The 53,192-nt window shown below is 43.1% G+C and overlaps 3 protein-coding genes across 3 annotated transcripts; 1 reads left to right on the top strand and 2 right to left on the bottom strand.

Moving 5' to 3' along the window:
- Positions 1-2,307: 2,307 nt before the first annotated feature.
- aldh8a1 (aldehyde dehydrogenase 8 family, member A1) lies at positions 2,308-5,610 on the bottom strand (the record flags this gene model as incomplete). Its single annotated transcript, XM_079291207.1, has 7 exons — positions 2,308-2,760; positions 2,855-3,016; positions 3,431-3,687; positions 3,834-3,983; positions 4,067-4,222; positions 4,776-4,923; positions 5,464-5,610. The coding sequence occupies 7 exons, from the start codon at positions 5,608-5,610 to the stop codon at positions 2,308-2,310; spliced, it is 1,473 nt and encodes a 490-aa protein (XP_079147333.1).
- Positions 5,611-7,383: 1,773 nt separating this feature from the next.
- On the bottom strand, positions 7,384-25,617 carry hbs1l (HBS1-like translational GTPase). Its single transcript, XM_079290572.1, has 18 exons — positions 25,388-25,617; positions 24,699-24,764; positions 24,439-24,561; positions 24,052-24,303; positions 16,185-16,293; positions 15,661-15,905; positions 14,593-14,758; positions 13,787-13,904; positions 12,435-12,581; positions 11,926-12,000; positions 11,701-11,818; positions 10,946-11,014; positions 10,742-10,846; positions 9,977-10,067; positions 9,721-9,829; positions 9,378-9,478; positions 8,977-9,121; positions 7,384-8,879 (listed from the first exon to the last, which is right to left on the bottom strand). The coding sequence occupies exons 1-18, from the start codon at positions 25,428-25,430 to the stop codon at positions 8,868-8,870; spliced, it is 2,094 nt and encodes a 697-aa protein (XP_079146698.1). The 5' UTR covers positions 25,431-25,617; the 3' UTR covers positions 7,384-8,867.
- A 5,078-nt stretch (positions 25,618-30,695) lies between these two features.
- Positions 30,696-39,374, top strand: myb (v-myb avian myeloblastosis viral oncogene homolog). Its single transcript, XM_079291308.1, has 15 exons — positions 30,696-30,826; positions 32,889-33,006; positions 33,251-33,322; positions 33,421-33,513; positions 34,161-34,381; positions 34,914-35,130; positions 35,233-35,301; positions 35,393-35,497; positions 35,905-36,156; positions 36,617-36,735; positions 36,833-36,947; positions 37,046-37,138; positions 37,592-37,690; positions 37,808-37,891; positions 37,989-39,374. The coding sequence occupies exons 1-15, from the start codon at positions 30,804-30,806 to the stop codon at positions 38,100-38,102; spliced, it is 1,794 nt and encodes a 597-aa protein (XP_079147434.1). The 5' UTR covers positions 30,696-30,803; the 3' UTR covers positions 38,103-39,374.
- The last annotated feature ends 13,818 nt before the right edge of the window (positions 39,375-53,192 follow it).

Genomic DNA, 53,192 nt, shown 5'->3' on the forward strand with positions numbered 1-53,192 from the left:
CAGTATGAAAACATATCCTTTATATATTCTGGCGAGCTAGACATTGCAGTTTCCTTGCGGTTATAAAATGGAAGGATGCTCTATTTTCATTGCTCGCAGTGCCCGATAAGTGAGGCGAAAGTTAAATGCTTGGTTTGGCTGAAGCCACCGGGAGGTGTCCTCAAAGTCACGTAGAGCGGGGCGAGACCTGCCTCAATGAGCCTTTTCCTTCTCAATGAAACATCCACAAGAGGGGGAGATGAAAGATAAACCAAGAAGAAAAGGAAAAGGAAATAATTGCTGACTTTGTTCACATTCTGATTGTACGATTTTGCCTTGGTGTGTGTGTGTGTGTGTGCAATAAGCCACTTCAGACCTCCTAATATGAGTTTTGGGTGGTATCCATTTCATCACATGCTATGTTCTAGGTCGAAGGCACAGGAGCTCGGATGCGTGTATGCAATCATGCAACGTGACATAGCACAATGCCCAATCCCTAGCCAAAACACAAAGGGTGGAACACACACACACACACACAGGCTCTGTGGTAAATGTCACACACACTTCACCAAGGGACGTGATTTCACACACATCCCTCGTTGAACCTCTTTTCCTAAAATGGGTACGTGGGCTCAGATGGAGCCGAGAGCATCACGCACACATTCTCATATGCGTGCGTGACGCTGTGCACAGGCAGTCTCATCTCGCTCTGCATTACATCGTGATCAGATGATCAGCACGGTGAGGAGACATGTTTAATAGAGGGCAGAGAGGGGAGGGGTCGTGTGCTGAAAACTAGCGGAAGATGAAACAAGCTTTTGGTGGGCCGAGTTTGATTACCTAAATGTTTGTTTCAACTGGCATGTACTGACTTTAAAGTCACTTACCCAATATTTAAAGAGTCCTTTTGACACTCATTTTAATTTTAAATTGGCATTTCCTTTTTTGAAGATTGTCAAATGAAACACTGAATCACTTGTAACACATTTTGAATGGTTGCAGCCCACCACTTTGGTCCAGACTAAAATATCACAGCAGTTTGTTGGACTGCTATCAATTTTGGTAAAAACATTCATGCCTCCCTCATCATTAACTGTTAGTTTTTGTGATCCTCTGACTTTTCATCTAGCACCACCATCAGGTCAAAATGTGAGTTTGTCTGATACTTTGTTTTATGACTAAAAACCTGCAAAGCTAATGTCAGCATGCTAATGTCAGCATGCTAATGTCAGCATGCTAATGTCAGCATGCTAATGTCAGCATGCTAATGTCAGCATGCTAGGTCATCCAGTGCACTCAGCTTGCTGACATTCCTATTCCTCTCTGCAAACATGTTGCCCAACCGCCAGACAGTTTGCCATTTATTCACCTTTCTTACGTCAGCAGGTAAGACATAAAAACAACTCGCTGTAAAACGGTCGCGTTAAGGTTTGAATGACGCAAAGCATTCTGAAAGCGAGCAGACTTTGACCGACTGTTCGGCCATTAAAGACAACACCACGACACACGTTACGGACAGAGTGCGCTGATAAAAATCTAAAACATATTAAAGTGACTGTTAATCTGTCACCAGGAACCTAGACTCTCTCTTTGACGAACGTCATGCCACAAATAAGATTTACGACATTACACAGACAGAATGTAACAATAAAAACGTACTGAACTACAGGTGGCATTTATTGACAGCGTTTTAATTTGTTTCTTCGAAAACAGCCAATGAAATACCAGTTCAGTCGTAAAGTTGATAAAGATCTGCTCTTTTTAGCCTGAGGCACAAATTGTACCAACTCTCCTTGTGTTTTCCTTGTGTTTACCTGCTTTTCTATTAGTATCATCAGTGTTTGTATGCCTTCTTTTCAGAATGACTTCCTGAACTGTCACGCAGAACTGCAGTGTAAACATTTAAACGATGTTGGATTAGGCTGCCGTACTTCATAAATTGTACTTTTCTTGAAATCTGCAAAAAATATGTTTCTGCCTTATCCGGTCTGCACTCATTAAAAATTTTAATCCCTTCCCCCCCCAACAGTAAAAGATGATGATTCACAATATTCAGCAAAGAACGAATGAAAAAAAAAAAAGGTATGAATATTCGTGTTTTGCACTGCGACGCATTTCTTTATTACTTGACATTTCTACTGGATCTCAGTTTGTTTATTCATCTGTATTTTTCCACTCTGACTTTTGTATTCTATTAAAGTGACTTAATTACAGGCTCCGGAAATCCGAGAGGGTGGGAGGAGAAACTAGTCATTGAACTTCCTAAGAGTTGCCCAAAAGAGATGAATGAATATCTATAAACTTTCTTCACATTTATCCCTCCCTCCCTCAGTGTTTGATTGCGATCGTCTTCACCTCAGTGAAGAAGTGGTAGGAATCCTTGCCTCCCTCCCTCCCCACACCAGAGTTCTTCATCCCTCCAAAGGGCAGGTTCAGATCTCGCACCAACCAGCAGTTGGTCCACACCAGACCTGCTTGTAATCGCCTGGCCACCCGGTGAACCTTCCCCACGTCCCTGGACCACACGGTGGCCGACAGGCCGTAACGCACGCCATTGCCTCTGGAAACGGCCTCATCCTCCGTGTCAAAGGGGCTGACGCAGGTGACGGGGCCGAAGATCTCCTCCTGCATGACGCGGGAGCTGTCGGACATGCCTGAAATGACGGTGGCCGGCATGAAGTACCCGTTGGCGTTGCGCTTAGGGAGGTCCAGCTGGTCCACCCCCTCGCCACAGTGGACAATGCCACCTTCAGATTTGGCGAGTGCTACGTAGCTTCGAACCTGGGGATCAAGACAAAGAAGGATTTCAACTTGAAGTATACGAGTATTGGAAACAATAGAACATTTTTCTTTCACACCAGTTTTAATTCATCACCTTCTCAAGGTGCTCTTTGCTGATGAGCGCTCCGTTGTTGCTGCTGGGGTCAGAGGGCGCACCAGTCTTCCACTTCTTAGCTGCAGCCACAAACTTTTCCAGGAACTCAGAGTAAATACTCCTCTCTACATAGATCCTGCTGGTGCACAAGCAGACTTCTCCCTGCGATAAGGAGGGAAGGAGAAAGACAGAGGATTCAGATTGAAGCACCGATTGTTCAAGACATTGTTTTAAAAAATAAAATAAAATAAAATCTGCCTCGTGACAAAATATGGACTGTGATCTCCCTCATGTGGACAAATCATGTAACTGCATCCATATCACATACAGCCACAGAGCTGATCTTCATTAAGGTGACAGACTTCATTTGATTCCATAAACATAGCAGATTCCATAACACATTTCCAATTGCACAAACACTAGCACAACAATAAGCACAAAACAGTAGATTTACCAGCCTTGAGATGAACCTTCACAAAGGCATGCAACATACAACACGAGCACAGCAATACTAAAAGTAACCAAAAGTCTTAAAAAAGGGTAAAAAAAACCCACTCCCCAACACTTTTCTCTTACCTGATTGGTAAAGCTGGAGCGAATTGTGGTCTCGATGCACTGGTCCAGGTTTGTATCAGCAAAAATAAGGGCAGGGTTTTTACCTCCCAGCTCCAGCGAGAGCTTCTTACAGTACGGGGCGCTCCGCTCTGTGATGCGCTGGGCAGTTGCCGTGGAACCAGTAAAAGAGACCAATGGGACTTCAGGATGGCCGACGAGGGCGTCGCCTGCTCTCGGGCCAGTGCCAAATACCATGTTGACGACTCCTGGAGGAACACCTGCAGAGACAGACAGGTGTGCATTATCTTTTTGAATAAAGGCAATAGTGTAGAAATATTTATGTGCAATGATTCCTAAGAGAATGCTGCTAACGTCTGTGCATATAAGTGGATTGCTCATGCATTGTGGGTGCTGCAAGTCCTACCAGCCTGCTGCATCAACTTGCACATCATCCAGGCAGTCACGGAGGTCATCTCGCTGGGTTTTGCCACCACCGTGTTGCCTGTAGCGATCGCAGGCGCAATCTTCCAGGTCAGAAGGTACAGGGGCAGATTCCAGGGGCTGATCAGACCAGCTACACGCACAACGACGGAGTTTAAAAACCACTTAAAACACAAAATAGAACAGGTTTTAATGGAAAACACTCGGAGCTCTCACCCACTCCCACAGGGCAGCGGATAGTGTAGTTCAGGCAGCCCATGTGGTCCATCAGGCTGCAGTCGGTGGTGTGGTGGAGCACCGATGACGCAAAGAAGCGGAAGTTGTGCACTGACCGGGGAATGTCCACAGTCCGCGCAAACGTTACCGTTTTACCTGTGATGCAACAACAAAGATGTAGAATTTAACAGCAGAGAATACTACGGATATCAGACATTCAATCAGTGTGTGATGAATGACCCGCTGGCACGATCACGGATTATTTTGGACAATGCTTGAGCTTTCCTCTAGTGCCACCCTCAGGCCAAATGTCATTTTAGTGCACAATACATCTCATAATCTACACAGATTACCATTACATTTGGTCAGTACTTGCATGCTCTTTTGATTTTAATAACCCTTGGTAGGATTGAACATGACTTTTCATTTCATCACCGTGGTCATTTTTGATGCACATCTTTCACTATTTTCTGATGTTTTCCAGACCAAATTATTAAATCGATCTGTCTGTAGGTTAATAGATAACAAACATATTCTTCAGTTGAAGCCCTACACATGTCATCAGCCATCTACTGCGCTTGAACAGAAGTTTTGAAATTAGGGTTTCCAAATGGAATTAAATTCAAGGATTTGAACATGCAGTTGTGTTCATTTGGATCGGGCAGAGTCCTGGGTTGATACCACATGTGTTAATAACAGTATAGGACACCTTGGTCTCTGGACTCAGCTTGGGCGAACTCCTCCAGGTGGGCTTCCAGCAGGTCGGCCAGCTTGTTGAGGACCTGAGCCCGCTGCTGTGGGCTGCGGGCGGACCAGCCGGGGAAGGCTTCTTTAGCAGCCGCCACCGCCGCCTCCACCTGAAGGCAGTAAAGCACAGAGATTAGCACTTTGTTCTGAGTGAAGTGACCCCCCCAAAGGCATATTGACATGTTTGATTAGTTCACTGTTGCCACTGTAAAGAACAAAAGGTGCTTCCCTCTGACAGTGTTTCACATGAAACACCAGAACCTGGATATTTAACAAGAATATACCACAACAAAGTAACAAAGTGCATTATCTTTCTCATTTCCTGGACCATCTGCAAGAACATGCTAAATAAAAATCTGGTTTAAATGCAGCAGTGTCTGGAAAAAAACCGAATGCAATCCAGTTATATTCAGTTAAAATAGGGACAATGATTAACCCCAAACCATTGATATGACAGATGCACGATGAGTCAGCTGGTCAAGAAAAGTGCCAAACGCAGCACATGTGCACACACACACACACAAAGAGGAACGTGCAGCCACCGACACAACACATCCGAGCCTACAAATATGCAAACATGTGCGGCCACTGCAGAAAGTACCAACAAACTTAATATTGCACGCGCCTCCCCCGTCTTGAGGTTGACCCACCTCCTCCTCCCCGCTGTCAGGCACCCTGCAGTAGACCTCTCCGATGGACGGGTCGTAGGAGTCGATGTGACTCCGACAAGGGACGAACTTCCCGCCTATGAAGTTCTCCAGGACCAGGTACGAGCTCTGCGCCGAGGGGTTCGTCATGGCTGCACTGCGATGCTGTCACACTAACACAACAGGCCGCGTGAGAGGACTGCTGCAGGTGATGGCCTCTAATCATAGAGGTATTCCAGTAAAGAGAAGTTACCTAGACTTTGCAATGATCCTCCCACTTTATATCGGGCTCCTCCGTCACGTTTCACAATAAAAGGCACCATGGTTATGCTGCAGCAGTAGGCTAATTATTCTCCCAGGCACTGGTGATAAGAGCCCATTAACTAGTTATTAACTTAACTAATTCAGTCAAATTAAAAGACACATTTGGAAGGTATGATTTTTTTATTTTTTTTTTAAATAGTAAAATAAAGGGAACTCACTTTTCTAAATAATTTTCGGTTATTTTTGGTGAGACGTGTTTGTTCATTGAGCACAATAAGGTGCAACATGTACACACTTGGACTTCACCATTATGTTGCCAGGACAGTGAAGCTTCTAAATTCATTCTTGGCTTCGGGAACAGCAAGTTGAAATGAGTGAAGATTGTCCTCAAAATGCAGAGTAAAAAAACAAACCCGCTCCAGAACAGTAAATGGACTTTGAGGCCAGATTGTTTTGTTGCAGAGAGAGAGAAAAAGCAGCACAGATCAAACAGTATTCTGACTTTTACTTTATGTTAAAGATTAACCCATTTTTAATGCTCACAGGAGAGCTGTGGCTCACTATCGCCAATGTAGTTCATCACAGGAGCACATGCTCGTTCACTTGAAGGGCCACAAAAGAATACCTTCTGTCGTGACAATGTAAAACTAAACCTCTGTTTTAAATGAGTAATTATTAGAGTGTACGGTGCCCACTATAGTTATTATTGTACGCTTGTGTAAACTAGTACGCGTGACAGTCCATTTTAAAAAGTTCTTCAGAAAGGTGTCAGGTGACCAGCATCGTCCATCAACAGAGAAAGCGACGTCACGGTAGGGGCCACCAGACTGAAGGCTTCTTATTCTAGATGCCTTGATGGCCCTTCAGAGGTCTGGAGACGGAAAGGCTTCCAGGCCTCGTGTTCCACACATGTTCCAAGGGGACCGACACTTATTTGACTTAATGACGAGACACCTCGCATGTTGCTGAACACTGCCCTCCGGTGGACCGACGCACCGACTGTGTGCTGGACGTTCCTCTTCACGAGGCTTTTGACCGCAGCAATCACTGACCTGGAACAGAACCGAGATCAGGCGAACGTACGTCTTTGTCTATTTGATCCCACTGCTGTTGGGTTTCTGCAGTCTGGAATCAGTCGGGATTCCTGAGACGACCACGTCATGTAACTGCAGTGTTTTGTGACTGATGTTCATCCAGCAACTGTGGCAGCTGTAGGGAGTCATAGTGTATATCCAGGTGTCAATTTAATCAAAGATAATAAAATCAGCCAAAGCTGGGGAAGGAGAGGACCGACAGTCACCGCCTGGGTTGATGGTTCATCACTCACAAACTGCCAAACCATGTAATGCAAATAAAATAAAATAATAACATACAAACCATCATACTTACAATATGTGTTTCTCTGCATAACTAGTCTTTAGCCAGCTTTAATGCACACACGTCCCCGTGTATGCATCCTGGAACTATTGCTCATTGTTAATCAGAGACATAATCAGACGCCTTCGTCACACATTTGTGGAGCAAAACAAATAATTGAATAACGATCCCAAATCAGAAAGCCTCACGAATGCAAAAACACCATCAGGCACTATATGCATCTGTATCAGATTTTTATTTATCTTAATTTAATACTATGTTCTTTTAATTTGTGTACCGTTTTGTTCTCCTTTGCAGAAATACTCTAAGTGTTTTGGTGAATAAACAAACTTTACAAACTACTCAAACAAATCTACATTTTATCATTAAAAAAAAAAGCATATTTGATTGACTACAGAAAATAAAGGCATAAAGTGTCTTTAGATTGATTTGCTTTCACTCTTTCCATTGACTAGTTAGTTTATTAAATTGTGATCTCCTTTGATGTATTTCTTACGTTACTTTAACAGAACATCTTCCTCGTTGGTCGTGTGTTGTGGGCATTTCTTTAAAACTCTGAACTAATGTTCTCTTCTTTACGCACTCGACGACAGTGAGATGTGTCTGTTGAGGTGCTTTCCACTCCAGCGGGAACCATCTCATCTGTGTCACTGTCAAAGCTGACGGGAAGTGATCGCCTCTACATTTTCACTTTCTACTTACTTTTACATTTGTACTTTGGAAAAAAATAGAAACCCCACTTTGGCGCCAGAGTTCTTGTTGTCAGATGTTGTTATTACAGGCTAGACACACTGCTGGAATCAAAACTCAAAACACATATTACTGATGTCATGTTCATTTTTTTGCATCATCTTCCGTCACACCACCTTTCCCAACACATGGAAAAAAACAAAAACACAGCTTCTTCAACCTTCCTCCTCCTCCTCCTCCTCCTCCTCCTCGCCGAGTCTTTGATAGGAAAAAAACACAGATGAGCACTTCAAAAAGCATGTTGGTGCTTTACTGTAGAAGTACTTCAAGTCTCTTTTTGCTCACATAAATTAGAATGATGTCTCTTTATCCAGAGGTGAACATTTAAGTGTTCCCTTTTATTTCTGTTCACAAACTACTTTGGTGAGACTGGACCGTGTCTGCTTGGCTATGTAGCGTGAGATGCGAAACATATTTATAGTAAAAATAATATGAAATCTTTTGCCTTCAACTCCCATACGACATAACAGCTCGTCCTTTTATTTCGGTCTCGATCTAAAATGAGTCATTTCATGTTTTGATTAGGATCCTCATCTTAACTTCAAATTAAAAAAAAAAAAGAAATGTGGACTTCTTTTACTCCATACATAAGCAGGAAGTTGACGACGTGCTTACAGCACAGCTGATTTCTTTCTGCACTGGCTGCTCCACCGGGACTCTTACTTTTTCAGTCAAAATGAATGACCGGCTACGGCTCCTTCAAGAAAAGCACAGTGACATTATTCACTGTGGGGGAGGGGGGAAATGTGAAGTGGGTGGATCGCTGGGTAAAGCGCCTGTTTGACGTAGGAGGCTCCTCAGCATCTTGCCACATGGTATCTGTGCAGTTAGTGTTGATCAGAGCAGGCGGGTGAAGCAGCCGGTGCGGCGGCTGGAGAGGAGGTTGGATGAATAAATTAATGTGACGCTCTGAGTCCATGAGGGACATCTCTTGAGGAATTGCACTTCGTCTGTGGCAGCTTGCAGTCTCCAGAGCACGGTCTGACTGGCTCAGTCGATGGAAAGGGAAAGGCCCTTCATTTTTTGATCTGCGGTGCGGGAAAAAAAAAGAAAATCACGAGAAAACTGACTAGGGACACACCTTTTTATGCAATAACATCAAATATATTCGACGCAGCACTTTACCTCGGTGACGACCCCTGCAGCAATGGTGGAGCCGACATATCGGAGCATGAAGCGGCCCAGCTCTTTGTAGTCTTTGTACAGCTCTAGCGACACCGGCCTCTGGGTTTGGATCTCCACGATGGCATTCATACCTTTACTCAAACACCTTAAAGAGAAAGACGCACAAACAGGAAGTAAGGATAACACAGCCACCTGGATTTCAAGGTTCAAACAGGAATTACATTTTCAAGCATTGTTTGATTTGATTATGTTTTATCCACCGTATTTAATGAAGTAGAAAGAAACAAGAAGCACTTACTGGGGAAAGTGATAAGTTGTTGAAAGTGGCTATTACGTCAGTGGTGCACACAGTAAGTAACGTCTTTATGTGTACTTGTTTCTGGAATATAAAGCACACTCACTTTGGTTTCTTCTTCAGGACCTCACCGCTGCTCTTGTGTAGAACGCTGACCAGTTTCCTAATGGTGGCTGGCTCACTTACTGTTTGGTAATGCAGCAAAACCTACACCGAGAACACACACACACACACACACACACGCACACGCACACGCACACAGGTTTTGTGACCGTTGATCACCAAAATGTGTGCCAAATTTGAAGAAAGGTGTTCCTGAGATATCGCGTTCATGAGAATGGACCGGACATATGAACAGCTGTACGGAAGACCTGAAAACATAATGCCTCCGGCCACGCGGCATACAAACTGTTGGTAGTGTGACTGCGTGTGTGTGTGCTTGCTCTTACTGGGAAGCCTTGTGTGATGGGGACCTCAATATTGAAGAGAAGGATTCGGGCTCTGAATCGAGTACAGGCTCGAATGGGCTCCTTGGGATCACAGAACACACAGCCCACACTGGAAGGAAGCAGTTATCACTAATTATGTATCCAAATGTGCACGACCCAAACATATGCATAACAAGCGTCACCAGTAAATATGATAAGAGCTAAAAAAAAGGGCACGCATGCATGTCATAAAGAAACAGCGAAGACATGCGTTTACTTGATCTTGATGATGTCCATGCCGGTGACCGTCAGGCTGACATGGTCTCCTGCTGCAGCCCAGTCCAGAGCCTCATCGTGGAGAGTAATACCTGCAGTAGAAGCAGATTGAGTGTGATTCTCCCGACTGCCACAGGATGGCAGCGTTCACCACTCACTCAACAGTCGCCCACTTTCAGAGAGGCACAAAAAGGCAAATCCAGGCGCGTTTGTAGCCGATGTGTTATTTACTCCAGTAAATGGAAGAACACAAAGACGACAAACTAGCTATTATGCCTGAGAAAGTATAATATAATGTAAAATTCTGTATCCCGAGTTAATGTTAATAATAAATAGTTTTGTATGCATGTGGGAGTGTTTTTTTTGTTGCTTCTTTTGCTGTTGGATGGCGACAATACGTCAGAAACAATGTGCTGTCTTGATGCGGAAACAAGTGGAACAGTGTCTTCTTCAGGTATTTCCACCTGTGTAATGGGTGTTTGAGTGAGCCTAGTGGCATCGTACATATTATTATCTATCTGTGGCAAAGGCAGGTTAGGATGCACAGGCTTCATGCTCTGCTTCTGCAGATAACTGCAACAAAAAGGCTTTGATGAGATCTTCATTTGCCCTCATGAGTAACAATTTCCTGACAAGGTTTTTAGAGGATTTTTGTGAGCCCTTCTCCCATTGCCATCTATGAGCAAAATGCTCTGAAGGACTGCATGAAAAAGTCAAAAGGTCAAACACCCTGCCAGACTGGAAGCAAAGACACGTCCGTGCGTACCTTTGACGGTGCAGGTCTCATTGGGAGGCATTGCCAGTATCCTCTCTCCGGTCTGAATGTAACCGGCCTCAATCTTTCCTGTGACACAGAAGCCTGAACCCTGGTCTGGGAAGAGAATATGCAACATCAGCTTTAACACAGAAAAAGAGAAATGAGAAGGAAGACTAAATCATATGCCTTGGAAGTATGCGTCAGTGATTTTACCTTTGAACACATCGGAGACGCACAGTCGGAACGGCTTGTCAACAGATCTCTGAGGAGCTTTGAAGGCGTCTTTAGAAGAGACGGTGGACAAAAAAAAGAAAAAAAAGAAAGAGGAAAAACAACAATGAGAAGCAGACTAGTCTGGAAATGATTCCGAGAAGCCTGGCGACCAGCGGTGATGAATCATTTTCACTCGTACTGGAGGAATAATGCTAGCTCCCCTACCGGCTATTAGTCAAGACGATCAGCACTTTATTGAAATTGGAACACAAACCTCTAAAGACATAATAAATCGTTTCCCACCGAGTCACTTTTAAGTAATATTCCACTCAAAACGTGTGCTCGAGCAGCAAAGATTCACCACTTGTCTATGGGGGGAGTATTTAATACTCAACTATTTTTTGTTAGTTTGAGCATCACTTTAAAACTCAGAGAAAAGTCATCGGCAGCAGTTTTTTTGATGCAAACAAATGTGTTTTATGAACACTTGAATAAAGCGATCACTTGCAGAGTCAGGAGTATTTCATGGTGTCACCGCTTTTCAGGAAACCACTTTTATTCTATTGGTTGATTACTATTTTTTGAGTTCAAGAAGCTCATTGAAATTGGATAAATTCTAGATGCAAACAACTTGCATGAAAACCTAAAATAGTTTTTGCTCGTGCATTTTTACTTTCCCTCAAAGAGACCTGGTGCTAAGTGTCCAAAGGCAGTAAAGGCGTTTGGGCAGCTTGCTCCATGCCAGTGTGCATTACCGATCTGCTCCAGCAGGCTGGGACCGGAGTACCAAGAGGTCAGTTGGGACACTGAACTCCTGGTGACGAGGTTCTCTCCGGACAGGCCGCTGGTGGGGATGTAGAAAACATCAGACTCCTGGAAAACACATAAAGAATGGATCAAACAACAGCAAAGCTATGAAATACGTATCCTTACAATGAGTTAATGACTAGCTCAACGTTCTAAGATGTCGAGTAACTCACCTTGAATCCTGCCTGCTTGAGGAAATGGCCAAGCTTGGAAATGATTTCTCGGAAACGCTCTTGTTGCCAGTTTACCTGATTCATACATACGCGTAAAGGAAAAACACACGGACAGAAAGGTTCCCCTTCAGCATGGCATCGAAATGGAAATGTGTCGGCAACATGCCAGTGATTACAGGAAACTAAATCACGAAAGTACAAACACACATCACACATCCTTGGGCTTTTCTCCTGAGACAAAAACGTAGAAGTGTTAAGTCTTTCATAAAAAGGTTCCACTTTATTGCAGGCGAAATATAGCAGCTTTCACCTCATCATAGAAAAAATAACGTCAGCTGCTTGACCATTTATTTTGATCGAAAGTGATTTAGATAAAAAAAGATTTTTCTTTTTCCAGGAGCAGATTGCATTACAGCGTGTCAACGGTCAAATCAATATCAGATATGCTGTAACTCTCAAAAAAACCCACACATCCCCACTTTGTGTCAGTAATGTGTAGCAAGTCTGACCTGGTCCATCTTGTTGACGGCTACAGCCAGCTGAGTGACGCCAAGCGAACGCACCAACAGGGCATGCTCTCTGGTCTGACCCCCCGCCTCGAAGCCGGCCTCGAACTCTCCTCGGCTGGCATCCACCACGAGCACCGCCACGTCGGCCTGGAGAGACAACCGAGGGCAAAGAAGTGGGCGTTTAAAATCACACACAAACTCAAATTGGTCGGACATTGAACAACTGAACTCATATGGTACCTGCGAAACCTCTTTTGTGAGCCTTAAGAGAAGAGTGTCTGTAATGCTAGAAACCATTTCTAGCCCCATCAAACCATCACATTAGGAACTTTATAAGTTCATCAGACAAACTTTAATTTAAGCTTAAAGCCACTGTGACGCAAGATGAACAATACTCACGATTTATTGTCATGTTTGAATACAATTCCTAAGTCTTTTGGAACAATTATGCATTCAAACCCGTGAGTTCTTCCAATAGCTGAGCTCATTTGCTGCTCTTCATCGATGACGAATGCTTTATCTTGTAATAAGTATCAAAAATTAAAATACAGTCAAATACATCGTACAAACAGCAATGGAATATTTGGTTTTCGTGTTAAGTGAATGAACCATTTGCTGGAGATAATTACAGGCTGAGAAATATCATCTTGAGACTCAAAGAGCATGTGACTGGCAGAAAACCCCTTAGTCACTACACGATGAGGCTAATCGGGAGGATAGTCATATGGTAAAAAGAGAAATTACATTAGTGCCTTGAAACAGACGCAGACAAGCACACCCACGCCTGCAAAAACACCTTGTGACACCCACACCCAAAACCACAAAAATTATTTAAATTCACGCCTAAGGGTGTGGCAAGGGCACCGCCAAAGAAGGAAAGGAACTCATTCTAATCGTGCCGATGTTCGTTAACTTAAGAGAGATGCTGAGTTTCACTGTGAGGCTCAATTAGCTAGTAGCTTACTGATACATTCAGAGGTATTGGAAGAACCCTTTTTTAACTGTTTACAAGTGGGATCATAATCACATAAATTATAGAATTGCATGAACTGTGACAGAGGATTTTACATCCTCTCCTACATTAGATTTACTTTGAACCTCTTTTGATCTCCGGGATGGAGATATATATATATATATCGGCATCGTATATATTTATATAATGACAGCTTCCACCACTAGAACACCAACATCAGGAGGTCTGCATTCTGATACCTGGAGATCCCTCATTCACTGTGATGGTTTGTATGCGTTGTGCAGGCTGCTTGGATGCTTGGATGCTTGGATACTTGGATGCTTGGATACTTGGGATACTTGGATGCTTGGATGCTTGGATACTTGGATACTTGGTATACCTGTGCAGCTCCTGTGATCATGTTGGGGATGAAGTCTTTGTGTCCTGGCGCATCCATTAGGGTCACCACCTTAGAGTTCGTCTCAAACTTTGTCATGCCCACATCCATCGTCACACCCCTGGAGCAAACACAAATAAATGAGGGGATTTGTTTTGTGACTGAGTCAAACATTTCATCTGTACAATCATTTGTGTAGAAGTTGAACAAAGTGTGAAAGTCTTGTGGACGTGGCTGGAGTGCTGAGTAGCTGGACTGCCTTATAAGGTCATGTCGATTTAAATCCTCGGCCAATTTCATTTCAAGAGCACCGTCCTGTGGTGGGCGGGGCGAAGTATTATGCATTCGCTTCAGAAGTTACTGATAAGTGAATATGGATTCCCACCCGAGTCACTTTCTGTTTCTGGCGGTTTTCGCTTCCGTTTCACTCTGGTAACAACAACAGAGACGGCAAACGGAGACATGTGTTCTATAAAACACATTTCAGCTGATAAAAGGTCATCATTAGAAATGTTAGTTATCTGCACAACACACCCCAACTAGCGTAGGAAAGACTTGGAACAAGCTGTTTTCTCCAGATCACATCTAGGACAATGTTACGTTGAGTCACAATCACTAGCACCAGTGATGGGACAACATGTTTGACTCTTAAGATTAGCTTGTTATCACGCAAAGCACACAGCAGGAAGGGACTGCATGTAGGTAAGCGTCAAGTGTCCTCCTCCATCTATAACCAGATCCAGACCTCTGCCCTCAATGTGCTAAGGGGGGTGGGGGGGTTTAGGAGTAGCTTCACCCTCAAAATGTACCTGTCTCGCTCCTCGCCAGTTTCGTCCAGGACCCAAGCATAGGCGAAGGAGGCTTTGCCTGCCTTCTTTGATTCCTGCTCGTACTTGTGCATGGTGCGCTTGTTGACGTTGCCCAGCAGATAGAGCAGGTGGCCCATCAGAGTGCTCTTACCCGCATCCACATGACCTGCGGAGAAGAAGAATGGAATAATGCAGAGGAGTTAGGGCTGTAGACGGAAAGAGAAAAAGGAGGTCAGAGTGTGGGGAGGGACAGAGGGATGGGTCAGGACAGAGGATGATGTAACAAGAGTGATAAGACAGGTAGGGGAAGAGAGAAGATAAGATATTGCAAAGGGGAAGCCACGGATGGGAGAAGGAAAGAAGCAGCATTGCTCAAGTGGAGAGAAGGTAGACAGAAATGGGAACAAGGATGGAGGGTGAGCGGGGGGAAGGGAGATGAACGTGGTGAAACTAAAGGTTTCACAGGCTGTGGGAAACTACGATCATCTGTACTTATGAAACTACCAAGTCACTTTTTCTGGTGTAACTGAGAATGAGAACATGATTGAGCAACTGCACTGGTCTGCAGTTCAACACATTCACTACTATTAAACTTAGACGTGTGCACGAAACAAGTCAAGTTTAAAAGTGACAGTCCAGAAAACTTTGTACTTTTTTTGAACAAATGTTGGACATTTTGATGTGAATTTATTGCAGAAAGTTGAAGAATTGTTCCTAAAGGAAAAAATTAATAAAATAATGAACTCCCAAAATGTTGTCACTGTATTTATAAATAAGTTCCTCCACGTTATACTCTAGCTGTACTTTTTAATGGATCATAAATAGTCTTATCTTAAATGTTACTGTACTGTATATTGCTCAATAAATGAAGACTACTTCCTCTTTGTATTTAACTGTAGATCAATGTAGTAGTATGAGGATTGAATAGAGCATAATTTAGTTTTTCCATCTGCACATCGTATTGTGCAGAATGTCTTTTGCATCCCTTGTTGTTATTATGCTGATCCCTTGAAGTTCTATTAAATGAAATTTGAATTCATGAGTGGTTTCATGTATTTTTCTTCCTACCTATAACCACCAAATTTAACAGAGGTTTGCCGCCCTGCCTCTTCTCCAGTTCAGCTTTGATGTCGATCGTCTGCCGGGCCTTTCCAGCGGAGCGGCCCGGGGTGGGAACCGTGGAGGGCTCGTCTCCATTTGACCCTTTAGACGGAGTCCCGGGACGCTTGGACGCGGCCTCTGAGGCAGCGGTGGCGTTTTCAGGGCTGCCACCACGGCGCACCGAAGCGGCGACAACGCCGTTCTCCGCTGTGCTGAGGAGAGAATACGGATGAGTTTCATCACGGTGGAACACAACATCTTCGGCAGAGTTCATGATCATGCCGGTATGCATCTTCCAAAATCATTAGTACGGATATATTCCACAAACAAGAAAGTTGCATATCTAGACTCGGGTGATCACACACACAACTAAGGTTCACTGCTCATCCAAATTTAAAGCCCTCACTGCTTTTCATTTCAAATGAAACTAGTAATTTGCAAAGATTAAATGATTCACAATGTAAATGGTCAGAGGCCTGTGTGTTCGGTACCTGGGAACATCAAAGCCCATGGTCTGCTTCTTGCCAGAGACGGTCATGCGGGCCACTTTGGGTACCACTTCAGAGTCCAGTTTATTGTGAGCGACATCTCTGCTTTTAGCTACAGGGAAGAGAGGAGCAAAACTGTACACCTCCTCAGAAACAAAGGCAATGCTGATGACCCACTGTGAACAATACCAATGAAATGTTACATTTCTTTCCTGTTTAAAAAGGGCATAGAGGTGATTTATACGAATCGGTGACCGTCGCTACGTATCTTTCATAACCACGATAAGACTGAAGGGTTTTTTGCCTGCGTGCATCTGCTAAATAGTTACATAAAATACCTGGTAATATTCTAACATAGCTTATTCAAGCAAGTGGTGTTGATAGAGACATCCACAGGATATGACTATTGTCCTGGTCATCGCCATGTGTCTTACTGGCAGAGAAGGTATACATATTCTGCGTGAGCATGTGATGCAATCAGTTGCTCTCTGATCATCCATCGATCTGACTGACAGTCCATATTCTGCAGCAGTGAGACTTGCTGAGGTCATTGCTTCGTCATCCCAGTCCCAAATTGCCGCCGGTCACAGTCATATCAACCTGCGACTGATTCATTTAGACCGGGCTGCACAGCCAAGCCAACTGCACCGTGTGTGCATCTGTGTGGGGAAGTGGCATCCAGGTTCTGAGAGGGTTAATATCAGAAGTGGCCGTTGCCTCCCCATCTCCACGTAAATAGAACAGTGTGACGGAGCGTTTCACAGAATGAATCTTCCGAAAAAAAGGTGTCACTTTAGCAAAGTGCAGGGCTGGAGGTGAACGTGTATTATTGCACACGCACAACGTATTTAAACAACCCTGCTCATATATGCACTAAGAGACATCCACAACACACCCCAAACTCCCACACACTGTCCTAAAAATAAAACATTGAGGTCCTAGGACCTTGATCAAGAAAGAAAAGCAGGACAAACACTGCTCAGAAGTTAGTTCCCTTTGAAGACTTTTTAACAAATGTACTTTCTTCATCTTACAGCTTTGGTTAAGCATGCAATTCAGAAAGCATACTAATCCCTTATGTGCTACTGTATGCATAATGCGGTTTATTCATCATAAAAAAAAATACCCTGAGAGAAAATGAGAGGAAAGGAGGTGTGATTCAACTGAATTATTAATGGACTTTCTCTAGCAGCACAGTCTGTGAATGACTGGCTCTGCATTTGAGAAAAAGTCCCTCTCATTCTGAAACACTGATTCACGAGTGAGGCAGCTCACTGCAGCCTGAAGAGGCTTCGATTCTCTTTTTAAAATGATGACATTTTGCATGCCGTTTATTCCCACACACTGATCCTTATCAATTCAAAAGTTGGGAAAAGTGGATACGGTAGTGATTTAAAAAGATCACAGCAGAAAGCTAAAAACAGTTCTACATCTGTAACACCACCGTCGTCACTGAAAGCTGCATCATTGGAGTGTTTTCTTTCAACATGAGATAGCGAAAGAACTCTCGGGGGAATTTCTGGTTCTTCATGCAGCTGGGGGGCTTTTCATGTCCTTATTACAGTGACAAGGAGGTTTCTACCACCTGTGTCAAACAGGACACCAGCCAGCCTGAAATATACTTATATCAGCTGTGAAACAATTAGATCACATCCAATCCAATATGGTCACTAGGATCAGCTAATTGAACCTACACGTCCCTCATTATGCGTCATTATTAAGCACATGATGGTTGTATTTTATTCACTTTCATCTTAACCGGTGTTGAAACAGACAGACACACCCTTCGTAACTCGCCAAAGTTCTCGCATAGTAAATCTATTTTCTAACTAGCGGACTCAAAACACTGTAATACCTTTGCAAACAACTGACTTGCCATATCTTTTTTTTTGGGCAGGCCTGGGGGGGGCTGCAATACAGTGCAATCAGGTTGGGAGGCTTACTTAGAGCAGGATCTCTTTACACTGTTTGGACAGGCAGGTAAACAGTCGGTGTCCTCCCAGCCAGGATTTCTCTGGATGAGGGGACCCATGCAGTGAGTGAGACGAGTGAGTCATCTCTACACCTTGGCCTGAGGGCCCAACTGAGCACAGGATAAAAGGGAGTCCGCCCAGGATATGCAAATATCAACATCCCCCCCCTTACCACACGTCCAAAAACACAAGCATGCAGGTCAGAGTAACAGAGCAGAAGTAAAATAACAAGGGTTCTTTAAAACAACTGCTTTGATGGTCATGCCAATAACACAATGAGAATTCTGTGTATAAAATATTGATAGAGGCTCCCTACCACTTGAGGCCGCTAAAGGCTGTAAAAGATTGTTTGATTTAACTCAAATCTTCATCGGACTACAGTGGGGGAAAACCTTTTAACTGATTTAAGTGTTGTACCCGAGTTTGGGTCAATAAGTCTGTAAAGGTTTGGGATTAGTTTTGTCTGGTTCAATCTTCAGGGAACAAAGGGAACAAAGCGCACCCGATGAAGATTTAAATCATACCGAGTCCTATATAAAGGTGATGTTCACCAGATAGGATGAAGTTAAGTCACCTGACACGGTATACGTTTGGGATTAAACCCCACCGATGGATATGCCAAAAAGAGTTCAACTTAATTCACATTTGACAACTCAGCTTTTAACTACAACTTTTAACTATGATTATACAGTGCTGTATGCAGATTATAACACATTATAAGTATCTTTTTCATCATAGACATGGGCGTCATAGAGTATAAGTGCTACCGAAGGTTCTATTCGCTTTATGCATTTATTCATGTTTTACAAAGGGTTTAACCTGAGCCAGGCGAAACAACAATGATAGCAATCGAATCACATCCACACATAGTTAGTGGTTAAATAATAACAATATAGTCTTCGGTTTGTTTTTAAACGCACGTGTATCGGGTCGGTATTGGCCAATTCGCAAGTTCAGGTAAGGAAATTTTTGATTCAGGCTGCACAACCACAACATTTAGATAATAAATGAACCAGACTGCTTCTGCAGACGGTCCCATCACTGCTTAATACGCTTGTTCAGGAGTGTTTGTGCCTTCAACCGCTCTAGAAGTCAACTCTTGTATTTCTTGTAACAAGAATGCAACTTTCCATTTGAATAAGGAATCCTGTTTCTCTCTCAAACGAATCGCACCACAACAAAGCAGTAGCACCGATGGCACGTCAATCTAAATGCACCCGCATTCTTTTGACCACTTGCTGTGAGTAAAATGGTATTTTCCAGTATTGGCACCACATCACATAAAGCGCTATGTTTGTGCAACATGTACGCCTTGCAGAGCTGCAGAGCCTGTAAAGACACAAAATGATTTGATCTGTCAAAGCCTTTGACAAAAGCTGTGAAAGTCGAGAGACATGATCAGATTTTCCTACGTAGGTGGCGAGTGAGACACACAGAGAGTGAGACGATCGGCTGCTACGCCGAGTCGGTGACATTTTCTCCATGAGTGCAGCTTCCTGCTCAAACCCACACACTGGCCCGCCTCAAGAGAGAAAAAGTTGCCGGACAAACCCACTTGTTAATAAGACTTATTCATTTCAAGATTCTCACATCCAAACGCGCTGTACCATGATACATATCTTCACGCACAAAGCACACCACAACATTCCTAATAAACCATATTATTTCCAAACTCCCAGGACTGCACGCACACGGAGAAACCTGTTTGACTTCTAAATGTTTGACTTGTCATTATTTCAACTATCTGCTCCTCGTTGACTATGTTCTCCCCTCAGGCTCAGCGGTCTGTTTGCCACCCTGAGGGTTCACTTCACTCAGCTCTCTGCACCTGTATAAAGTTTACGCACATCTAGCCAAACCCCCTACTTCACTCAAAGAGCATTGTCACATATATGCAAACATTGAGGCAGTGCAAGAAAATGACTGAACAGTATAGGAACGTTTGATATCAGCCCTTATCGTCTCCTTCTGTCTCATAACTATAACACAGACCAGTGTCCTGATGACTACAGTAAGAAGAACAGGGCTGTTATCTACCAACCATCGAACCAGTCCTTGTCCAATCTGAAGTCCTAAACAAGCATTTCTTTAAGGGCAAGTTTCGCCATTCAAACCAATACTAATGACTCAAAATAAACATGAAAGTTACCAAAACAAACCCTGGGCTACCCTACAAAAAAAAAAAGCATTCACTGCACCAGATACATAATGCAGAGCATGCCTTCTATTTAACTCCTTAATATTTATTACAATAAAGACTTGCTACTGTACAAACATACATACTCTACTTATATTTTAGATCAGAACAGGGAATAGAGGTCTAACCGGTCTAACTGGCTATGTAGAATTAGTTTAATACAACCCTAAAAAGATAATTTTTACACTCAAACACACACAACCAGAGAGACACGCCCAGACACAGGTGCATTCGGAGAACGTACATTGTCATTTTTATTTCAAAATTGGACAAATTAACCTCTGGCAGAGTGTCATGACACACCCACTGAATCAAACTCATTTGCGCATCCTAAAGTTAAAAGCTTGTAAGAGCAAGAAAACCCCCGTTTACCTCAAGTCTGAAGGCATTCCTTTTTGACTCATTCAGTGCAATCTTTATTCACAGTGACTGCATTGATAGTAAACTCTTTTTCAATATCAAACACTAACAGGGTTCACTTGTCTGTCTCTGTGTGCGTGTGCACTTGCATTCGTTTGTTCTCACTCCCTCATGGGAAAATCTCCAGGTGTCCTCTAAACCAAAATGTCTACCCCATGATCTCAAACCCAGGCAGCAATAAACCAGAACAATGGTTAACTGATCCATATTCCAATAGCTGCAGCACACCTGCAAACAAAATCAACCTCTTTCTCGTTTTGAGGGTTCATGCAGATGAAAACCAGAAACGAGGCCATGCAGAAAGAGATGTACTTGACATGCTCCCCGGGTAAGATTACACTACTTTACAAAAAAAATGTAAATTAAAAAGCCAATGGCTGTCTAAGCATAGAACAATAAGACTCAAATTTAAAAAAGGTAGAAAAAATAACTACAGTAAATGAGAAAAAAAAACATTTTTAAAAGTTCTTAAAATACTTATTGCCATTTGTAACTTAGCTGTGATTATTTTCAAGCTGCCAGAGAGACGAAGAAACATTATTTATCTGTATATAGTAGCAACTTAAGACTTTTAGCATGCCGCTATAAAAAAAGAAATGCTGTGGTAATATGGTTTCTGGTAGTTTCTTTTTCAGCAGCAAGTATGTCATTTGTCAGTCTTTGTTGGTCCCAAAAGTTTCTTCACTCCACATGATGGACAAAGTTTTAAAAATTGATGATGAGTGCTGCATCTCTTTAAGATTAGTTCAGTTGGTGGAGGAAAGGCCACCAAAAAGATCTGAGGTTCTCATCCAAAGTGAGTTCATTTCGCCCCAACCTGGACGCGGCTGAATTAAGAACCATTTGTTTCCGCTCGTCTACCTGGTGAAAGCTTTTCGCTGATTAGCGCGGACGATGTCGTCAGGTGAAGGCACGTCGAAGCGGAATGGTACAATCGGCGGGAGTGGTGCATGCTGCTCTTGGGATTCGTCTTGGGATTTACACAGGAAAGCCTGGGAACCACTTCCTGTCTTCTGACCTCTTATTTGTCCCTTCAGCTTATTCCTCACCCTCTTCTGTTGCCCGTGGCTCTGAATTGACAAAGTGATGGCAAATACTGATGGTTGTGCAAACACGGAAGAGTCCATCCCCACGTCAACTGAATCTGGAGAGGACGGTGAGAGAGGGTCGCTGTCAAAGTACAGAGGGCCTGCGCCATCTGACTGGGCCATGAGTGCACTCAGATCTATAGTCTGCTTCATCTTCGGCGACCTGATGTTTCGGTGGTATGGTTTGTGGTTGAGCTTACACTTGGTCCCACCCTCTTCAGTACTTGCTGCTAACACACCAGCCCTCTCTGGTTTTGCTGGTAAAAGGAGCGAGGTGAGGGAGTACTGTGACCCATTTGAGGTGGTTGAGGTTTTGCCTTTGTGCTCAGATGCCAATTGTGACAAAGAGAGCAGCTCAGAGATGCCAGGTGGTTGTTTCGGTGCATTTCCTGGAGATCCAACGCTCACGGGTTGAGGGAACGTTAAGGAACTGTTGAGCTGATGCTGCGAGGCCAGCTGAGACAATGAGGCGGTTCCAGCTAGGCATGCGCGAGTATTGTTGGTTGGTTTAGAAAAGGTGAGCGAGTTTGCCGGTTGTTCAGTGCTTTGTGTTTGCGATTGAATGTGCGTATTCTTGTTTTGGTGCTGTGAAGCGAGCCCAGACAGCGAGAATGTTTGTGCTGGCGCAGCCCCCCCCTGATATGTCACAGAAGCTATGCCGCTTTGGGGAGCGTGAGAGGAGTTACTGATGGTTGGGCTGCGGTTTGAATGTTCCTGCATTAAATCAGCCAATGATGGGCTTCCCTTAGGATCAGCCATTGCGGCTTTGCCGCCAGTCCCAACTCCCACCGAGTGCTGATTGCACAATAGGACAGAACTGAGACTTCCGAACCCGGGAGGAGCAGCCAGAGGAGAGCTTGCAGTTGTTATCTTGGGGTTGTTTAGCGACAGACTACCGAGTGACACTGAGAGGAGGGGGGGAGCAGAGCTGTGAGATGCTGAAGTCATGCTTAAAGACGCCAATGTTCCCAATGAAAGACTATTCTGGTTAGGCACAATGAACAGTGGGGAATTAGGTCCCATTGTGAGGGCACTTAATGAGTGAAGGCCAAAACCTCGCCCTGTGTCAACCGCTCCTGACTCTTTACTCTTCTGCTCATGCACAGACATGAGCTGTGCAAGATTGGCACCACAAGTAACACCTGGACTACTGTTCTGATGAATAAAATGTTCATCTTCAGAGCTGCTAACCCACAAGTCAGCCTTATGTTGCAATAAGAGGTCACTCAGGTTCGGTGCACTTGTTTGCGGACGCGGCTGTGTGTGTTTGCACCTATCGGTTTGGGGTTCATGTGCATTGCATGTAATGTCTTTGTGAGAAGCTCCTTACCTTACGAAAGCCAATCGCAGTTGCCAAAGAGGAGAAACAGGAGGACCACAGAACAGAAGTCAGATGAATCGTACCATAAACAAGAGGGAAAAGAAGAGAAAGGCACTTTGTTAAACACTCGCATGGCTAAAATGTAACAGTATTCAAAATGGTCTTTTGATCAAGTACCTTCAGAAGAACCCACAGGCATTCATACATTTCTAGTTTGACAGATATTCCAGAGTAAAATATTGCCAATTTTCTGACATTTTGCTATTTCTGGCTAACGTTACACTCTCTGCTAGCACCTGCCCCATCGGTACTGTGCATGTGCAACTTTCAGCACAAGTGAGAAAGAAGCAAGATGGCTAACTTGTTAAGATACTTACATGATTTCATTTCTAATCTGTGTTGAGAATTGCACATGCACAGTACCGATCGAGCAGGATGTACGAATCGGGTAGCGAGGGACACATGTTGCTAATGTTGTTGTTGTTCCTGAGTAGCGCAAATGAGCTGATAAGCATTTAAGGCTGTATAGGAGGCATTTCCAATGATGGTATCTGTATAAGAACAACTCTAAAAGCCAACTACATTGATTGTTTAAAAATGCTAAAATGTGGCATATTCAAAATATTTTGACTGGCAGTGTGTTTGTATACTGAACAAACTACTAATCTAATTATGGATCAGGTGATACAAATAGACTAGGCCTTATTCTGTGTACTGGTAAGGAAACTAGATCACTAGCTACATGACAAGACATTTTAAGATCCTGTGCTTTGTTTAGCTAATAACGTGGATCAGTTAAGAACAACAATTTCTAATTCATTTTATTCCACAACCAATACAATTATCATAATTTGATCCACTCAAGGCGTACCTTTCTCAGCCACGGCCTCTTGTTTGGTTCTTTGTGGAAGCGGCGCTTTCTCCTGGCTAACTCCTGCCACCGAAGCCGCGTCTTCACCGGTACTTCTGGAAACCGGGGCTGTCTTGGCGTCTTCAGACAGGACGGCGTCCAGGGCCTTCTGTGGGTCGAATCCACATCTTATAGCTGCCTCGGTCAGGACTGAGTCTGGCACTGTATCTCCCAGCACGGTTCGCATATGGTCCAAACAGGAATACAGCTTGGCTATAAAGTAAAACACATAAGTTATACACAGAAAGTTAAACTACTTTTCAACAGGATCTTCAATTCATTTTCAAACACAAAGGTGAAGTTCAAAAGATCTCCGTCATTTGTCACTTGCATAATTCATAATATTACCTTGGTCGAGAGGGTCAAGGCTGTGGCTGATGGTAGGAGACATGGGTACATCCTCTTCATCCTCTTCTAAAGGCTCCTCCTTTGGTGCTTGCCTATCTTGACGCGAGTAGATGAACTGATTTGCTGTACAAACCAAACATCTTTACTTATTGATTTCAAACTCGAAGATGTGATGTCTGGTTAATTCTGGATAATATTGTCTTTTTATTACCAAACATATATCCTTGCTGATCCATAATATTGCATTCACTGGTACCAACCTGTTGCTGGTGATATACAGCAGTCATCATCCACAGACTGTCCATACACATCATCATCGTCAAAGTCTAGAAACAAATATATATAATTACGGTTCAATTGTTTTTCTACTTTACATAAACCTACACATGTAACAGCTAAAGCACTTGCAGTAAAAAAAGAAAAGAAAACTGTCAGTTACTTTGCCTTGTCAGCTAATTTTACAGATTGCATAACAAACAGTAAATTGGGAGCCAGGAAATGTTTTACAATTACTTCACTGTAAGTTTTAGAAATTGGGATGTTTACTAAGTTATTAGGGTCAGTGGATGTCTACATATCTAGCAATGTATTAGAAGCTCGTAACATGTGTGTCAAAACACTGGGAGGTTAGCAAGCGAGCTAAGAAGCTGGCGGTACCGTACCATACACGTTATTAACGTTATAGACATAACCCATCAAGTTGTGACGCTATAATGTTACTCTGAAAGCTTTGGTGTATAGGTAGATAATATAGTTATGGCGCAATTTATATTGTGCCAGGTGTCAAGTGACACGACAGCAACGTTATCTTCCAGCTAAACTAGCTACCGTTAGCTGCTAAAGCTACAATCAACAACAGTGGATTTTAGCATAGCAGCTAACAGTTTGGTGGTTTGAGGCCTAGCTGAGAAGCTTCAACAGTTATCAACGCCTTGTTCAGGCTATCTACCTTCATCGTAGTTGTAACCTCGCACATTTCGGTGCCGAGACATTTTGCTTAAGTGTCTTCTCTCGGCTCCAGCGTAAATACTTTTCGGCTCACAGACAGTTGTGACATGTGTCTCACTGCCCAACTGCCATTGCTGCTGCTACTGCTGCTGCTGCTGTGTGGAACTACCGGTAACGGTAAACAGATTAGATTCCTCAGCGTCGGAGATTGAGCAATTAAATCAGAGATTTTTCAAAAGTCTTTAATTTCGCTATATGTGGGTTTTTTTTGGATGCTAAACAATCTAGCCGTTAAAAATAAAATGTAAAAACTTCCTTACAGACAAGAATGGCTGACGTAACTTCCTGTTCGGGATCAGATCTCCCGAACAAGCTTCACGATTTGCGCTGAGTGACAGACTTCCAGTCAGTTGATGTTTGCAGAGCTTATTATTAGCATTTTAACTTGATACGTGTGCATTGGAATGACTAGGAGGGAAATAAGTATTAAGTTAAACCAGCATGCCCTACATAACCGAATTTAGATCGAGTGATTAGGGTCTTAATGGTCTGAACTGTAGGAAAATTGTCTTAGAAAACCCAGTGATCCTCATGATGATGGAGATGATAAAGGTAGTATACAATCATGTTTGCATGGGACCTGCAAAAAAACAACACTTTTCAGTTTTATGAATGAGGAAACACTTGCATTCATAATAATACTTATGTCTTATTAATGTGAAAGAGGAAGCACGATAGGCTTTCACGGATGAACAAATGACAAAGTGGTTAGAAGCATTTTCCTCTCTGCACAACGCAGCCTTGAGAAAATTACCTAAAGAGGTCAAGAGAAGTGCACATACAGAACATGAGAGAGTCTGCCTGCACAAAATACACAAACGACTTTCAATCCCACCTGTGATCTTGAGGTGTGAATGTCTCAAACATTTTTTTGTCAAAGGTTATGCCCTATGGTTAGAGACCAACCCATCTGAGCCCACACTCTACACCTCACACAAACACACGCACCCAATGAGTGACATCATTTTTTCCTGCCATCTTTGTACCACAAGAAACTTATAGCCTGTCTACCACAAAAGGGAAATAAATTACATGTGCGTGCTTATGTTTGTGCACATGTTTATCAGTCTATATGTGCATGTCCTTTATGGTTACATGCCTGTGTGGTTATTGATACATTTTGTTGTCCTGATGTCATCTACAGTGGCCTCTGCGCCTATGAACGAGAGGAAGATAAAAATGTCAGACAACAATCTGACACCAGTGATGCAGGTGAAGTATGTGGACTCGAACATCTGCATGCATGGGTGAAATGAAATATGAGGTCTGGCGTGTCACCCCAATCTAAAAATAGAGCAGCATAAAGAAAGTCGCCTGCTTAGGTAATTGTAAAGACCTTTTCACAATGAATAGCTCACATTGCAACTGGCAGTTTGACAAAGAGCAGCTATAATTGACAGGAGGGGGAGTCATCAATAGCGGGGGAGTTTATTATCTCTTGTGTACAAAGTTTTACCTTTGCTTAATAGTGTGTGTATGTATCTGCGCGTGCGTGTGTGCCTCTAAGTGGGTGGTGGTTTCCCCTCTAAAATTCCACTTCCTGCGTTTTGATGTCTTTGTTGCACATCTACATGTCAAAATAAACAACTGCACACACACACACACGTAACACATGACACGCTCACTTTACAGGGTCGCACAGGTGACAGAGAGGGAACTCTTCTTTTGCATCACTAAAATGTTTCTAGGACACTCTAAACCCAAATGCAGCAAAGAGCACATCATATGTAATGGAAATGGAACATATTGCACAAGTTAAAAATAATCTAAAATTGTAACAGGGTTTGCAGAATTTTTTCCTCCGTTGTCCTTGTTTAGTATAACCGTTTGCAGTAACAGAAACACAAACCTGGTAAACAACAAAAACAGTGTGACACCAAAAATAAAAAAAAAGTCTTTCTTGTTTCTTATTCTTGTTTTGTTAAGTCTTTCTGCTTTGTTTGTGTCGTCAGATTTAGAGATACATTGAATAGCGTGTGTGCAGCAATCGGGTTGGGGTGTGATTTTCACACCTCTACACAGGATCTGAACATTTGTTTCCTTTGAACGTCTTCTAAGCACTCTCTGGTCAAATCTGTGCTGCCGATGTGGCCACAGAGTTCACGGAAAGCATAATCAATGAAGTGTTGGGCTGATTACATGGATTAATTAAACAGATGGATGGACAGATTGTTGGAGGAATGAGTGGATCAGTGGATGGGTGCTTTGTTTAAAAGATTTAGAAATTATATTGTTGAATGACCAATAAACTTTATGGTTTGCATCCATCATATTTTTCTCTGTAACTGAATTATATTCAATTCTAAGAGATTCCCAAAATGGTTGTTGACAAGTGGATTGCAATGGTATCTATGGAATCAAGTGAAAGCAAGGATTGCAAATCTATTAACAACAGCATGCAAATCTGAAAACAGATTAAACCATTGTGTAATTGTACAAGGCAGAGCTTATGTGCGGGGTGAGGGGTGAAGTCCATCCCAAAAGTTGGCAATGGGTATGAGGTAATGCTTTACATAATTTGCCGAGGGCACAAGGTATCATGGGAAGAGTCTTTCGCAGGAACTCACCCCCGGGGAAAATGCAAAACCTACACCTTTGGCAGTCTTTGACAGGTGGTCCAAACAGCTAAAGTCAGTAAAGAAACACATGTGAGGTCCATCAAGTAACAAATTGTGAAATGATAAGGCAATGATTCCTAAACCAGATTAAAAGCAATAGTTATTTATTCAAAAAAAAAAAAAACCTTTTACATTTGATTGACTATTTCCATAGCATTCATTAAGTAGGTGTAATAAAATATTCTTCAAAACATTTTCCTGAATAAAGATTGCTGGATTTCAATGTACTGCAGAAGACTGCTATAACGTAGAAATAATTTGCATGCAATACATCCAACAGCAATTAGTCAACATGTATAGGTTTGTTTAACCCTGCAACCATTCAGGATCATATTCACTGTTTGACTAGGGATCAACCCTTCACCAAAGCAGGCCTTTACATGCACATTGACACACAGACAATCAACAATACCCATGTTTGGCCTTCCCAACACTGGATCTGAAAGCCTGGTGGGATGATATCTCATGCCCAGGGGCCTTGATTAAAAATCATTCAAATGAGCTAACCTGTGCACACAATGCTTTGCAAGAGGGGGCGACCATCACAATACCTGCCCTTAACCTGTCCAATCGCACCAATGCAAATGTCCTCAGCTTGGAGTCAATGGGTCTCAGGCTTCCTGCTCAAACTACTATAGGTGAATTTGCATACCTCCCTTCCTTCAATTTGGTTTCAGATGACAAGATGAAGTTTTTGACATTACCCTCGAGGGAAAAGACACATACTTACAGATATACACACAAATAAAACTAGTGGAGACAGAATTTCATTGACATAATTGTTTGTATATGAAGTATGGTTGGACTCTGACACTGGTTATTACTGGTGTTTAAGTTCGTTTTTGTGCTGTATCTTTTTTACTGGCCCACTTTTTTTTTCTATGTGAGGCATCTTGTATTGCAATCTTGCACGGTAGCTGCTGTATAATTAAAATATGATTTGAATAGATTAGAAGTACCACCTCTTCAAGGCAAACATGACTGAACAATGCTTCTGCACACAGGTGTGTATGGGATTTCAAGTCTAGCAATGGCACTCAGGCAACCATGCAATATATTTTAATCACCAGCACTGGCATCAGTGGCACTTATAGTATGTTTTTAATGTTGCATGTTGATTCTGAAACAACACAGTTCATCAATACATTGTATGAATAATAATACACACAAAACAATCGAAGAAATATCTTCCATGCTGTGGACTATATACTTCATTTAATCCATGTCCAGTAAATCTCAATATGTCCCTCTCTCCACAGCCCAAGTGCTTCACTTCACTGAGCACTGTCCACCCTGTTGCATCAAATAGTAAAATCTGCAGTCCATGGGCATGTGTGTTTGAGTGTGTGTAGCCCTTTATTAGTCACTATTATGATGACCGCCCTGGCACAATAGGCTAGTCTGGGGTGATGGTAATTACAAGTGACCAGGACAATACGGTCGCATATGGAGGAACTAATACAATGAGAAGACACATTTATACAAATAAAGCATCCCCCCCCCCCCCAGGATGGACAACTCAACCAAAACAAGATAATCATAAAATATGCTCCTGTCTTTGCTCCATTGCACTTATTATTCTGAATTCTGTGTAAAATAGGAACAAGTTGAGCCTGTTTTTATGAGTAATATATTACTCATAAAAACAGGCTCAACTTGTTCCTAATTTTTATTTGGATTATTTTTAATGAATACAAAGACAGAATTAGCAGGCTGCCGTTTGGGAAACGTAAGAGGCAACTTGAGGAATAACTCGGATAACATAAATAAGTCAATCATGTGTGCTCTTAAAGGAAATTGTTCTTCATGTGCAGTAAATCCATCCAACTGCCACTACACCACATTATTTAAACTTTTCTTTGTCTGAGCGAGCACAAAAGCTCATTTTATTGCCGGATGACAAGACCGTGGTATCGCATGTTTTTGTTTGTTTTTTATCACTGAGAAACATCTGTTTTTTGCAACAAGCAAGCACAAAGCACAGACAACAACGCAACTTCACTTTCCAAACCCAGAGACCCATTCCGCAATTGTTTACGCCGTCCAGATGTATTAGTTTCCTTCTCCTTTTCAGCAGAAGAGAAGTAACTCACAGAATATTGTTGACAGAAAGCATTTAGCGCAGACGGCCAGGCGAAACGCGCCTTTGGCAAGTCCACTGTGAAGTGCTGTGGTGCATTCAGGAACACATCGGACATTTCGCGCAATGTAATGTTTGAGGTCCCAATGTAGTCCTTGAGGTATGGTATGGAGGTAGGTAATATGCTACCAATACTCAATTTACCCATTATTTGTATTTGTGGTAAATTATCCAGCCACACTTCGATCATGGCATTTGTAGTATGCACTATAATGCTGTAGATCAGGCGTATTAGTTTGCTAAAATGTGTTTTCTTTCCCCAGCAAAAAAAGGCACAGCTTGGTATTTTATTTCTCGAAATACATTCTTCAATTGTAATTGCTTTCTTAGATATCAACAACATTTCTGACTTTCCCCCGTGTTTGCTGAAACAGTGATTGCAAAACGTAGGACGGTGCGTGAAGTACACCATCGTGGACATGCGCAGTCGGCAGCGCTCAGGAGCGCCAAATTTACCGGGATGCGAAGAAAGGGGAGGAGCAGTAGTAAAGGCTGCTGTCGTTTAAATTAATGTCAACCTGCCTCTCCGCCGGGAGAACAAGTCCAACGCGGATAGCGAAAGTACAGCGCAACCTGCGAGCCGCTCCACAGATATTAACATGACTCGACGGCCGAGAAACAGGTAAGCCCAAACACATCAATTACTTTAATTTGCATCATCTTTAAGTTATGGGTGTTATAAATTACGCATGATCATGTCTGTTGGATATGGAGTGAGTTGAGGTGTTTAAGGGGGCATCTTATTGACACAGTGTATGTTTTATTTTCTGTTTTCTTTGGAGTCTGTGCACCGTTTTTGTTTTCTTGGCACTTAAAGCTGAGTATAGTGGTGTGGGTGTCTCGCTCGCGCGCTTATGACAGGTGGTGGTCATCTGGCATGTGCGCTCCTCGCGCTGCTGTCAGTGGTGAGAGAGAGAAAGGGGTCTCTCTCCCTCTCGCTCTCTTTCTCACGCACACACACACACACACACACACACGTGTGCGCGCGGATTAATAACATTAGGGCGAGTGGACAGGCGCGTGCCACGCTGTGCGCAATACATTTTTTTTTTTTAATAGGAGCTTTTAATAAATACAAAATCAAACACAATGCAGCATGGCGCCTATATAACTCTTGTCTAAAAAAAATAGTCAAGGGAATTGAATTTATTGCAACACGTCCTAAACAGAAATTCGGAAACATTTTGAAAATATGTATATTTTATTGCACTTGACTCCCCAAAAGTGACCCTTTTCTGAGCTGTCTCAGGTTCCGCTGACCATCACCACAGTCAGCCACACAGACGCAGATGGTTTTTTTACTTGCATATTGGCTAATACAGCAATATAGCATAATTAAAGGAGTTTAAACGTGCGTAGACCCTAAATGCAGCATCTCCTAAAGCGAGGGGCGCTCACTGTTATTTTGGAAACTGCGCTTTCGCTGCGTCCGCTATGTGCACCTGTCTCGAGGACTGGCCGCATATATTTTTTGTGTATGGCCAGTGTTTTGATACACACAAATATAACCTTCAGTCACTCACCAGCTTACCGTGTTTATATACTTTCTTGATAGGCATTGGTCGGCACCATTTCCCCCGTAAAGTAGCTGAGGTTACTTTCATTGAGCTTGCGTGTCTTTGTGTCAGTGCGGTTTATTAGTTTATTCTCATGGTTTATACAGAAGAAAGTGAGAGTTGAGTTCGCACAAAACCACCCTGCTGATTAAGAATGATCACCATGGCACTGTTTCATGATGCAGTCTTCATTCTCGACATGAGTAGAGCTGGCTGTGCTCATTGTCTTGTGTTTGCTTGTGTGTGAGCACACGACATTCTCTGCCGTTTTGTTTCTACTATGGTGTCATATGTGCTGATTTATATTTAAAAAAAAACACTGGTTTGAGTGTTAAAATAAAAAAATAGCCCATTTCATATGATCAACAAATTAGCATTGTGTATACTAAGAGTAAAACATAAAACGACTGCTGTGCATATGTTTCTGCATGGTCTTTGCTGTTAATCAGGTAGTCATGCATTTGGGTAAATGGAGAAAAATTAAGGAAGATAATTCACTGTAAATATCCTCTTGTACACACACAGACACACACACGCACGCACCTAGACACACACGCACACAGACACACCTCAGTGGGGTTCCTGTTCACCTGTTGCTCTGTATGACACCAAAGTACCCTACCCAGCCTCCACGTTGTCCATGCTCTACATTCTGATTGGTTAACCAATTGTGTGTGTGTGTACGCATTTATGACTGCTGTACAATGCCACTGCAGGTCTGCACACGCCAGGGTCACGAAATTATGATTGCATAGCCAATCCCAGTATCTGTGGAAACCAAAAACATTAGAACCTGTTCATCCGTCTCCCCCCCTTCCTCCCTCCCTCCCTCCCACTCGCTGTTCTGCTCTCTCTCGTTCTCTCTCCCCTTGTGGGTGTCTTGGCTAAAAGCCTGCACCCAAACCTTCAAGAATGACTGGTTCTGTCTGTGTTGACACCTGATGAGTTAAAGAGTGGGCCGAGTTCTTTATGCACTCTGTAACGAGATGATTAGGGAGGAGTTTAGAAATAGACAGGTTATTGTGCTTGTATTTACCTTTCTATTATCTTACACTATTGTTTTTCACACATTGTCCACCTCTTTCTCGAATGTATCTTTCATGTCTCTCTCTCTCTCTGTGTCTGCAGTGTTTACAGCAGCGAGGAGGATGAGGACGAGACCGAGATGTACGACCACGATTATGATGGATCGCTGGTCAAGGCAGGGAAACGGCACCTCGGCAAAACCCGCTGGACGCGCGAAGAGGTACACACACAAAACACCGACAACACTTCAAAACCCTACTGTGCAACACAAACGACACCGCTGAGCTCACGTGTTGGGTAGAAAAATGCTTCAGGAGAGAACACGTCCCAGGAACCTTTCTTTTTATACTTGTCTGGTCTAACCACATTCACAGACTATTATGTTAACATTTCTGGGGGTGATGTTCATAGCAGGGACGCGTGTCGAACAAACTGCAATATGTTTTCTCTCCTTTTTTTTCCAGGATGAGAAGTTAAAGAAACTTGTTGAGCTTCATGGATCAGAAGACTGGAAGCCCATTGCAAGCTTACTAACTGTAAGTAAGGAGGCCCGCGCGTACACTCATGCATGCACACGCGTGCAAAATAAGCTCCCATAGTGTGATTACTAATCATCTGCTCTCTGACCGACCAGAATCGTACAGATGTGCAGTGCCAGCACAGGTGGCAGAAGGTTCTCAACCCAGAGCTCATCAAAGGGCCGTGGACCAAAGAGGAGGACCAGAGGGTAAGAAAACAGCCTTTTGGAACTTCACATAATGGTGCAGAACGACTTCATGTTGGAGTAACGTAGGAGACAGGCGTCCTCCAGGGTTACAACAAATCATCTGGAGCAACCTCTTGGCTGCCGTTGCACAGGTTTAGTTTCCCAAAAAAAGTTGCCGTTACTCAAGGAGTGACATGCTCAGTCTCTTAAAAGCCTGTGAAGTATTTGTTGAACTAGTCCATCGGAGTTATATTTCCACCCAGATGCCGCTGTAATGATTAGCAGAGTGGCTAACGTTCCGCTGGAAACTCCCTCTCTGCTCACCAGCAGGTGTTCTCAATCACCTCCACAAGTGGAAAGATAAAGAAAGAGGGGAGGAGGGAGGAGAAGCATTCACTGACACGATGTTCTGAGATTTTTATGGATAACTAACGAGTTCCTTTCTTGTCATTTTCTCTTCTATCTCTTCTACCTCTCATATACCTATGATTTACTTCTCCCTCTCCTCCCTGTCATTGCTCCTTCCTCTTTTCTCTCACCCCTTCACTGCCATTTACTTCTCTTCCTTTTCAACGCTCTTCCTCCTCGCCTCTTGTCTTTCCTCTTTCCCCACTCCCTCCCCCCCCCCCCCCCCCCCCCCCCCCACACACACAATCACCCACTCTCAGGTGATCGAGCTGGTCCAGAAGTATGGAGCCAAGCGCTGGTCGGTGATCGCCAAGCACCTGAAGGGGCGTATCGGCAAGCAGTGCCGCGAGCGCTGGCACAACCACCTGAACCCAGAGGTGAAGAAGACGTCGTGGACGGAGGAGGAGGACCGGATTATCTACCAGGCACACGAGAAGCTGGGCAACCGCTGGGCCGAAATCGCTAAGCTGCTCCCCGGCAGGTAAGGCGGACTATGTAGAAGAGAGAAGGGGGGGGGGGGGGGATAAAAAGGAGAAGCTAGATGAATCACTTGTTGGGTGACTGTGCAATGCTGCGGTCGAGAGGGTGAAACGGACGGGGGGACGCTGAAGGAGGAATGAAAAGAGAAAAGGGGATGAAGTGAGGACACGGAACATGAAAGAAGATAAAGGCTTGACTGCTGAAAGTGTTTCCTTTGTTTTGACGGGAATACGGAATGATTGGGAGGAAAAAAGGCTTAAAGACAATGTCAGGACAGGGTGTCCTTTTCTAGAGAAAGGCCTAGAATCATGATTAAGACGAAGGGAGCGAGGGGAAAAAAGATACTGTAGTTTTTACATGATTGTAATTGCCTTATCAGTTTTGTGTGTGTGCGTGACTGAGACTGTGTCTATCTGTGGCAGCCTCTGTGTGTGCCTGTATTGATAATGCTATCAAGGTCCTGGATGTCTTGCGCGGATGTGTTTCGCAACGACTTAACCTGCAAGCTAATACGTGCTATTCGTGACTTCCAGGACCGACAACGCCATAAAGAACCACTGGAACTCCACCATGAGGCGAAAGGTGGAGCAGGAGGGCTATCTCCAGATCGCGGCGAAGAACGCCAACTCCTCGCTCTCCCTCAGCCACGGCTACGTCAAGACCCACAATCACATCCTGGGTTTCCCCCACCACTCGTCCGGTCACGCCCAGCTGCCGCACAACTACGCCTACATGTCCGACGCACACAGAGTGAGTGGGCTCCTCAACCAAAACATGGGATGCCGGCAGGAAGACTAAATTATTCCAATTATTTATTTATTTATTTATTTATGTTTCTGATTGGCTTCACAGATACCTTTCCCCATGGCCTTGTCGTTGAACCTCCTTAACATTCCCCAGCATGGAACCGCTGCTATACAGGTAGAAACAGCGCGTAAAATCGATGACTATAGTGAGACGAGAAGATGAGCTGCTGCTAAATTTAGCCTCCTGAAACTCTTTTCTTTCTCAGAGACACTATAGTGAGGAGGACCCTGAGAAGGAGCAGAGGGTGAAAGAGATCGAACTGCTGCTCATGTCAACAGAAGATGAGCTGAGAGGCCGGCCATCATTACCGGTACGTTTTGCGGGTGTATCTGCATAAGCCCCGGTTCCGGGGGGGGCTGTTAAAAGGGTTGACAGCACAATTTATGTGCGTGTGTGTGTTTGACCCCGGCTTTAAGGACGGTGGTTTTGGATACGTGTGTTTCGTATGCGGAGGAAACATCTGGGGGGGTTTGTGATGAAATAGGACCTCATCGCCATTTCAGTGTGTGTGCATGACCCCTTGTGCAAAGAAAGTTCCCTTTCTTCTTCTCTTTTTTTCTCATTCGTTCAATTCTTCACACCCCTTCCCTTATTGTCAGGCTTGCATTTTAGACCTTGTGTTGTTGCACTCGCCCCACTGTGCTCACGTTTTCAGACGATTATACTTTGATAATTCGTATTATTAGCACTCACTCTTTATGTCCTTTGCTCCCGCAGATGAATTTGTCTTTTCCGAGCTGGGCCAGCCAGAGCTCTTTGTCCAACAGCCCCGAGGGTGTGATGTTGTTTCCTCATCACCAGGCAGCCGCCCCGGCCCTGCCCCTGGACCAGAGCTGCCTACCCGAGGAGAGCGCCTCTGCAGCACGCGCCCACAGCAATAACGGCAGCCACAATCACAGCAACAGCCATCACAGCAGTCCGACGTTCACAAATACCATGCCGGAGTTCATGGACTGCGTCATTGATTCAGTAAGTATCTGCATTCGAGTTCGTCCTTGGGCGACAAGTTCAGACGTCATGTTGTTCATGATCAACAAAAAGGGTAGCTTAGCAAGTAGCGACGTAGACTTTACCAAGTAGTGGGCTTTGACCCATGTTTTCCCGCCCTTTTAGAGCCTCTCCTCAGTGGATGAGGCCCCTACCAGTGAGCTCACAGGTAGTTAAAGTAGCCGCGTGTGACCAGAATCCATCCAATCACCAACCTGATGACATCAACAACCAATCATTCAGAATTAGTGTCTCTGCTGTCGTTTTCCATCTTTTTTTTTGTTTCATTTCAACTTCTCTTTTGAAGCACCGGCCACATCTTTCCTCACCATTCCTGTAGTTCAGAGCAAGTTTGCTCCGTGATCTGCCAGAATGTTACTGCTCTAAAATAAACCTCCCACGCTACTTTGGTTGATTGGCTTCCTTCCTTTTTGCCTCACAGTTTCTCAACCAGTCAATGAGCCCAGAACACTCCGACAACGACAGTTTACCAATGAGCTCGCCCGTGGACTCAAAGCCTCTGATCAACCACAGTATCAGGCACCAGAAACAGGAGGAAATGTAAGTGTCTCTATCTCAAATGTGTCTGATTATGCAACGATACAAAACTGTGGTAAAAGACGGTTAACGTACGGTCGTCTCTCTTTATCGCTCTCAGGTTCAGAACTCCAAACATTCGTCGCTCGATCCTGGAGTCATCCCTTTGTACACCCACGCCTTTCAGGTCTGCTCTGGCCATGCAGGAGGCCAAGTACGGACCCGTCAAACTACTGGTGAGAGAGAGACTTCAAAAAACCTGTCTCTGTACCTCCTGTCGGGTCTGGCTTCGGTGTTCTTGTGTCTCACTGGGGGATTTTGTGCCTTTTTGCAGAACTCTCTGGAGCAACAGATGGTAAAATCCATCAAACAGGAGCCGATGGAGTGTGACATTGAGCAGCCTCCTCTGACGAAGATAAAACAAGAGGTACTTCATACTGAACATCAGCGAGCACACATATGCACAGAAGCATGAGAGGGCCATGGATAGTAAAAATGAATACATTGAAGCCACGATTAATTTATTTGTGTGCACGAGATAAGTCTATAAACAGAGAGCCAGCACAGCAGACCGGCCTTTCTCCCCGAAGCATGAAGGGAAGCGCCTTTTACTAACAATAATCCCTTAATAACTCATCCCCAAACTACAGAAAAGCTTAAGTAAAGAGCCAACTACAACCAAAGTGTGCCTTGACCAGGTGGCGGTTGCGATGAGCGACTTGGCCTTGTGCATTGCCAAACTTACTTAATCATTTAATTTGTGCCCCGGAGTTAATTAAAACGATTTATTTCGATCAAGGTAACTAATTATGTTTTGTGCATAGGAATGCAAGTTTGCCCGACTCTTGATATTAACCATGATGTGTTCTGGGTCCTATAGGTGGAGTCCCCATGTGAGAGGAGCCCGTGTTTGCAGTGGGACGGACAAGACCTTCACACACAGCTCTTCTCCCCAAACGGCCCCGCACAGGAAGTACCTGTAAGCTCACCTTTTGACAGTTCATGTAACGTGACGCTATCGTGTTACTCACAAAAACCCTCAAACCTTCATTTTGAACTTCTGTTTAGATTTTTTTTTTTCCCATGTGTCATTCAGGACCTACTTTCTAGCTCATTACTGAGTCAAGACGGACACAAAAACTACCACCTCCCTCGCAGAGGCATGGGCAGCCCGCTACAGGTGTGTGTGTGTGTGTGTGTGCACGCTTCCAGCTATTCATTTAGCGATTGCATGGTAACCATCAAAAACTCATCACCCTGTTTTCTCTCGCCGACAGCAGCTGAGTTCCTGGGAGCAGGCGACCTGTGGGAAAACAGAGGAGCACGCCTTGGCCTCAGAGCAGAGCCACAAGTACATCAACACTTATTCCACGAGGACGCTGGTCATGTAGACAGAGACACACGCGTTGAACTGGAAAGATCAACCATCCCTGCGCTGGACGCAGCGCTGCGGGTTACATATTTGTTGTGGTACAACAGTTGGGAGAGGCTCTATGCCATTGGTGTTTTTACACTCACACCTGTTGGATTTCAACCAACCAAAGACTAAAACAAGTTTGTTTTTATTTTTATTTGTTGAAATGCATCGAATTTGCTCTGGGTTCTATCGTACGTCCTACTACGCGTGGTCTTCGTCATTATGTTATTATCCATGTTGTATTATAAATGGGAAACGGTGGATATATGATTTGCGTTGGGCTGTATTGTTAATTCCGAATTTTGATATTAATATAAAGAACAAGTTGATTAATTTATTTCCTTTGTTTTCATAATGGTAATGTTGTTTTTTTTGTTGTTTTTTAATTGGCCAATGGATCAGTGTTGTAAGTTAAGTATTTAAGCCCTGTTAGCATTATCATAACTCCAAAGGCATATTAATGAATTTAAAGTTTCAGTCATGGAACTTTTCTGTTTCTTTATTCTTATTATTTTAACAGGCTACAATGTGTTTACTGTTTATTTCAAGTGTTTGGTCCGTGCCCCCTCATGTAAACACTTAACTACTGAACAAGAACAGCTGCGTCCGTTCTTCCATCGTTATTCAACAATGAATGATCATATTTTACACGACAGAAGGGGCCAGCCTTATTAGTATTACCTGACTACCACATTGGCACCTTCATTTCACACAAATTGAGTTTTCATTTCAACTTTTTGATTAATTTCTCGCCATCACAATAACCTGTGTGGCCAAACTATCAATGAACAAATGTTATATTTGTTAAGACTTTAAGTAGATATTTCTACATAAATAAATAAAAAAAATCTGAAATGAGCTGATATACCCAGTAAGAGTAAGACCAAGCTGCACTTCAATCTTATATTCTCCACAAAAAGCGAGAGTACTAAACACTGATATTTTATACAATGCTACAAACAAATCCCAACTGAAACTTTTGTATGGTTTTTGTTTTCACACATTTCTTTGTATGTTTCTTTTGTATTTTTGTATCATGCTTGATCAACCAGCATTTTGTTTTCCTACTAAGACTGCAGTAGCCCACGTCAAACACTTAGCAGACAATCTTTTTATACGCCTTGTTTTTATACTAGCTTTTGAGCAAAAAATGATTTTATAATAAGCATTTATACATGCCAAGTTTTCACGTTTTTATACTTTTCTATACCATGCCTAGTAAATAAAGTGTGTTGTTTTTATTACAGCCTTGCATTCCGTGTCATTTTGGGGAAAATTATTTTAAAGTGAACAACTCAATAAGAGGTAACAGTGAGAGCAATTGGAAAAACGGTTCCTCTGAACATCTCCATATATTTGAAGTGTAGATATGCTTTTACCAGTCAATACTTACAAGCACACGAAGGCACACTGTTGTCTAGAGTACCGTAGTTCTTTCAACTGAATCACCAATTTGCTCTCTGGTGTTTATGCAAATTTGTGCGAGGGCTTTTGTAATCAAATACTCCGACCTAATCTCCCATTCTCACACACACACGCACACAATCCTGTGGAAACAAAGGGCCGCTGTCATAAACTTGTGCCGAGCATATATAATAAAACTTTCCCTCCACCTGCCAATTACTGAGTGAGTGTAGAGTTTATCAGCCACCGAAAGGCAATAAGCAAATGAACCCAACCGTTGGCTCTTTTTCTCTGGATAAAAAGGGACAACTCACGTGCACGCTCCAGAAACACGAAGGGAAGGTTTACTCTGGGGAAGAAAATGGCCCTCGACTCCTCTACACACTATATAGCACTGTGTACAATTACCGTATAAAACACCTCATTGTTCTCCAACAACACACATTCACACATGTATGAGCTCCACGTTTAGTCTCTTGAGGGGACTTGTTTTCCTGTGAGGCCATGAAAGCCAAAAGGGGCCCAGATTCAGAACAGGAGCTATATTTACACCCCCTCGCCTCCAGCCACCTGCACCCCCACCTCACCGTGATCCACCACACTGCCCTCAAATATAGATTCCCATCTCAAGTATTAGTCTCGGAGGAATACATAAAACAGAAATGACAGTCATCTTGATGGACACACAGCTAACAGGAACTGTGATATTAAAAGGCAGGACCAAACAGAAATAGTTTGCTCGGGGCTGCATGCATGCTTAAGTGACACATATATATGTATATATATATATATATATATATACAGTATATACAGTTAACAGAACATTTAAGTAATGTAGAAAATAATGGTGTAAACAGACAGCAAAGAGATGATAGTGAGGGGTTGATCAGGGTTGTTTGAATTCAGAAGATTCTCTGTCAGCAATTGTAGTGTGTGTGTGTGTGTGGGGGGGGGGGGGGGGGGGGGGTGAGGGGTGTCTTGTGGAAAGAGGCCAGAGCAAGAAGCAGACTTTCACATTGGGAATTTCACCATCTTCTACTACACCCAAAAGAAAAAAAAGAGAGCAAAAAAGCCTCAAACCCCCATGAGATTTACAGACACCTGCTTCCACTGAGTGAGAAGGCAGCTGCTTGTGTGTGTGTGTGTGTGGTTTATTGACAAAAACATATAGATCTGGATGGATATTGTGAGATGTCAGTGTGTTTTAGAATTCAAACTGAGCCCAATGGGAGGTTTTCTTTGTGACTGTAGAGAATGATTGATTGGACAGTGTTGACAGTATAAGAGGAATGTGTTATCATTAACAACGCAGTGCGGCAATCAGTTTAGAGTGGCAACAAGAGAGTGCGATAGTGCACAATATTATTGGAACATTGCATTACAATTCACTTGACATGCAATTTTGTCAATGCTTTTGTTCCTTTCAGTTCAGAGGAGCGTTTTTTTGTGCTGAAGGCCCAAAACAAAGTCAGTATATGTGAAATAGTGAAGGAGAAAAGATAAAAAAATTAAAGTAAAATGCAAATAAAATTAAAAAAACATCTCAAACCGTGCAAAAAATTTGAATAAGCACACTGTGCATTTTTATGATGTCTGTTGTGATTTACATTTAGGTGTGCAAAAATGTGCAGCTGCTGTAGTCGAAGTTTAAGTTTATATATAAAGTTATAATGAAAAACAGGTGTTCTCAATAACAAGCTCATTAAGAGGTCATGCGGCCTGTGTCACATGACAGTGGATATCGAAATGAATGAATGCACACATGTTCTGGAACTGACTTAAAACTACTGGCTAAAAGGAGACTCATGTGAGGCAAATCATTAACTTATTAAGCACTAAAACGTTGCGGTGAAGTCAGATAATTCAAGAAAGACGATGGAGCGTGCCTGAGATTTTATTTTCACATTTAGATTTATTTGGTAGATGTTAATCTTTTGAAGCAACATAGAAAGGTTGAACATTTAAAAAAAAAAGATTTGTATGATAAAGGCACATTTTCTACAAAATATTCAGCCCTAAATGTCAAAGCAGAAGTTCACTCTCACTCCTACATTTTTTTTATTCCACCTTCCTTTCGCTTTTTCAAATCTCAAATGTCTGTCGCAAGCAGATTGGCTCATAAATTCAGTTTGTCTTGTCACAATAGATTTATAGCCGGATGTTGCAGGAGTGGCGGGCTCCTGAACCCCCGCGTGCATACTTGCAAAACACACACAGGCTTGGTGAGCTCAAAAGCTGGCCAGTGTGCTCTGGGCCTGCATAGATTACTCTAGCCTGATTTCCTCATTCCCTGGGTGCTGTTGTGGTCGGAGATAGGGGAGGGCAGCCGCTCCCTGCTGGCAGCGGTCAGGTAGGAGGGCAGGGCTGGGCTGGCCGGGCCTGATAACTACCCTACCCATCCATGGTACGGAGGAGAGGAGAGAAGAGGAGGGCAGAGGCGAAGACAAGTGATGAAGAGACAGGCAGGGAGAGAAACAAGTGGGTTAAGTGAGGTTGAAATAGGATTTGACTTCTGTGGAGCTATAGTTTGTCTGCTTCCTTTCTGTGTTTTCATTCTGCAACATGGTCAAGAAGTGAAACAGCAGCAAGGTTCTATGGGAGAGTGGAAATATCAGCCTCGGCTCGTGTGCAAAAAGGGCTTTAATGTTACACTCACCACTGCAAATATTTGGCAAATACGCTTACTTGCGGAACATTAAATGAGTACTTAAGTACCACTCTCTGGGGGCGATTCACAAAAGGATGGGACGATTTCTACAGAGCTAGAACTGCACAAATAAGACAAAAAGAAACTACAAAGAGTGAAATTCCCGCCTAACTGCAGACTAAAAGCACTGCAAAGCAAATAGCAACTTTGTGCTCATGTGCTATTTGCATATATTTAAGGTATAATATGCATACATTTGGTGCAACTTGGCCCCCTTTCTATGCAAAAGGAGATTAGCACTCATAGCCACATGTAGTTAGAGCGAAATGATTCGGCTCTTCAGAGAGTTGGTGGTAACTGAAGCGCATTTATAAGGAGTGTGCGCTCAAGCTCATTTGTTCTGGGATGCAGTGCCAGGATGCAGTGCCAAAATAAATGAAAAAAGCTCTCCTACATGTCATTTATTAAAAAACATGAGGAGAAAAATGAGAAGAATTGAATGAAAAATACGATTACCAGTATATAGCTTCTGTTCAGCGCTGTCTGTTTTGTTGACAGCTCTGTCAAGTTTGTCTGCAGACACGTGAGGACCACAACACACAGACAGTGGACAACGCGACCCGCGTGCACCTGCTGACTCACAATCACACAATGCACATGCGTGCCCATGCTCACACAACCAGAACACACAGATTGAGCAGATAGACATGTTGACATGTGGAAAGAGAGAGAGAGAGAAAGAGAGAGAGAGAGGGAGAGGGAGAGGGGGACTGTTGGAGCTGCTGCTGAGGTGATTAGACTCGTCTGTAACAACAGTTACTGTCTTCCCAGATTTGGCTGCCACTCGTTTGGCCGTTTGTTTGTTGTTTTTCAGGACCAAAAAATGTATAGAGCAATGTGACTGTGCCAGATAGCCCATAACAATAACTGTAAACATTTGAAAAAGTGGGTCAGGGTGGCCAAAGTGGTGCCAACTGTGTCAAAGAGCAGACGTTTGGCCTTTCGATAAAAGACTGACAAAGAGTGGGATGAACAGCAAAATAAGGGAGGAGATCGGCAGAGAAGAAAGCAGGAGAGATGATTGGGCTCATTGTTTACATCATAAAATAATGGACCCGATCCAAAGTGATGACGTCTTTATGACGTACAACCCAGACATTACTTCCATCATGGGCTCCTTATCATATTTCCAAAATATCTTTTTATTTTGGTTTTGGATGAATCACGGTAATAAGACCTGTTGCAAAGGTCTTCCAACAATGACACGTTTTGTTAATATCAAGACAATAATCTAAAATAAACAATCACCCCGTATTTGAGTTTTGAACCAAACCAATTTGAAATAAGGAAAAGCTACATACAGCCGAAAAATAGTGGCAGCAGTTCCTGGTTTATTGGCATCATGTTCTATGATATAATCGCTCTTTATTGATTGTTTGGTTTATAAAATGGCAACAGCTTCAAGGTGCGTATCCTGTCCAATCCGACAAACCGCAAAGATCTTCAATTTACAATCACATAAGACAAACGTAACGACAAAAAACCCCAAATAATCTATTATGAGCTCTCATGAGCCACATATTTGGTATAAATATGGTAGTATGTATTATTTATCTCTAATATGCAGGGCATGAATGCATTTTCCAAAAGTAATAATTTCTTTGCAATTTCAGAAATGAAAAGGCCTGTTTAGGCAAATCCTGACAATCCAGCTAGAGCCACCTGTCTCTGTTTAGATTTTTTATTCACTTGATTAGGATGCAAAAATGTAGTATTTTATTCACATAATTGTTCATATTCTGAACTGGGGAACCTCTGACACCCTCAGAGGACAGTTTGCTCCGGCACATTAAAAGTCCAATCACCCCGAATAGAGTGCCGGAGGACATGCGACGTCTTTCAGATGTATGACAGAAAGACAAGAGACAATCCCCGACATCGGGATGACTGAAGTGTAAATAATACATTTCTTCAATAAATAAATAGAAGACACGAAGGAATAAAAAAAAAAAAAAGAAGATGTATCTACGTTGCAAAAACCTAATGGAAGCAGGTGAAACAGGGTTTTATAAGTAACCACACACACAGACATCACCACAGCCTGCTGGTGCAGAGTGTGTGGTCAGGTTTGTCACCCAGTTTCCTGACTTGCTGAGGCCAATGCCTTTTTTCCAGCAACACTTTCACACACATGTAGACTCACACACACACCCATGTAGACTCACACACTCACGCATGTAGACTCACACACACACACACACACACACACATGTAGACTCACACACTACAGATACATCCTGACGTTGTCTACTTTCACATTGTCTGTCTGGGTTTTCTTCATTAAACACACAAAAACAGAAACACCGATAAAGTTTTTTCTTCCAAATACGCTCCAGAAATTTGGACATCACTAAAATAAGTTTAACAGTGAATCCAAAACAAGCCTGGGAATTTCTACGTTTCTAATGTGTGTGCATGTGCCCATCTGGGTGTGTTTGTTTCCACTTGGGTTCAGGCATGAGGGGTGGGGGGCATGTGGCTAACTTTTTGTCTTGAGAACTTGTGCTTACATACAGTCACAAGTCCGCCCCCCCCCCCCCCCCACACACACACACACACATACACACACACACGCACACACATTTACACAGCAGAGAATGAGATGTTTTCCCGCTCAGGCTTGGTCCAGCTTCCCTATTCATCTGGGTAAATAGAGCAGAAGGAAGGGCCTTTCAATGGAGCCCACCACACACATGCACACACACACACACACACACACACACACACACACACACACACACACACACACACACACACACACACACTCACGTTTCAATTCTTACATCATAACACATACACATAACCTGTCACCAAAAACACTGTCCCTGTTTCCTCCTCTCCTCTCCTCTCCTCTCCTCTCCTCTCCTCTCCTCTCCTCTCCTCTCCTCTCCTCTCCTCTCCTCTCCCCTACTCTGTTCTCATCTCCTCTGCTCTGCTCTCCTCTGTCTGTCCACTCCATTGTTATCTCTAAGTGATCATGACAAGTCGATTCACATGGCATGATCACGCCTGACCACCCCGATTTAGGACACTTGTCACCGGGGTCCCCCCCCAGTCGTCGATAAATCTGCCCTCGATCCACCCTCCCCCCCTTTAAAACACACTCACACACCCCCTTCAGATACACTCCCTACTGCCCTTGAACTCATTTTGGAGGGTGGGTGTGGTTAGAGGCAATGGGGTGAAAGTTGTGTGTGTGTGTGTGTGTGTGTGCCTTAATTGCATTTGTGCATGTGAGTGGGCATCATTGCACCAATGAGATAACAATACTCAGACCTCAAGCTTGTTTGGGAGAAAAGTGCCCGATGAGAGAGACAAAACAAAAAAACACCAGTGAACACATGATGGAGCTTTACAGGACTGCAGTGTGAAAAGGTCATTATGAGGGACAAGCTGCTATGGACATACACAGAAACACACAACTTGTCATTATACTCATTCAATGTACAATATCATACTTCATACAATAATTAGTAATCATGGTTTGGCAAAAAATGACGATGGATTAGACATGACACAGGACAAATAACTTCTATCAATTATAATAATGTTGACTTAAGGTTTCACATGGGACACGAACGGTGCTTTTTCCATTTCATTTTATTTCATGTTTATTTGGTAGGGACAAATACATATACATAGAGAATTGCAATACAATTATCCAATGCAGTGTATCACAGCGTTTTTTTTAGCTCATGCTAATTTCCAATGCTTGTCCCTAGAAGGGCCTTTGAAATAGGAAATAAAAAACAATGTGGCATGTTTTGTTGTCCTGTTGGGAACAGCAGTACAACTTGCAAGCATACTCATAATTACTCACACACACACACACACAGCGGCAGCTCTTCAACTGATTTCTCATCATGAGTGATTATGAAATTTACTTTTTTCCCCTCATTTCTGTGGAAGTTGACAGGAAGAGGAGCAAGTGCTGACAAAGTAAATATTAACCCGAATGCCTCTGAGTGCATATGTAGAGATTGTGTGTGTGCGTGTGTGTGCGCTTGGGTGTGAGTATGTGTGTACAAATAATACGCGCCACTCATGCTCTTCTTTATTAACATTCAGTGTTAGCAAGAGTTGTAAAAGGACTGTCACTGTCACAGAGGAGGCACAAGTGCAAACAAAAGAAGAAAGGGAAGCCGGTGAGTTCTGTGGTTCGGTGTTGTATCAAAATGACGACGTCTCAAGCGTTGTTTACCGAGTAGATTATCCATATCGGTCTCCGGTGGCTGCAGCGATATTATGTTATCAATGGCGGGAAATCTGAGCAAACAGCTCTGTGTGTGAGCGTGGGTTTGATAAATGTAATGAGGGATGCAGACGGCAAGTTTTGAGACACCTGTCCCCCTAAAGATAAGAGCAGGAGATACCAAAGAGCTGACAGGGCGTGTTTCAAAAGGTCTTATCTTAGCTGATGTATCTTGAAAGTCAGATGGCATGGCAACATCTATCTATCCATCCATCCATCCATCCATCCTATATATTCATTGTCAGCATTAAGACAGAACGAGAAGCAGGAAAAACAATACGATACATTATTAATTCATTGGGACGTCATCTTGGTGAGCTGCCTTCATCTCCTCTACTGAAAAACACTGTTTCTGTATACGTGATTTACTCGTTAACATTGGCAACTAAACTCCACTACACCCCATATTACCGTCATAATAAACTCAGAGATGAAATTTCCAGATTTACATGTTGTGTGACAGTGACGAGACCTTTTTTGAATAATGAGGACTAGAGAAGATTTTAGAGGTACAACTTTTCCCTTTTGAACATCACAATAGATATGAGTTTAACAACTAATCTGCAAATTAAAATATACAAATTTAAAACATTGACCTCATTGTGAAGATTCATTTTGCTCATCAAATAAGGGGGGTTGAGGTGTGTGTGTGTGCGTGTGTGTGTGTGTGTGTGTGTGTGTGTGTGTGTGTGTGTGTGTGTGAGGATGTGGAGAGTGTGAGAAGAGGGGGGATCAGGGTGGTAGGAGCACAGCCGTGCAGAGAGATAAGAAGTTGTGGGATTGCAGAGTCGAGAAGGAGAAAAAAAGCACAGAAAACAGAGACTCTTTATGTGTAGGTTTGAATGTGTGTGAGTGTGTGTGAGTGTGTGTGTCTATACCACAACTTCACTGCAGTGGTGCCAATATTAGAGGTCATATTTTAAGCGGAAACCCTTCTGAATAATAACCAACTCATTCCTTCCCATTAAGAATATTTATTACCCAGTCATATGTTGTGCAAGCCTATAGGTAAACAGATTCACATGATATCATACATGACAGTTTACAGTTTTACCAAGAATCCATGACACTCTCACAAATGTTTTAAACGTCTTTTATCCCGCACAGCGTAAGTTAATATTGTACATCTGTCATGTTCAGCCCTTATCCACTAACCACGTACCATCTGCTGGGTGCAGCTCTCTGCCTTTCTTTTATCAAAGAAGCCGTTAAGCAGGGGATTCCCGATTCCTCCCACTGTCTTATTCCTGCCATTTGGGGACGAGAAGTCCAGTAAAAGCAGGTTGAAGGTGAAAGGTCATCGTTGGAAAATAATCCTAAAAGAAGACACAGTGTTAAGAGAGCGGCGCACAGAGCCCGAATGCGGCTCCAAATGACACGGACATCCGAAATAAGCAGCGAGGATTATTGTCCAGGTGGCGCATGCGTGTTCGCACTGCTGCAACAAATACACGGACACACGTTGATGTGGGGAAGCTCAGACACCAACGCTGTAGCTACTGTCCATCCTGTGTATGCGCACACAAGCAGGCAGAGCAGTCTCACACCTGCTTTTCAAGTGATGCTGTAAGGCGAGGAACAATACAGCAAAAACTAAAACTAAAAACCTGTTACAGTGCTTTCACACACATTCTCTCTGAGCAGGCATTCGCATATTCTCACCACACGCACCAGAGGCACAGCTCAGCTGAGGTAAGCAAATTATCGCCGTGTTGTTAAAACCAGCGTTCTATTCATCCTCCCACAGTTGCTCACACCCTCGAACACACACACACACACACACACACACACACACAGTACCTGTCATTTCCTGTCTTCCTAAGAAAAATGCTTGATTTGACCACTGACGGACGTCCACGCGCTCGCACAGTGGACATTTAAGGCAGCGGGAGCCGCTGAGGCAAGCGAGACGAGTGAGTGTTGGAGGAAAAGAGAAGCAGGAGTTATGCAAAAGCAATCACACGACGCGACTTCGTCACACAATCAGGACGTCACTAAGTGGATGAGTTTTAAAAAAAAGAAGAGAAACAACGCTGCCTGATGAATGGTTTGATAGTTTGAGTTGTGATTTCTGTCAGTTGAGAAGATTTCCACGAATGTGCATTTGGGCAAGAGGACTAAATACTGCGAATGTGTCAGCGCACACCTTTTCGTGCCTGTGTGTGTATGAGGGCTCGCACAGCGCCAGCAGTGATGGTACATTCCGTTTAAATCATGTTCTGAGAATCCGCGGGCCCACATCAGATGCATGTGCCACATGTATTAGATACACACACACACACACATGCACACACACCCTGTCATAAACACAGGGCCCTGTGGGAGGAAGTGTGAGGGAGGGAAAGTACCTCATCAAGACAACAACAACAGCAGAGGTGCAGGGAGTGACAGCTGCTCACTGAGAGAGACATGAGGGATCACCTCTGTACCATAACAACAAACACAAGCATGGCTGCCTCCACGCTCACAGATAGAGCAGACTAATGGACACACCCGATGGACAAAAAAGCAAAGAGGACAAAGTCCTCCTTTATTGTAATTGGCTGGTATGTACCAAGAGGACCCTCTTTGCCTTTTAAATTCCCAGTTTTGACCCCAATGATCCGTATGTTGAACATTACTGTTTGACGCCCACAGAGGGCCAACCTGAAGATGGTAATTATCCGAAGAAAAACGAAGAGCGCATCAGCTCAAAAGGTGACTATTCACTCCGTCGTCCATTCACTTCAAGTAGTCTTGATGCAATCTCCAGCCAGCTCCAGAGTTCTTTCTTCAACTGCGGTCGGCCAATAGAAACACTCGCACACCGTGTTTGGAAATGGAGAAGTTATTATTCACCCTGCATGCACCCTGTTTAGTGCAATATTACTCTACCAGATTCAAAACAACAACATCTGTCTCACATCTGTTTGCTGCTTGCAATTGTTCGGCTCAATATTTTTCACCCAACTCACAACTGTGGTATTGCATCGTTTTCTGGAAGAATAATGGTTGAATACTTTTTGTCAGCAAAATCTAAAAATCCATCTATTTTAGTTTGGAAGAACCGTTTGTCTGGTTACATGGTAGTTTTCATGAGCCTCGATAAAATCCCCAGTTTATGCATTGGCATATGATATGTTTATAGCTTCAAAACTCTGTTTTACGTGACTTTGCATCAATCAGAAATGCTTGTGTGTGTTTAATTTGTCATGCTGGGAATACCTTCTGTCAACGTCATTGTGCGTGTATGTATGTTTAAGTTTAGTCGGCATCAAATAATTAAAGGGTGTGTTTGCGACCTATTGAGAAAGGCTTAGCAGCTGAAACACTGTATTCGCTGAAACACACCTTTTGTTCTTCCCTTCCTGGTACTTTGAAGTTCATTGTTCTTTTCTTTCTTTTCTTGTCAGCTTCATTGACGCAGACACCTGAGGCCTTCACTCTCAAATTATCCTCGGTTGCAACATATTCATTGGCCTATCACACCTGTCATTCTGTTTTTTCTATTCTTCAGGCAATGCATGTGGTAAACACTTTTTGTGACATCATCTTGCTGCTTTGACCTTTATCCCTTTAATTTAGCAGTAAAAGAGGCCTCGTTCTTTTGTGGGTATGATAGAAGCAAAAAGCCCTGCCCAACTCCACCCATCCTGAGTACATAAAGTATCTTGGCGACCAAAACGGCTACAATTAACTTTCAAGAAATGCAAAAACACTGTAAAAGGGTGAACGTTCGAAGATGAAAACACGGACGACGACCACACCGGACAACGCCGTGGCGGCGACCTCTCAACCACGATCTAGCCACGCCCTATTGCACACCCTGCTTTATTGTATACCATGATTTACTAAATTAACATCATGCCCTATTGAAGAAGACTTGAAGTTTACTGAAGTGAGAAGTCAAGTGAGACGTTGGGTAATTTCCTCACAGACTTCGACACAATCAGACTTCTTTTTGCCACCAGAGGAGTCGCTGCCTGCTGGCCATTAGAGAGAATGCAAGTTGAAGGCGCTTCTGCGTTGGCTTCAGTTTTCAGACCTGGAGGTTACTGCCTGACATACTTAGGGTACAATGTTTGTTGTTATACTGGGAGGCCGGTATCCAGTTTGACTGCATTGAGAGTGAATCTTACACCGTCATATGGTCATCCATCGATGATACTGATCAGTGAAAGTTGTGAATTACATACCTTCAGGGAAGTCATGGCCTTAGATAAATCTATTATTCATTGTGGTATACAAAATGGGAGTGATAAATATATAACAGTAGCAGCACGTAGAGGTATTTGGCCTGACTCAGTCGTGTTATTGTTTGCACGTTCGTCGGGTGAGTTGTAAAGTGCAGGTGCACAGCCCTCTGGACAGACAGTTCCCGGGCGAGGAGGAGCTTTTAGTGTGAAGAACACACACACACACACACACACCCACACACAAACACACATTCACATACATGCACAGGTGCATCCAGGTAGATAACTTGGTGTCATGCAATTGCATCACCCAGGACGATGTTACAATTTCTTTTAAAGGGGATCTCTCGCCTGCAGTATAACCACTGACACACACTCTTGAAATGTATTTGCATTTTTTTATGACAATAGATTGTCCAGACTTTTTCATATGAATAGATAAAGGAATAATACTAAATTCTTGCACAAAAAAAGAGAAAAGAGTGATCTCCCAGAAAACACAGATCTATAATTTCTCTCGTGATTCGCACAAATTTTCCCAATGGACTGTTAGTACAGCAAATGTAAAAATATTAGCTATAGCTAGCGTGCAACATTCTCACAGAGTGTGTGTATGTAGAGTGAGTGTGTGTGTACAGCTCAGAACACAGTATTGTACTGGCTACAGGACCTTAGGCTAATTTTAGCAGGGTGCCATGGCATTTCGAAACCCAAATAATCAAAACAAATGTCTGACAGCCCGTTATCCCGAAAACAAACTCCCATTGTTCCTAAGGCCCATTGCTCCAAAATTTAAAACTCTCCTATGGAAGCACATGGCTAAATATTAACCTTCCTGGTCATGATATGTTTTTCCTATGATGAAGGCCTCTATTCTGCCTCTAGTTGGTTTACGATGATATTTTTACCCGAAGTGTGTGCGTCATGCCTTTACCAGTAGAAAAAATGACATAATTCTGCATGATAATAAGCCATGTTCTTCAGGTTGTTGTATTTTCGGGATAACGGGCCGTCGGACAAATGTTTCGGATTGTTGGGGTTTGTAGTAATGGGCTGTCGGAACAATCATCAGCTCTGTCTTGCTCTTACTTTAATCAAGATAGCATTACGTTTGGCACACATATTGGTGAGTCCTCATCCGACAAGTCTTTTCTCTTGTATGTGAACCTTGAAAACATGGGCCTGCTGTTTAAATATGCAAAGAAAAAAAAGCCGATGTTAGCTAAACAGCCATAAAATGGTTCTATTAGAATGAAATACTCCGATCTTACAATTTACAACGCAGATCGGCAGAGATCTTTTCCAGACGTGGTTTGTGTGCGAGTAATTGCAGAATTGCGGCAGTGTGTGGTTGATTGCGTGCAGCGTAATGTCTCAGGGAGACATCGATTATTGTTTCAATGTATGTTTTAAATCTCCTTTACTTTTGCCTTATGCTTTTAATGGTTTTATGTGAAGCACTTTGAATTACCTTGTTGTTGAAATGTGCTATACAAATAAACTTGCCTTGCCTTGCCTTACAACTCCAGCCTGACCTAGTTCTGTAATGCTGTTTCTTTCTTCTAAATGAAAACATTTGGCCTGCATGTAGCTTTCGCTTAAGTCTTTTTAGCCTGAAGCCATCAAGTGCAAAAAAAACCCAAAACGTTGACCGTTTACATTACATTGGCTCAATTATTTGGCAAGCTAAAGCTAATAAAATCAGTTTAAAAGTTTTTTTCAAATGGCAAATCAGCCACTGTTATTATAAACTGCATATGTGCCATATGAGAATGGAGACAGGTAAGTAGGGGAGATAGTGCTCTACGGGCGGTGATTGGCACCGCATCTAAAATTGACTTCTTCTTCTCTCTTTACACAGCTTTTTGATCTCAACTTTAGTATCTATTGCAGAAAATCAACTTCTACTTTGACAAAATCTGGATTTTACCAACTCTGCTTATTGCCAGAAGAACAGCACACTCACCCCAAACAACTTTTTGATTTGAAAAATATTAAAACCCAAAAGGAATATTCATGCTAAGCTTCTCTAAGAGGCTGCACGTGTGTTTGAATGCCCTCTCTGAGGGGGGCAGAGAAAAGCGGCTGTTCCTGAATCAGCCAGAGTCAGACGTTTTTTATGGGAGGACATGTGAGGATTGCAAAACAGGAAACACAGGGCCTTGATAACTCACACTCACACACAGACACACACACACACACACACACACACACACACACACACACACACGCGCGCGCACAGGGCACTTGCACATATAAAAAGTGTGTGGGCATGTTGCGTAGGACACTTGAAAATGGGTTAGAGTAAAAAAAAAAGAAGGTGTGCATGTTTCACAGCAAAAGGGCCCCTTCTGGTGCTCTTCTCTACACACATCAGTAAGTACAGGATGTGTGTGTGTGTGTGTGTGTGTGTGTGTGTGCAAGTTGTGAAGCTGAAGATGGGTGCAGAGCTTACAGTGTGTGCCAAAATGATCACAGTGCGTGATCGATGGGACTGTTCGCTAGTTGGCCATCAGTCGTTCTGCA

This window comes from Melanostigma gelatinosum, assembly GCF_949748355.1.
Source record: "Melanostigma gelatinosum genome assembly, chromosome: 19".
Classification (NCBI taxonomy): domain Eukaryota; kingdom Metazoa; phylum Chordata; class Actinopteri; order Perciformes; family Zoarcidae; genus Melanostigma; species Melanostigma gelatinosum.

Excerpts from the sequence above, each read along its gene's own strand:
- hbs1l (XM_079290572.1), bottom strand. The coding sequence starts at position 25,430 with ATGTCTCGGCACCGAAATGTGCGAGGTTACAACTACGATGAAG. Across the intron at positions 16,294-24,051 it reads AGAGGCCGTGGCTGAGAAAG|CTAAAAGCAGAGATGTCGCT; the intron begins GTACGCCTTGAG and ends TCTTCCCTGTAG. Across the intron at positions 10,068-10,741 it reads TGAGACCTGCACCGTCAAAG|GTATTACTCTCCACGATGAG; the intron begins GTACGCACGGAC and ends CTTCTACTGCAG.
- myb (XM_079291308.1), top strand. The coding sequence starts at position 30,804 with ATGACTCGACGGCCGAGAAACAG. Across the intron at positions 36,736-36,832 it reads CACCAGAAACAGGAGGAAAT|GTTCAGAACTCCAAACATTC; the intron begins GTAAGTGTCTCT and ends TATCGCTCTCAG. Across the intron at positions 37,892-37,988 it reads GCATGGGCAGCCCGCTACAG|CAGCTGAGTTCCTGGGAGCA; the intron begins GTGTGTGTGTGT and ends TCTCGCCGACAG.